Source organism: Elaeis guineensis, chromosome 4, assembly GCF_000442705.2.
Source record: "Elaeis guineensis isolate ETL-2024a chromosome 4, EG11, whole genome shotgun sequence".
Lineage (NCBI taxonomy): Eukaryota > Viridiplantae > Streptophyta > Magnoliopsida > Arecales > Arecaceae > Elaeis > Elaeis guineensis.
In genome coordinates, this window is record NC_025996.2 from 58654731 (window position 1) to 58722924 (window position 68194).

Sequence of the window (68194 nt, forward strand, 5' to 3'; positions counted from 1 at the left end):
AATTAGATAAGTTTAGGGATCAAAGAAGAAGAAGGAGAAAAGTTAGTTCGTTCTACGGAGTACGACGGAAGGCAGAGAGGTCATCAACCATCTTTCTGACGAGGCTAGTCTGATCAACTTCAGATCTTTATTATAATTTTTATTTTATTTTATTTTATTATTATTTTTAAATTTTTTATACTTGAATTTTAATTCTAATCAATGAAAAATTTATTTTTTTGTACTTTAAATTTTTGTCTTTTAATTTTTGCACGTAGATGCTAGGATCTAATTAGTAGATCTTAGTACAAATTTATTTTATATTTTTTAAATTTTTATTATTTATTTTTATTGTAAGTAGATGTTAGGATCTAGTTAGTAGATCTTAGTACCCGATTTATTTTTCGTACTTTTAATTTTTATTTTCTGACTTAAATTATTTTTTTCAAAATTTTATTTTTTTTTACAAAATCAAATATTTCAAATCAAAATCCTGCCTTCTTTGTGGATTTGACCCGACTCACTACTTTCTACGTATTTTTAATTTTTATTAAAGTCAGAATTAGATTGATAATCACGGTATCCTAACGACAACATCACGATCGTATCACCTAGTTATTACTAAAGTATTATTTAGTGTACAATAAAAATTTGGCTATTCAAGACTTCCATTTAATATAGTTTGTTACATTCTCATCTTATACTTTAAAAATAGTTAGAAAATGAACAAAAATTTATATATATATAACACAAATAATAATAATTTTGACATTAATGTGCTTTGCTACCATTAAAGTTTATTATTTAATACGTATAGATATTAACTATTAAAACCTTCTACTTATTATAAATTTTGATATTAATAACTATCATATTGTATTATAAAAGTAATTGATAAAAAAAATCATACCTTGTCCATTGCATAATACCCATATTGCATATGTCGATATTGATTAAAACAATGTGTGCACGTGGCTCAACAGGAGTTTCTATTTAATAATAATTAAAAGTTATTATTTAATATATAATAAAAATTTTATTATTAAAGTTTTCTATTTATTATAATTTATTGTACTGCTATATTATTTTTTAAGAATAGTTGAAAAAACAATGAAGAAATTATAAAAATTTTAAAAATAATAAAATATCTCAATTTCCCTTAGTGAGCACCTCATTCCTTTCTCTCCTCTTTCTCTTGCTCCTATTTATTGATATGCATGGCAGAGTTTAAATCCATTAAAGTTTCTTAATATATTCTTCAATTTATTTGGTTAAAAATAATAATGAAGGACTATGGTTACAAAATTTGCAATCATCTCTCTCCTCCCAGCTCCTTCTCTCCTTTATCTATCCAAAAAACCCAAGCCATCTACGTCTCTTGAATTAGCAATTTGATCCCACAAAACAACCAGAGTTCATAACCGTTGGAGTTTTAATATTTTTTTTCAAATGTTTAATCTCATTGAAGGGCATAAGACTGAAAAAGGTGCTTCCTTTCCCCAGTTTTATCAATTCCTGAGTTCTATTTCAAACTTTGGTTAATCTCCCCCTTCTTTCCATTTTTTTGGCCTTTTTGTAGGATGAGAAAGGGGACGGAGGACTCACAAGATGAGATTAGTCTCCCAAATGCCAGAATTGACGTTGATGTCTTACAATGCTTCCCATGACAGTCTCGATATTCTAATTCCGGTAAGAAGATAAAATTAGATAGTAAAAAGAATAATCTCATGATAAAACTACAATGGGGCCGAAAGGGAAGTGGTATAGATCATGGATTATGATGAATAGAACAAACTAGTTGTGGAGGCTGGCTTGGATCATATATATTTCCGTTTCACCATCATTTTATGCTGAAAGATTTGTGGCTTATTTGATTTTTCACCTATATTGATGATATTTTCTTCTGGAGTATTAGTTGTCCATGCAACTTTGATTTATGTCATTAATGTCTGCATTTGGATAATCTTTCATAGATATTTCTTGATTTAATAATAAGCTTATAACTTTTCTTAAGAATTATCAAGTTATACATAGCTTTTTGGATCGCGTCGTTCAAACAAGTTAGAGTTTTTGTTTTTTCAATTATTTCATCAAGATTTAGAAATTTGGATTGTGACATAAATTAACTTTAAGGAGATTGGAAAAAGATAACAAGGTGTCCTACACTTGTTAACTCAGTCCGTGACACGTCTCTCATAAGGGCTACAAAAGATACCTACAAAGGTCACCATACCATGCCATGGCATGTCCAAGGAATTAGGTTTGATTGCATGGTTGAGAGTTTTTAGAATAACTGTGGAAGAATGTGGATGAATAAAAAATTATTGGTGGATATTAATCCTCTAGAGAATTTAGAGGTAGGTAGCATATTTAATCTCGGGATGTGACAATCTTGGAAAGACAATTAGTGGGTTGCTAAACGTAAGGTAGGATATTGGATTATGATCCAAATATTTTATTCTTTTACACTGCCAACCATTGGCAGCACAGCCTCCATTTGTCAGGGATTCAATTAAGAATCCTTCGCCCACACCATTAGCACGTCTTCTAGGCTAATTCTAACTGGGCCAACTGATGTATGAGGGCAACTTGTAATAGAACTAGGTCGGAGGGGCGGGTCTGAGGCTTTAGACCTGGGTGGGCCTAGACCTATGGCTTTTCTTTGGGAAGCAAGCATGGACCGAGCCAAGGCTTGCTATAACTCAGATGGGTTGGGCCTAGGTCTTAGATGGGACAGCCTTCGCCCGGCCCATTAATGACATGCCTAGAGGGGCACATAGGCCGAAGCTTGCTCACATCAGGAGTCGACTCAAATAGTGAAGCCAACCATCTCCCAATCGATATTCTATTAGAACAAAAAAACCAAACCAATCAGCAAAACCAAATTGGGGTGTATCTAATTAAGGCTTGCAAAATATGATCCGGCTTGTCAACTCAATCTATGTTCAACCTTCCATAAGCACATTTATGTTTAGCCTAAATAAGTTCTAGTTATAAACATATAGATCCATTTAACCTATTTGATATTCGAGTTGGGTTTGTATTTCAACTCTCTGCTCTGTTCAACCAATTTAATATTTAGATCGGATTGAGTTCAATAACTTATTTAACTTATTTAATCTGTTTAAGATCTGTTTAAAATATGCTTAGCTTGTTTCTATCCAATTTAATCTGATCCACTTAACTTGTTTGACTGATTAAAAACCCATTTAACAAGTTTAACCATTTGATTAACTTGACCAATTTGATAAATAACTTATGCGGATCGAATTAAGTTATTTATTAATTAATAGATTGGATTCAAATTTTAATTTTTGATCTATTTAATAAATAGATCGGGATCGGATTGACAAATTTTTTAATTCAATCCATATCCAATCTAACCCGTATCTGATATGATTACCACTTGTATGTATAATTCCAATTGGTACACTATTAGAAAAGAACCAAATCAAACCAAACTAACCAGCTAAATCTGATTGGGTGGGGAGAGGTATGTGTGCATGCTTGTGCATGTGCATGTGCATGCATGTGTGGGTGGGTGAGCGCATGCATGTGTCCATAGGAATATACATGAAAAGTCATTTTCTTTTCATTTCTATTTCCCTTTTTTGATGCAATTGTTCCTATGGATAATTTGTTTATAACAAAATATGATGACATTATCTTTCTCCAATTTAAAAATTATTGATTAAAAATCATTTTCTTTTCATTTCCATTTCCATTTTTTGATGCAATTGTTCCTTTGGATAATTTGTTTATAACAAAATATGAGGGCATTATCTTTCTCCAATTTGAAAATTATTGATTAGAAATCATTGTTATTAGAAAGGAAATTCTTATTATTCTTTTCTTCACAATCACTTTGGGAAAATTTATGACTCATTATTTGTTTCTATTTTATAAATTTGCTTGGAAAATTATCTTTAGGTGAAAGAAGTCTAATTATCTTTCCAACCTTTTCTTTTACAAAATAAGGTTGAATTTCAAAAGGAAAACCCATGATACAATGCAAGTGGAAGAAAACTATCTTCTCCTATGATGGAGGCTAATTCATTTTTGGTGCAACTATTTCACCATTTTTTTCCTCAAACTCTCCGCTTCTGTCTATATCAATTACTACAATTTAAGTTGCATTTCAACTCGACTTGCTATATAACTTTAACCATAGAACTCTAAACGGTCTCTAAACTGTTGGCTATCAAAAAGTCATACGATTTTATGTACAGATAAAGGGGGGGTGGGGTGGGGAGGGAGAGAGAGAGAGAGAGGTGGATTAGGCTTAGGTTGACTAAATTTGGCTTCAAATTCTGTAAAGCTCCCCACCATCTAATCTACACAAATCTCCATATAGGAAAATAAAAAATTAATAATCATTTTTTTCATTTATTTGGATTTAAAAATATAAAAAAAGTAAGACTATTAATGTGAATGGGATGAAAAAATATAAAAAAGGTCATTAATGGAGATGAGATAGAAAAATATAAAAAAATTCAGTCCATTAATATAGATGGGATGGAAGTCTTCATATGCCAAGAGTCGGGATTCAAGTTTTTGTTTATTGCGGAATATAATTGTAGGTCAAGTTTTTAAAAAAGGGAAGGGTGTAAGCTAGAGACAAAAGTAGAAATATAGATTTCCTTTTAGCTCAAAATGTTGTTCATGTGTCTAGAAAGTCTTTTCCCAACTAGCTAGAGAGAACTATTTATACTTAAAGTTAGATACTAGTGGAGTACTAAGACTAGTCCTCTTAGATGTTTGGATTAATTCAAGTGTCAAGCTATGATTGAACTTGGACTACTTATATGAATTGAAGTCATAGTGGGGTATGATTAATCCTTAAGTAACTTAGGTTAAATTAAAAGCTAATCTTCATTTGAGATATGGCTTAACTAAGTTACTTTGAATAGTTCAAAATTATGTGCGAAAATTAATACTTCTTATTGGCACCATCCAGCCCTACTTTGGATCCTTTTAGAATATTTGTGTAAGTTAAAATTTTGTAGGCATAAAGTAAATATTTAGAAAAGTGACTGGTTAAAATTTGACCCAAATTAAAATCAGATTAACTGTAGTTTGACAGGAGCAACTTGGCTAGTCAATAAGGCAAAACTTAACCTAATTCACATGACTTGGCATATAATCCATGGAAGACATGCTCAAGGTTGAGAATTGTGTTTAGGTGTAATATAACATAATCTTTTACTTGGGTTAACCTGGGTTAACTTATGGATTGGGTTTAAATGATTATTTTTAGGTTGGTTTATCCTATAATTATTTTGATGATCCATTGAGAATTTTAAAGTGCAAATAGCCAAGAGAAGATGCCTGGGATCTTCACAATTATGTCTTAAGATCTAGTGGTAATCATAGTGCTAATTTGAATTATAACTTTATAAAAAGAGTTCTTGCAATGACTATGGCTCCCGTGATAGTTGATACTCAATGGATCCCTTTAGTACGATAAAATTGTAGTGCAATTTGCCATTATTTTGCTTGGTGACTAGTTAGGATTGTTGTAGTTATTGTGTAATTGTTTATAACATAAAAGAATTTGATTGATTGGATGGCTTAGGCTATTTTGGTGGTTTATAAATAATTATCTACTAGGGGTTCAACTGGTTTTGGTAGTTATTGTGGGGATGAGAGTTCTAGTTGCTTTATAATGTTGATATTTATATTTTCTATAGTTTTGACAAACAAATATCATTGTTTTAGCTTGCTAGTGCTAAGGAGGTCTTGGTTTAGAAGCATATTCAATTTTCTTACTTTATAAGCACCTCGATTTGGTTGACATTTTGGCTTCAAGTAGTGAAGACATCATGTCTATTGATAGATAATAATGTGGGCAAATATGACAAGAAATTCTTATTCACCATATACACCGAGATTTTTATAGGATGCTTGCATTTCAATATAACTGCATGTCTCTCTACCGAGTGAGGTATGCAATAAGTATTTTGCCTCTCTCTCTTATATCAGTGCTTATATATCTAACTTCTATGGTATTGCATCTATACTGAAACATGTAATATTAGCATTCTGGCCATATCATTAATGAAATTTATTTTTGAGTGATTGGTCAAAGCAATTCAATCTTTTGCTATTTCATTTTAAGTATCCTATAACATTATAATTAGTATGCCCGATCCTATGTTACCCCAACCATCATACTACAATACAATTTTAGATGCCCAATTGGATAATGAGTCCCATCTCATTCTTATCAATTCAGATATTTTAAATTTAGGAAGGAGGTGTAGTTTGAGGGAGCATACATAGATCCTTGGAAGATAAACTCTGCTTTGACTTCCTTTTCACCAAATTTCTTTTTCTAACTTCTCCAATCAAGCTTCCATGGTATCTTGCATTGGCATAATAGTACTCATGATATATAAGATTTTATAAGATATTACTCAAAGATGTTGAAATCATGATAGTATAAGAATTGAAGAGGAAGGGTATGGAATAGATTTGTGTGGTGGAAGCTTGTGGATGGTAATTAGGAAGTAGGGGTAGGGTGCATCAAAATTTTTTGGCCCTAAATTAACAAGCACATTGTGAGGATGGGATAACAAGTACATTGTGAAGTGCCTCTTATGCATGGGCATCAACTATGGTGTTTATATCAGAAATCGTGATTGAAGAAGGGATCATCACTAGACAAAATAGGATCTTTTGGGCCACATCAACAGAGGTTGGCTCATTTTATCAATATAGCTAATTTATAATTACAGATTTGGATGCCAATTGAGAAGTGCAAACATGTGCACCAGAGGAGTCTTGGTTATGGCAAGGAAGTAAATCCAAGCAAGTCAAGGGATAAGGATTGCTTATAGTTTTGAAGCGAAGCTCACTAACACAAGCAATCTAAATGACACTAAATTATCCAAACTATCCTCACAACCTAGCGGACTATAAGAGTCTAGGGTTGCCAAATACCTTGAAGAGGAGCTGATCAAGGTGTCATAATATTAGGGATCAGCAAGCAAGTTATAACTTTTAAAAGTAACGATTCTAGTAATGCAAACTAGGATCGACTTAAAGAAGGCATGAGCAAAATAAGATTGATGGCGGGAACATGGTGTTATCCAAGGCCACAAAACTTTCCATCAAAAGAAAGCCCATCGATAAGGATTGAGGACAAAAATTCATTATCTAAATGATTTGACTGCAAAAGCTCACTATCAAAAAGGCTCTTCTGAAGCTAACCTAAATCCAACTCTACTAGATCCAACTGTAGAGATTAATTGTAAGAAGGATATGATATAGAAATTCAATGTGAGGAAGGCCTCTTCAATGACAAGCATTCGAAGTCTAACTCTACTTGATCCAGTAATCTATTCTATCATCTCAATGTTTTGATAACAAAACATCATTATCTGAAGAAGTCTCAACTTAAACTAGAACTGAAAAGTTTTAGATTCCTTCTGTTATATTAATTTTTCTTTTAAAATTGCCTTTAACATGAGATTACTTATTCTACTAGCTTTAGAACTTTATTTTAGAGTTTTAGTCAAGCTTCAAGAGCACCTACTTTTTCTTATATAAGGGGCCATAGAGCCTATTTATATCCTTATATATGCTCTAATTTTCATCACAGAATCAATGAAAGTTTGTTTCTCTTGATTACACAATAATTCATGGTTGTATTTGAATTTCTTCATATGGTGGATTTAATACAACTCTCTTATATTTGGGGGACAAACATTGCTAGAGTCTAGAGACCAACGATGATAAGTTAGTGGATTCTAATAACTTAAATCTTCTTTAACAGCATATAGTAGATTCTAGGTAATGAATAGAGCCATCTATAATAGGGTAAGCTACTAATGATCTATAGTTAGCTTTAGTCACTTTATTATCTTGAGCCTTCTATAATAGGATAAACTACTAATTATCTATATTTAGCCTTAGTTATTTTATTATCTTTCTATCACTAGTTTTTTAAAATTTATCACTTTCTTTATTTTAATTTTCATTGAGCATTTTAATCTTCTATTATATCATCTAATCATACACATGGGTAGTTTGGTGTTACGTATTTCAAAGCATGTACCAAATAAGAAATCTCAAAGTACAAACTTATCCAAAATTATAAAATCTCAAGCAGCAAAGATGTAAAAGAATGGAGGATTGAGCATCAAGTCAAAGAGCCTTTAAGTAAAAGTCTAGAAAGGTAAGAAAATATTTTTTAACTAGATAAGTAAGGTGTTGGTCATAATAGCACTGTGAATACATAATGAATAGGTGTCCAAAGACTAATTCTTAGCTCAACAGAGAATTGAGGGTGGAAGACAATTATAAAAGTATTAGATTATTATTATCAAAGATGCATACATATTAACCTTATATATCTAAAAATGCTACCTTAGTGCTTCACTTTGATGTGAGGTAATGTTACACAAGGAAGGGGCTACCAATAGTTTCAAGAGTAGAAAATTTTCAAAGCCTTTGCTTTGGCTAGAAGGATAAAGGATGCTTCTAAAGAAAAGGATATTTTGAGATTTTATATCTTGTTTTCTTGACTTATGGATAGAAAACAAGATCAAAATAAGTTATAAAATTATCAAGATAGAAAATAAAAAAATAATATATACTAAGAAAACTAAAAAATAAGCAACCATACAATCAAGGGTCATACCAAGCATAGATGCCATCATAAAAATAAAAATCAAGACAAATCTTACAAGATATAGATGATGAAGTAATAAGATCATAAAATCTTGGACCTAATAAGAACAAGTGTATGCATCTATACATGCATGCAAATAAAGCATGGCAAGGATAAAACTCAATATATATATACATATATACATATATACATATATAGATACATACATACATACGTACGTACATACATACATATATATATATAATGAAATAACCTAAAATGGAAAGGATCTGATCATATTATCACCTTCCCCCTTTATAGGATTTTAGAGTTAGACTTGTAACCTAGCTTAAATTACTATATACCTGATTTAAATAAGTCTGTAGACAGAAGCTAGGTTAATAGTAGGAAAGGGCCTAAAAGCACATCCTACTCCCCCTGTTTAAAGGTCTTAGATAAAGGATTAGGCTTGTAATTGATGCTAAGACTATGCAAACATGACAAGGAATGAATGAGAGAGAAAGAGAGAGAAAGAGAGGGATAGAATGGGGGTGTTGGCATTTAAACATCCTTGAAACTATTTTCTTATTCCTTAAATTGTTGCAAGTGAAGGTCTTGGGGCTAGGATCCTTGAAAAGAAAGAGATAGAAAGGGATATGGTAAAGCTAGGGCTAGGGTTTATAAGAGATTTAATACTAAGGGTCTCATTAGTTTTGGCTAATTGTAGCTTAATTTTCATAAGCATTTCAATATAGCTTTTTGAAGAGAGAAAGAGATATTTATAAAGGAGGATGGATGGTTCAATAGCTTATATTGATGGAAAAAGAGGGTAGCCTAAATGTTAAGGGTTAAGGTAAGATGATAGATGGCTAATTGGCTCTAGGATTTTAAAAGAGATTGGTAATATGGCTAGATTGGAGTACGAAGGTGAATGCAGTATTTTGCTATGTTTCTTAGAGTATTAAGGACTAGAATTTTGTATATAGAGAGAGACAATTTAGTTTAAGGATAAAGATTAAAGCTCTTTGGATCTAATGTCTAGATTGGCTTGAATTTGTGCATTCCTATTAGCCAGAAAGTAAAAAAAAAGAATTGAGAATGTGTATAGCGAGAATTTAAGGAGTGTCTACTTCTTTGTTTGTGTTTGTTTAGATAGTTAGGATTGAGAGATGAAGGAAAGAGCTAAGATTAAGTGACAAAATCTAATTTGAGGGCAGATAAATAGGCTAGGTGGAGGAAGTGAATGGGTCTCCTTTTCTCCTCTTGAGTGGATGAGGTGGAGAATAAATGGATGGAGAAGATCTTGTAGGAGGGGCAATAGATTTAAGGGTAGATTGTTAGGATAACAAGGTTGTCAAGTTAGCTAAATTTAAGTGAAGGCTTAAGGGTTAATTGGATCATGCAAAAGGAGTATGGGGGCCAAACACCAAACATCTTTGGTTGCTCAGTACATATCATGAAAATAGCATTAAGGGTGAATAAAATTTGTTATGGAGGCAATCTTGGGTCTATCTTGTAGTGGAAGTGAGATTTGGTGTGAGAAGGAGAGCATGTGAAAATTATAGGAAGCTGAAGCATGTAGTAAAGAAAAGAATGAGTATTTCTATTAGTTATGAGAATGACTAAGTGTTAAACCAGAGGGATAATACTTAGAAAATAGATCGTTAAATGAAATAGACCGCTAAAGGATGAGATAGATGGTAGATAAATCGTTAAAAAAATAATATTCAAAAAATAGATTACTAAAGAAAATAGATCGTTAAAAGGATAATACTCAGAAACTAGACCGCTAAAGGAAGAGACAGATGGTAGATAAATAGGGAGTAATTTTATCATAGTGCATCTATGTATGTGAAGATTTTTTATTTGTGGGGTGCATCCACAATAAGAGAAAAAATTATATGATAACAATATCAAGGGATCCATGAGTTGGTTCATGACATCCAATTTTCACCCAAATATATATTGCACTTGGAGTCAAATTAATTAGGTTTGATCATAGTTAGAGAGAGGTTTAAGGTTAGTTTTGGGTGGATCAGTTGGTTTATGATTAAAATTAGGGATTAGACTAGGTGTTTAATGTTAAGATCGAGTGGCTTTGGCTAGTATCGGGTGACTTATGTTTGGCTGGCTTAGGATTTGGATTGGATGACCTAGGATAAGCTCATTTAGGGTTGGAATCCAATGATCACATGGTTCAGGGCTAGCATTGGGTAATCAAGGATTGCTTGAATCTGAATAGGGAGTTATTCACCCTACCATGGATGAGGATGTCTACAAATATGTATGTATGACAATCACATTGAATAAATAAAAATGAGGTATTAGATTCAAAATAGAGTATATAAGGCATATCTTAACAATTTGCTCTCTCTCTCTCGTAAAACCCAAAACACCAAACACAAAAGTAAAATAAGAGAGTAAACAATAAAAAAGTAAACATATAATGAAAAGTAAAAGATTTAGATCCTAAACCTATCATGCAGGCAAAAAATCTTGAAGGTGATTTTCAAGTATTAGCTCATATTCAAAGTGGAGACATTAAGGTCTCACCAAGGATTGTGAAGTATAAGATTAGACTTTGGTAGTTTCTTAGTCTTAGTTCATTATTTCGATCTTTGAAAGAGTTTCTAAAAGTGGTACTTTGAGGCATCTATAATCCAAGCTATATATCCAATGGCCTACTTCTTTTCATCTATTTATAGATTTGCTAAAGTGACCCTTCTTTTGCACCTGTACTAGAATTTGATTCTATATAAAGCATTCAGTTCTTTGAAACTAAATGGATCGAGATTTAATAAGAAAGGGTCAAATTATAGGTTTTGATCAGATTTTGAACATCTTTAATCTTCTAGAGGACTAGAGTAGGCTATAAGTTTGAAAATTTATGATTTGATTAGTTAGAAAATCTAATTCTAATAATTATGTATTTGTCTAACTCTTCTTTCCTTCTATTCTTTCTCTTAGACATGGATAGAAGCAAACAAAAACAAGCATACACACTCAAATAGAAAGCTATCTTATTATTAATGCTAGTGTTCTTTTTGTATCAAAAAAGTAGTCTATGCATTTACTTCCTACCCACACCTGGCCTTGATGCTTGCCTAGTAGCTTCATCCATCATCCTCTCTCTTGTCCATCTCCATCCTCTTTTCAACTTCTTTATCACTATCAGTATTATCACTTTTGGTGTCAGACTTGGTGGACTATTTTTATCCTCACTGCTTAACTCCTTCTAAGCTTTATCTAGCCATTTGGCTATCTTTGGTTCTCCTCAATCATCTTTTTGCTTACTGCCAACTTTAAGTAAGTCCTCAGAGTTTTCACCCCTCCATTTATTTTCCTATCGTATAATTCTTATATATACCTTTCTTCCTTCCTTCATCTCCATTTCTCCTATGCTTCTTTTCTTAAATACTTTTTGATAGTTTCTCATAGGGTTTCTTTAAGTTTTAGATCCAAAATGTCTCCTCAAAGCCAATCTTGGACTTGCTCAACATCTCTAAGTCCACAACAATCAAAATCTCCTCTGGTCACTCTCAACCTTTTTCCTTCTCCATATCCCTCATCCTCTACTCCCACTCCTGATTTTTTTTCTTCTTCTCATTCTTTGTCCTCTACTAGAACCCCCAACATCTTTTCTCCTAAACCATCATCTTTTACTACATCTTCTTCTAATGCCTCCTGGGTTATGGCAAGTGAGAATCAGAAAGGAGATAATGACTATTTGATTCGAGTCAAGCCTATAGATTATATGATTGGAGAGAATAGCAAAATAGGATCTACTTATAGTCAGATGTTAAACTTGATGCCAATAAGCCTAGGGGCAGAATCATCTTCATCAAATGCTGCTCAGAAAAAATTGGGAGGAGCTTATAGGATCTTTCATGCTGAGGATGAATTCTTACTTTCTTCATCAACAAACCAAGGTTTTTCTATATGCATGTTCATATTCTTTTCTATTTCATTCTAAATTTCATGGTTTTAGATTTGAGTCCGATCATTTTAATTATTATATAGTCCAATCAGGATATTTGTACATAATCTTACATGATCTATCACCCATTAGATGGTGCCATGCAAAAGAGAAAGATGAATGTCAAGTTTATTATGTTTGTATGTGCAAGTATTTTAACATATAATTTTTAAATAGCATTTTGTATGGCTACTAATTTTTTATTTCTATTTTTTTAATTGAAATCAATCTTTCTTTTTCTAAAACTAAAAGGCAAAAAATTTATTTGGCCAACAAATATGGTAATAGTGGTAGTGACAGTGGTATGGTTATTGATGATAGGTAGTAGTGGCCGATGATGGCTAGTGGCAATGGTTAAATTGTGGAGATTATAGTTAGCACCTATCTATGGTGATGATCGGTAGTGACCGATGATAGTAACTAATATGATGGTAGGTAGCGATGGCCAATAGTGATGGTTAGCGACGGACTAGGATGGTGGCTGATGGATAGAGGGGTTAGAGATTTTTAATTTTTAAAAAAGTTAATCCACAATCTTTAGTTTTCATAATTTTTAGCAATTGATCTGTACTTTTCAAAAAAAATAAAAATAAATAATAGATTACCAATAGTATTTCTTTGATTTCTCTATTTTTTCAAAAGAGAAAAGGAAAAACTAAAATTTGGCAACCCTGTCAAACAAGGCCTTATTTGATGGTTTATAGTTTTACTACATATTAGGATATTGAATGAATATGTATGTTATATTAAGATTTTATACATATACTTATCAAGTCTTTTTTTTTAAGGTTTTGCCCCCAAAATAAGAGATATTCAAGAATTTTGGAATTTGAAATATTTCAACTATATCTATTTAGTATTTTAAATATGTTCAAAAATTAATTTTTTCGATTATGATTACCAAATTACTAAAACTTTAAGCAAAGTTTTTTTTTTATTTTAATAACTAGATGGAAGCTCAGTGAATATTGAAGAGGGTGATAAATTAGCTTATACTATATTTTGAATTAGTAAATCAACATATATTATGAAAAAAGATCAGTATCATATTCACTTATCAAAATTGGACTTGCATAATCGATTGGCACTCCTCTCCGTATGAAAGAAATGTTGGATTTACATAGAGGTAGTATCTATACCATAATATTTAATATATTTTACTCAATCTAAAAAGTTTAAAAACCATCATTCAAACTAACAAAATTTTTAACACAATATCTTATTAAAAGTTTCTAATATGAATGCTTGAATCTTTTCCTTTCACAATTTAAATAGGTATACAACATGATTTTATTTTATCTATTAATAATATTATCTTAAAAAAATTTTTTGTCTTAAACAAACTAAGGATCATATAAACTTTCTTTTAAGATGAAGAGTGAGAAGCCATTCTAACAGAGATAACAATTGGAGTAAAACTTAGAAGCTTATTTTAGAAAGAAAGATGAATGTAGTTGGATGTGTGCTTGCACGCGCATGCACACGCACACACGCGCGTGCGTGTGTGTGTGTGTGAGAGAGAGAGATTTTAAAGATTTTATCTTATATCCTTCAACTTTTCAACTAATTTAAGATTTAAAGAAAATAAATAATTAAATATACAGGCTTCAAGGAAAGCAAGAAAGTATATATGCCACTTATAATTGCATCCTTGAAGGTGGGTATGATTTCCTTAGAAAAACATGGAAGATATATCAAGACTTATCAAGTAGGTCTACAATGACTTACTTTATTTAAACCCAACTAATCTTTTTGAGAACATATACCAACTTGGCCTAAGAACTAAAGTTTCAAGCTAAGCTAGTGTCAACCTATATATGATGGAAGGGTCTCATGGTAGTGATATATTAAGTCATTTAAAATGAATAGCATGCTCAAGCAAAATGAAACAATAATGACCCAATTCCAACCAAGTATTTCAAGTGCACGCTTAAGCTTTATTTAAGTTAAGAAGTTTTAGGCAATAATAGCTAGCCTAGTTGACTAGCACCTCTCTCTTAAGGGCTTGTCCTTAGCAAGTCTAGGATTGAAATCCTATATATTACTCAAAAGAGAAGTATAAAATATTTAGACTGAGTCTCAAAGCAAACCATCCTATGCTTGATTTAGCACCATAAAAAGAGTACTCTCAATGGCAAAACAAAAAGGCCACAAAATTTAAATGCTAGAAATTTTTTTTGGATATTATTTATACTATTTAGCTCTCTAAACTTCCTATTCTCCATGAATGGAGAGGGTGAGAGATAGAGATAGAGAGAAAGCTTACACCACAATAGTCATTAATATCTTGAACTCAGTTTGATGAGTTATTTAAGCTTGTTAGATTAAAAAATAGGAAAGGCCTAACCCTCAATATAGTTGCCCCCTTAAGAGCTATTTAGCTTTACAAGATTGATAGTAATAGCCTTTTTTTTTTTTTTTGAGAAAGAAAACAAAATAGATTTTCAAGAAGTTTAATTAATTAGGATAATTATATTATGTATTTAGACCTAAGGGTCAGGGGTCAAGGTTAAGGTGGGTCAAGATCATACCCCTTATATTCTCAAAGTAATGGATCCTTCATATGATTTTAGCCTTTAACTTCCTAAATATTGTTTAAAATATAGAAACCTAAGTAACAAGAAGGGGGGAGAGCGGGGGTGGGAGAGGATACAAAATGGGTTCTTGAGAATGTCATAATTAATATTGTTAAAGTCAACTATCATTATTTCTTTTATCCTTCTATTCTCACTAGTTTCATCATGGCAAGTCTCAAAGGCAAAAAAAGCCTAGTTACTTGCTGCTATCTCCACCAATGTGGTAGCATCTAAGAGGCAAGTTCCATCATAGCTTTAGAGAACTCATCTGAATTCTTCATCTTTCAAAAACGCACCAACATAGTTAGACTACGTAATGGATAAAATAGATTCTATTGAATATAATGCCTAAGACTTCTAAATAAAAAAGAATTAATAGGTCAATCTTCTTGCATTTTGTGCTACTACATAGGCTAGTTCAGAATCTAGAGTCAGATAAAATGAAACTAGGATTTTGGATGGTGAAATGTAGAGGAAATAGGTAGAAGATACGAGAAATCAGGGTTTAAGAAAAATTTTTCTTTTTGTAAGAGATAGCATAAGGGCTATGGGGGGGAGAAATGGCTAAGAGAAGAGGATGAAAAGATATTTGAAAATGACCAAGATGACTGATGTGATGGATATCTTAATTGACTAAATTTGTGCTAAAAGTATAGTTTTTTTTTTTTTTTTGACTTAAAGAGGGAGATAAAAGTATAGTTGAGATAAAGGACTATAATTGGCTTCAAGAGTTTTCAGTGGTATAAAGGATAAAGATTGACAAACAAGGAAAGCACTACAAGTGTAGTGGGGTGATAGTCAGAAATATTTTTTTAGTATATTTTAAAGATTTAGAGGTTAAAAAGGATGAGTGAAGAGGGGAAAGAGGTGATGTGGGAGGTCCTTATAGAAAATGGTTTCTTTTAATGCATGTTAATGAATCAAATATATATAAAACCACTTTTTCTAATAAATTGTTAGAGATGTATATAGACAAATGAACCATCCATATGGGTGATGTTAGACATACAAATAGATTGGATCATGACCTGACAACCAAACTTGTGGATTAGAGTGAAGCATAAAAAATGATCAATTTTAAAATATAAAAAAATTGAGGTTATACGTTTTCTTACCTACCCAGCTTGAATTGACTTATGAATTTGATCTAAAATAGATGAATCAGGCCAACTTGGTCCAATTTGCCTTAACACAAAAATTTCATGAGTTGAATCGAGCCTATATCTCATTCATCCTATTATTATTGTCAAGTTTTTATATAAAGATTCAATGCTCATTGAATTGAATCCTTGTTAATGACAATAGTGATAGCTTTCTAGCTAAGTACTATTCTTATATTCTTTTTTGAGAAAAAATTTGGTCAATATTCCACCTACTATTTTTATTTCTTGCCACTTATTACCAAGCTCTCATATTTTTGCTATTAGTTTTTAATCTTTATATGGAATAGATATTATAATTTTCTCTAACCTACATTTGACTTAGACCAAGATCTTACCTAGTCCTAGACTTAAATTCATCTAATTGGGTTGATCCAAGCTTGATCATGCATAGTCAAATAACTTATAGAGTCTAAAAGTTATCCATGGACAAGATTGCCACTAAATGTGATAGTTAAAGCTTTAAGATGTATATGTAGACTCAGTGATTTTGTTATTGCACTCATTAAATGAGGAGATACTTGAATACATGCTAAAGAGAGATGTCATCACTAGCTCTTCTACTTGTGTGAGATAAAAAATACCCAATCAAAGAACCTTCATATTTGGTAAATACTAAACAAAAGATTGAAGACAAGACAATAATAATTGAAAACTAATCTAGCAAACAAAATAAATTTATTAGTATAACTAACTAAAATATATTGCAAATTTGTGGAGATTGATGGGAATGATATTTTCCTTCCCCATTATAATCCTCTAAGGAAAGGACTAGATAGCCCATATATGCTATGAAATAATTATATTATATATGTGTAAGAAATAACATCGATGACAAGCAAAAGTGGTCCTAAAAATTTTCACTGCATTTTACAAAAATGATAAAATGTTGGCTAGCCTTACCAATCTTTTTCTTTAAGCAAAATATAGATTCTAGGGCACCTAGCCTTTGGTCCTTCAACATTGTTAAATCCTTGGCACTTTAATTCTAAAGTAGAAAACAAACTTCAATTATATGACCACTTTGTCAAGAGAGACTTGTACTTCATCAAACTTAAGCTTTTCTCATGATACATAAGGTGTGAGTAAGATACTTTGGTGATGATAATCCTAAAGGATGAAAGCTTTTATTATTTATTTTTTGGTCTAGGTGGTGATTCATTTTATGTCCACATGGAGCTAAACAAAAGCAAAAAAAATCATCAAAAAACTATGCATAAATTGTGACTTGTGATTGAAAATCTGGTTAAAGAAAATATATATGAGTTGAAATTAAGTTCTTCAAAACATGAAATAGCTAATAGTTAATTTGAAGACCGAAAATAATGAGACGAAAATCAAATTGTACAATCCAAATGCAGTCGTCAGTTAGCTATTTAAACCTAATCAAATTATAGTCTAATCAAGTACCTAAGTGGGTTTAGACCTAGACTATGATGAACGACTTTCCTATAGGCATCTTGTTCAATCTGATGGCTACTTGCTAGCCATTAGTTTTTTTAAGGTTGCAAAATCACCTTGCTACTTAGATGAGTTGCAATGTTGATGATGTTTTGCTTAAAAAATATCTATAGTGTTAAATTCATAAGGCAACAAATTTGGCTTTTATGAAATGTCAAAATTGGTTGTTCATAGACTCAACTTGAATAGTAAATTGGGCAATGAATCATGTGTAGGTTTAACTTCATAACCAAAAAAGAGATATATTTGGATTCAAGTCATGGTTGAACCATTCCATATCCAACCTAAATAGACTCCGAGGTAGTCTGGGGTGATTGGTTGAGGTAGTCGGTGAATATTAAGAGGCATGTATATGTCGATGTAAGTTAGTGAGGATACTAAATAACTAATCAATTAATGGAAAACTCAATACAAGGGATATGGTTTTCAAAATTAAGGGTAGTTTTGAAAATTAAGGGTTTGCATGCTTGCGCATGTTGTATGCGTAGAGAATTAATATAGATGTATGGATGGATGTGAAAGGATATATTAAATATTAGGTGATGGACATAAAAATTGATACTTAAAGGTTAGCCAAAAATTTTGATATTTTGCATGGATGTGCATAAAGAATATTATAGGTACAAGAATAAGTACAAATGGGTACAGTTATGGCAAGATATCAATATATAAATAGGTGAAAAGTATTTAAAAGGCAAAATTATTGTGGGTGTGGATGATTGTGCATGAAGAATTTATAGGTGCATTTTTTGGATTTTTGTTGGTTCATAAATGATCAATTGAAAAAGGTTAGGATGGAGTTAAAGAATAATCTTTATTATAGTAAAATAGGTAAAATTGGGCTCGTAAGGAACTATATTGCGGTTCTATGGTGTGAGTAAGAGCGTCAAATAAAGGGATATTAGTGAAGTATTAGAAGCATACGAGAAGCTATTATTTATGATAAGGGATATAAGTAGCATAGAATTAGGGGATGGACTTCTAATTTTGTCAAATAGTCTCAAAAACATAGTGCCAAGTCAAATATGCTAATCTTAAGATTTTCTTTATTCTATCTAATTATATCTACGACATATTCATAAATAATATACAACAATATTTTTTAATTAATAAACTAGAGACAAATAGTATCTCACTATGTCTAAGATTTTGAGGAATTCAGATGACCACAGTAGTTATCCATAATAAATGGGCACCATTACAAGAGATAAATTGGCTTTTTTTAGTGCTAAACCCAATTTGTTCTAATTATAGAATTACGATCAACAACCTTTGTACCACATCTAGGTCACTTGATACGAATACCCATTTAATTCATCTACAAAGCATAGCATCACTCTAAATCTACAGTGATCCTTAATGACTCAAGTATTTAAACAAGACCTTAGAACTACAATATTAGTAAAGTGCTGAGGGAAACCAGATATAAGCTTGTTGAATACTAGCCTAATTTTGGAAGCCTTCCATCATTAAGCAGCTAAAAATAGAGAGATAAGTGAACATAGTAATAGAATAGCTATATTATCTAATGCAAAATAGAAAGTAGGCCAAACAGGGGAATTCAATGCTTTATGCCTGTGTGTGTGAGAGAGAGAGAGAACAACCATTATTATACAGATGTACAAAATACCTAGTTGAACCTTGTGGCAAAAAATTTACAGCTAGTAAGAGCTTAAGAAATCTTGTTGACTTAATTATCAGATAATAATCAGGTTAAGAAGAGCAGAAATCATCAGTATTTATCATTGTAAATGTACTGGAAAACTCAAACATTTTGGTCCCTCCAATCATGACCTATAGGCCAGGTTATTACTTGTCTATTGAGGTGAAATCAGAGATTTTCCAAAACGTTCCACTAGTTTTGGGGTATTCATGATGTAATGGTTATGGTAATTTATGAAGAGATAAATATTGACATGAAAATAATCTCTCAATATGTAATTTTTATCATAGTTAAACTATGTAAGTATAATATTTTTTTGCTAGTGCTTATCTGAGCTCAACATGCGTTGTTGACCCATTCTCTATGAACAAAAGCTTTTGGGCAATAATGGTTAGTCAGTCTGGTTGTTGAAGGCATAGGTTCAAACACTGTCCAAGTTAATTAATTACTTAATTCTTTTACGTGTTTGTCATCTTGAGTCATTTCTTTTCTTGACTCATTCTTGATTATTATCTCAAGTTATTTCTCATCTTGACTTACTTATTCCTCCATATGCATGAGGTATTAAGTTCTAATATATATTGTCAACTCATTCCCCAACACAACTTAAGTATTTGGGCTATAGTGATCAGTTATCAATATAATTTTGAATCAAATCTCTTCTTAGTTTATCATCTCTTATCAACAAAACCCTTGTATACTTCTCTTGCCGTACGAGATCTGCTTCATTGTTATCATTCTCCACAATCACTTATGGTTAATTCAATCTTGCTAGAAAAACTTCTCCTCTCTCTCTCTCTCTCTCTCTCTCTCTCTCTCTCTCTCTCTTGTGTAAGGTATAGATTATATACCATCTCATGAATATAAGTTGATTTACGAAATTCCTAGCAAAAGTTGATTTGTACGACCTGTTCAACCATGTAAACTTTTATCACCAACTTTGTCTATATATTTTGTTGGATTCAGTTTCATAATCATTGTACTGAGAGCAATATGAATGGATTATTTTATGGTGATTAAACTACAAAATTACTTGCTCAAAAATATTACTTTTCATGGAGTGAGTGTCACGATTTGAAATATATCTTGGCATGGAAATTTCTTGAAAAACCCTTATCTTGATGTGTCATTTTAAGGATATCTTAGACTATTAACCATTTTTCTTAATACAAAAAAATAAAATAAAATCTTAAAAGTTTTGTTTGTCAAACTCTTTGTTCAGTTTGACATAAAGATTCAAAGTTTACCTTAGAGGTCAGCATTTTTATGCAATGATGGCAAAACCAAACATTAAAAAAAAAATTGATATAAATGTTGTACTTCTCAACAAGCATTATACGTTCAATAAGAACACGAATCTTTGTTTAACAGTTCTACTGGGCATCTTCTCATTTTAAGAATTTTAGAAAGTATAGCAATTAATCTTGTATTTGAACACTGTGTAGCATATACTTGCCAAGAATGCTCATGCTTATGTTACCAGTTCACTCTTAAAAAAAAAAAGAAAATTCTTTCAAACATTTACATAAATTTATTACTGATGTGGCACATGTCTTAATGGGTTTCTCTACTACATCTGTTGACACTGGTCTTTGAGCCAAAATAAGAGCACAATTCATGTTAACATTTGATCATGTTAAATGTTTTTTTCTGTGATGAAAGTTTTTTAAGTACCGCAACAGAGACTTTCAATTTCCCTTCTTGCGAAATTGTCACTATATACTAGATGCCTAGCAGAAATTCTTAAGGAAGTCACTATTACCTCTTTGAAACAATTCAATATCCTTGTCTTTAGCTGTCTTTAAGTCTCTGCTAAGTAATAATGATCAGCAAAGGCTTGTTCCATGTCCATTTAATTTTAATTGGGCATGGTGCTAATTGTCCCTTGCAACTTCAATATGTTTTTACCTGTGTTAAGTCGTCGATGTTTCAAAAATTTCCTTGTTTACTCTGTTTACAGATAAATCCTCTCTTGAGCTTCTTTTAATTGTACTGCTCTAACATCCTCAACATCTTCTGATATCAAAATATTTTAGCTTCTTTTAGTTACTGGTTTTCCAGAAGTTGATTTGTTCTGACTTTGAAGCTTCTAGTGATATTTTAGCCTTCAAACTCTTCTTATAAGTTGATTTTTTGACAAATATAGATTTTCCTCCTGTGTTCGTCAAATTCTGGATTGTTCTATGTAATACCCAGACGTGGCAGCTGGGAGTTAATACTTTTCTTGCTGTCCAAGATTTGTTCAAAAACCAAATGAATTAGTTGTTAAAGTCTTATTCACATCTTATTTTAATTTCCATTCCTTCATCTAAATAATTTAGAAGTTTTCTTAATATTTACTCACAAAATGCTCAATATATAGCCACTTTCTATATTCCGTCTGCTTCTGATTCGATAATTTTCAATATTTCTAGTTCAAGTCAATTTGAGATTTACTGTTTTAACAAATTATTTTTATTGTTTTACCTTCTATTCAATTCAAATACTGATGGCTTGTTTATTAACCAACAAAACTAGTGGACTCCACTTCTACTGTTTACCTTCACATTGCTTTATTCTTCTTCAAGTTGGATCTATCATGTGGCATCTTTAAGGCTATCAAAGAAATATCTTTTGTGACAAACTCATTCGATTTCATTTTTTTCCATAACTTTTGCACATCTATTTATGGCATTGATCCTACATTTGTCCTTCTGGATTAAAGGTTAGTCAAGTTCTTCTCCTTATGCTGCTCATCCAATCTCAAACGGTTGCAGCATACTATTTCTGTGTTTGGTGGATTTGAGCATTCATATTTGTGTCCTCCAACTTCTTTATATTCCATGATAAACTTGGTTTTTCTTTTGCACATTACTGGACCATTTTGGAGCTCTTCGTCTGTCATTTATGGAATTTGAGTGAGCGTACTTGTTTTATCTGTCAACTTGGGATTCCTGAAACTCTCAGACTAGGTCTGCTTCATCAGGCCTAGTTATCAGACCATGGATAAATCTTCGTCATGTCATGAGATCATGGTGCATGCAGTAAGATCCTTTAATGGTGGTATCAATATCTTTATGAATTCCTGTTCTCTTTCACTTTTGCTTGTGTACAGTGGATAGGATACCTTCCACCAGACACCAACCTTAGTTTATAGTTTATCATGTGAAAAGCAGTAAGCTTTAATATTCACTTGGCTGCCCACTTATGACTTGATGCTTCCTTTGAATGTTTGATAACCATTGAACTTGTCATTTAAAGTCTTCATCAGATACTAATATGTTTCACATTTATATTCCCTCCGAACACCATATCGTGCTCAACTATGATTGTTTTTTAACTAATATTATTTACCTCCAGAACATATTGATATCCTCTCAAGACCCTCAATGCTGTATTTATGCATCCTTTAGAACCAGTGCAGTTCACCTCTAGTCTTGATACACTGGCGATCTCCAACCTCATTATTATAAGGTTGATGTGAGTTTGTCCTTGCATCACTTATTTCCAACCAAACAATAAACTATAAACTTTATAGTTTAAGTTGTTTTTCTCATGGAAAAGACTTGGAACACGATTACTTTTTTCTCAACAGAAGAAAAAAGGTTTCTTGAGTGAGGAGGGACCAAGAAATGGAAGACGCACAAAATTATTTGCATTGAAATTTTCCTTGAACATGGAAGGAAAAATATGAAATGGTTAACTTGTCAACGTTGGAAACAGTTCTTATTTTCTGACTTTTAGTATCAAATAATAGGTACAATTCTTCCATCTTCCTACGGCCATGCACCTCTAAGAATGCATTAAAATATCTGCCATCATCATATTGAAAATACGACTCTGGGCAACTACCATCCACCATTATTCTCTTCCAGAAGAACTCATTCTTTGTCTGGCACAAACAATTGAACTCCACCTACAAGTATGTTTCTCATCAAATTGTTTGCACTCCACTGCAAATCAACAAGTGTTTGACGACATAATTATTGCCATCGAACTCACCAGAGAGCTCTGATGCAACTATAAATTTTTCTTGGACTATCATATCCAGAGCAATTTGTTCTCTCTCTTCCTCTCCTTTTATTTCTCTCCTCTCTCACCCACCCCATCTCTGCATCAGGGAACCCACACAGCCTCTTCTTGCAATTCCTCATGCGTTCTACTGCTGCAGTTTTGCACCACCACACCTTGTGTTGCTCCCCAAGATTCAAAGCCAACCATGCCCCCTACGGTCCCTTTTTCTCAACCTTAATGCCCAAGTGAAACTAGTTAAGTTACTTATCCTATTTCTACCCTTGATTCAAGAGAAAGCTACTTACCCCCAAGAAAAAAGAAGGCAAAACAGGAGGTGAAAATGTGAACTAGGCATTACCATGTTGGTCCTACCACCATTCTAAGAAGAGAAAGAGTTCCTGGATTTGAGTCTTGGGTGATTAATCTCCAGATATCTAAACTTGGACAATTTTCATCAAGTGGATCAATCCTGGTTTCTCAAAAGGAAGGGTAAAAAAAGAATTTCAGCTGAAATATCAAAGCTAAGTTTGATGTCTTAATTTCTCCAAGCAATTAACCTCAGTTATTTTGGCATGATATTCTCTTTTAAAAACAAACCTCTACAACTTCTCTTGCTTCTTTTGCAACTTGGTCAACTTTGCAACGCTGGAACATATTGTTTTGTTTGTGATGGAAATATGAAGATCAGAACCTGCAGTTATCAAAACCGATGTATGCTTCGAAAATAATTGTATTTATGACATAAAACATAAGAGGGACCAATTAGTCTGGCCGAATATTAGTTGTTTCTTTGAACATTATCTAAAAGGTGTATGTTATGATTAAAAGTTGTGATCATTACCAAAAAATTTTAGCATCAAGTGGCACTGAAAGGATCAGAGCATCTTGTTCGTCATGTATCTACTAATGGAATAATTCTAATAAACTTCTGGATAGTTATATATTCTTAAAGACTATTGACAGTGTCATCTTTCAGTTTGGTGTGATAGAGGTCCCCGTTGTTACTCTGAGGTCGTGTCAAATGATTCCCAATGCACACCCTTTCCAGCATCTTATGAACTTGGTAATCATCAGCATCCCAGGCAGGTAGTCATACATACTTCCTTTCACATAATGACTTTTCTTTCCTTATTGCATTTGATTTCTTTGCTGAAACTATCATGCATGAATTAGTGAGTTGCTACCAAATGTTTATTGGAATTTGGTTTTGTGTAAATAATGATTTTTTTCATTCTAACTAGCATAAGAATCAGGGAGGAAAGAGATGGTTCACTTGTAAATTAGGAGGAAAATAATAGTGAAATAAAAAAATTTTCACCATCAATATCTTCCTCTTTTTTGTTCGTTTTTATAATCACAAGATTTGAGCTACAGAAAACTTTCATGAGATACTGTGTCACAACCAGATAATATGCAGCATATGTTTGGTTATAATTTAATCATAAGAATAATGTTTGTCATCTGGGTTTTTCTTTTGCTTTTTCTTTTTCTTTTTTTGAGAAGATGTTTGTCATCTTTGTCAAAAACCAAAGAGAAACATTTTCTTCAGCAGAGATGTGTTTGGCTAGATATCAATCCTAGAAATCATCACTTGTTGTTTGAATTCTTAAGCTGTCCAATGTTCGATTTTCAGCTTGATGGCTGATCACTGCATTGATTTTACTTTATCAGGAGTCTGAAGCCAAAGCATTAAAAGTAGTTTTACTGAAGCATTTGACAAAAACAGATGTTAGTAGCACCGGGAGAATAATAATTCCAAAGGTAAGGTCTTATGCTCTGCAATGTCCTGCTATATGTGTTTCCTTTTTGTGGTTTAGAAAAGGATGATGCTTATTTTACTTCGGAAAGTAAGAGCAGCACAGTGTACAGAAGTCCTAAATGATCAGAAAGGAAACCACATTTTCATCTGGGTTATCAAGGAAAGAAAAGCTTATGGATTTATTCCTCATTTATTGTTAAATCTCTAGCTTGATATAAGTTTTATTTTTATTTTTATTATTTTTTTACTTTAAATTCTCCTCTAATGTAAGTTGAACCATTATCATAGTCATACAACTTCACTGTGATTTGTAGGGAGGGGCTGAGAGAGGGCTTCCACACTTAAACAACAAGGATGGCATGACCCTTTTTATGGGGGATCTGTTCACTGGTAAAGTATGGACCTTCAAATATAGGTATGTTTCAGCAACAGGAAAGATGAAGTTGCCCCTATCTTTGACAAAAGGACTACTCTAATACATAATTGCTGGAGAGTTGATTTAGCCAGAGGCTTTTAGATCATGTGCAACTGAGCAACTAATGTTCTTTGATTTGATAAGGGAAGTTGAGTCATTTGATTTTTTATATCTTTAAACTATTGTACTTGTTACAGTTACAAAAGTGAAAAAAAGTGAGTTACACAATGTTCAAATAGGATAGTAAGCATGTAATCATTTGCATAATCATGCAGCACAAAATATCTGCACATATGAATTCCAAGGCTGGTATGAATCTTCAGCTGGAATCAAACTAGAAGACAAGAATCAAGAGCAAAAGTTCCTAGAGATACAAGAAACAAACAACAAGAAGTTGACATTTAGAAACTTGTATGAAAGCCATATCTTCAGCTCAAACTTGTTACTGAAAACATGCACAGTGGCTCAAGTGATAAACCATAAACCATGATATGAAACCAAAAGACAATCCCTAATAATGGAAGTATCTGTCTTAGTTATTTAGGTAAGCAAAATAGGAACAATTTCATACTTCAAACACTTCTATTAGCCTAGGTGACTTTACACAAAGAAGAAGAACTTATCAGCAAAGTGAGAAAAAAGGACATAACCCAATTATGGTCCTGGTGATCTGGGGTCTAGGAGGGGACATTGCTTGCTGCAATGGTAAAGACTTAGGTTGACATGCTCAATGACATAGGTTCCAGTCATAAGGTAGCTATTTTGTGCAAAAAAAGGAAAGGTTAGGATTGTCAGTGAAGGACAACTTGTGCAACATAGGCATGAGAAGATCACTGCTAGGTTAATAGGTTGATCTTGAAGCATAGAATGACATATAAGAGCACAAAGATTTAGGAAACTACTATACAATATTTTTGGTCAACTGGTCAAAACTATTCTGGTAAATAGCTGTCAAATAAACCATGAAAACTTTGTATAGGATATTATAATGTTCAACATCCAAAGTAACCACTCGGTGCAGCTGAAAGTACATAGATGGCAAGTATATAAACAATTATAACAGAACATAGAAGATGGTTCAGCAAGCTGAACTACAAGTATATTCCTCAAAAAGATATTAACACAAAGAATCTTAAAAAAAGTACAAGGATACAATTTCTTCAAATTGTTTCTAGTTTGCTAATTAAATGCAAAAGCAGTGATCTTGCAGTACATCGCACCATTTTTAAGGCTAAATTATTGATATTAAAGCATAGAATGACATAAAAGATCACAAATGTTAAGAAAAATAGTTACTATATTTCTGGTCAAGCTGTCAAGGCTAGTTTGGTGCATGGCTGTCACATAAACCACGAAGACTTCAAATAGGATGTCACGATGTTCAACATTCAAAGGGTCCACTCACCACATCCAAAAGCAGACAGATGGTAAATATAGAACAAATACAACATAATGTAGAAAATGGTTAAGTAAACCAAACTATAAACATATTCCTTAAAAAGATATTTAACAAAAAGAATCTCTAATAGGGATATCAATAGGGCAGATTTGGTGTGGTTAGTAAAAAGCAAAATCAAAACCAAACAATTTTTGAAATAAAAAAATCATAACGACCACCGAAAAAAAAAAAATGCAAAACTGAAACTGAAAAATCGAAAACCATTTAATTTTCTTATTCATTTCAAAATTTTCACATATAAATAACCAATTAAGATTTACAATAAATATAAAGGGGGCTAAGATTATCTGATGGCCATTCTCATGGAGTTAGTAATTTAGATTTACACTAAATATAAAGGGTATTAAGAGTATTGCAGATCGAGTATATTTGATTTTAGGTTAGATTTTGGATTGAATTTTGGATCTAAAAATTACCACGAAATCAAAATCGAATGGTTTTTAATTTTTGAACCCATCATCAAAAACATCTCCATTTAATTTTGGTCAAGACCACCGTATTTAATTGGTTCGGAGATGGATAAAATATACAGATAATATCCATCCTTGTTGACATCCCCAACCTCTAAAGAAAATATAAGCATTCATTTTTCTTCAAATTGTTTCAAGGTTTTAAATTAAATGCAAAATCAGTGATTGGATATCACATCACTCCCTCTTTTGAAGCATTTAACATTGCACGATAGAGGCCTGATGAACAATTTCTTCTAAAGTTATAACTTTGAATTTGTTGTGCTTGTTTTGCTACACTTGGTTGCTGTTTTCAGGTTCTGGACCAATCACAATAGTAGAATATATGTGATAGAAAGGGCAGGCATGTATTCTTGGCAGAATAAGTCCATGTTAATTTTATTTTCTAAAATAATCTTTCTATTGGGTACTAACCTGAACTTTCCTTTAGGTTCATATATCAGAAGTCACCATCTTCAAAAAGATGACCTTTTTATTATATATAAAGATAAGGATTCTGAAATTTATGTAAGTCAATCCAACATCATTCCTTCTTCTTCTTCTTCTTCTTCTTCTGCATCCTTATTTTTTCTTTGGGTGATGATGGCATTTTAGATAGACAGTATTTCAAGAAATTTTGGGAAATTGTCTTTGAAATCTCTCAATACAAAATTTCTACAATTCTACCATTTAGTTTAATTAAACTGAATAAGTAGGCAAGCAGAACATGTATGTGCGTACATTTACACTTTTTGAACAAGTCAATATTTCTTCAAATCTTTAGAATGTAATTATTATCATTTTTCTAATAAAGTTTCTAATCTTCTATGGAAAAAGCTAGTAGCAACCAACTATTTGATTGCACTAACCAAGCAGTTTTATTATATCTACCAAATGGGTTATTTTCCTATAGATAAATTGAGTAATTAGAATATTTTATGTGTTGATAATTTTTATCTTTTGGAGATAAGACATCCATTTTGTTTTTCAATTAAATGGTGGAAAGTTCATTTCATCATGTTATCCAATGCCTCCATTAGTCATGACAATTTGTGGTTGTGACTCTCAATATATCCCATGTTATTAGAGCTCATTGATGAACCTTGTTTTCTTGGAAGTCCTGTTATGTGGATAATCAAAATTAAAATTGCAACTACAATTCTCATAAATCTTCTTTGATCAAATCTTCATATTATATTTATTATAATACTCCTTCTTATTCTAATTTTGCTTCTTTTTTTATTAAAGTATGTTGCTTTCAGTAAGGAAATTCCACCACCAAAACTAATAGATGACAAGCAAGATAATGCCAACAACCAGCAGCTATTTAGAGGTGGAAATGAGAGGGAACTACGATGCCAAATTTGTCATAAACTAAGTAAGCACCTTTGCTCATGTTTGCAATTTATCCACTATCATGACTAATAGTTAATCCTTCTATATAAGCAAGTTCCTTAGATAATTCTAAAAGAAAGCTTGGAGAGCCTTCTTGATCCTTCCTAAATAGATATTAGCCTTTCTTTGCAACTTCTCCGTCATTCTGGTTTAAAATTATAGTAGACAATCCAAAGTTTACTATTTATGACCACTATAGTTGTTTCTTTTTCCACTAAGCTAACTTCAATGAGTTATTACATCTACTGCTTTTGCATTCAATTTACTAATCTTAATTAATTAACTTCTGATAGTCTTCTGATTTTACATAATTTTTTAAGCTTAATTTTGACCATGAATTGTTGAATATTTGAACTATTTAATAGAGAGAGCATGATTTACAGTAAGCTTTTATACATTTTGCCCAACCAACTATACATATAGAACACTTTAGTTTCAAAAAGCAATGCTAGATAACCCTAAGTCAAAATCAATTGCTCATCAAAAAATGATAACTTTACACTACGTATTATGCCCTATTATTGATGCTTGTTCATCATATTTTTTTTTTACCATAAACTAGAGGCAGTGAGGAACTTCCCCTAGCAAAATGAATTTATTGAATAGAGAGAAAGAATGTACAAGATGAATGAGATACAAAAAAGTTATAAGAGATTAGTGGCATACAATAATAATAATAGGAGAGAAGGGCATCATAAAGAGCAATGTGACTATCACTAGCTTTCCACAACATAAAATACCTTAGATTTTTGAAAGTATGCAGTATTTTACTTAGAGCAGAATTAATAGAAGATTTTCTCCTAGGAAAGAGTCTCGAGTTCCTCTACGATAAAATATGCTAGCAAAGTGCCAAAGGAAGTTGGTCCCAAGCTATTTGAAAATTGGATTTAGCCTTCCTATGCTACCAAGAAGACCATAGATCTTGAATGTTTGGGCCAATCCCTTTGATCTTAAGCTGCATTTTCAGAGTAGACCAAATGCTTCTAAAAAGGGATATTTTAAGATTTGATGTGGTATAGTTTTAACATCAGAACTACACAAAAGGGCATCTTGAAGAGATTCCACATCCTTTCCATATCAAGATCCCACCAATATGCAATCTACTTTTTAATGTCAACCACATAAATATCTAAACCTTTTTGGGAGCTTCTATCTTCTAAATAACTTTATATAAGGGCCAAAGAGTACCACCTTAGTTAATGAATTTGTAGAATGATCCCATTATATATATTCCTTTATTAGTTAATTTCCCCATTGGTAGATCAATAATTTTTAAAGGTCTATAGGATTTCAATAATTGAGATAAGAGCTCCAATTGTATAGTTTCATCTATACTCAGAGGACCAAATAGCTTAATGCACCATTTCATCCTTCTCCAACTCCACTGAGAGGTCACTGATGAATTAACTCTAACCACTATTTATAAAGTTCATCAAATAAATGAGCAAAGGGTATTACACCTACTGAAGCATCCTCCTAAAATCTAATATTTTTGCCATTGCTTAACTTGTATGAAGTGCATTCCAAAAAGCATGAAGATCTCTTCTTATATCATTGTGGAATCTTGTTGAGAGATTTCCTAACTTATATCCCCAACTTCCTCTTCTTACAGTAACCATGCTTAATTCATCTAGACCAAGGAGCTTCAGGACCTCTAAGCAATTTCCATGCCCATTTAGCCAAAAGAGTATGTTCAAGTTCCTTAGGTTCCTGTTTATCCCTGTAGACACAATCTCAATCAACTAGGTAGTTAAAACCATTTATATTTTCTTTCAATGTTTAAAGAAAAAAGCTCATCTCATCTAATTGATTCCGTGGATCACCCATTGGGTAAGCTTTAAGACTGACACAAAAGTATGATAGAAGAATTATCCAAATTGAGTTAATCAAGGTAACTCTCTCTCCCGCTTATCCTTCCATGATGTAAGTCTGGAGTCAATTCTCTCTAATAGGGGCATCCAATACTATTTGGATAGCTTCCTATCACTTAGTGGCAGGCCGAGATAATTAAACATAGAAAATCTCTTTTACAATTTAATAGTATAGCCAAATGCTTAGTCTTACTATCCTCCATATTGATGCAAATCAGAGAGCTTTTATGAATATTGATCTTCAACTTGGAAGCTTCCTCAAACCCAAGAAATATAGCTTGAACAGTGACTATAAAATCTTTTTTCCTACCCAGAATAGTAGTGTATCATCGACAAAATAAAGGCTCCTTAAGTTTGACAACCAAGGTTTAGAGCCAATACCTTCGATGAGCCCATAAGCATCAACCTGCTTAAGTATTTTTAATAAGATAGTAACAAGAATAAATTGGATAGGAGAGAGGATCATCCTGCTATAGGTCTTGCTTATATTTGATCCGTCTACCTAGAATCTCATTGACAAGTACTAAAATGGAGGCTAAAGATAAAAGAGCCTAAATTCATTCAACCCATTTAGAAAGAAATCCTCTACCTTGCAGCATTGAGAAAAAAGGTTCCAGTTCACTTTATCAAAGGCTTTTTCGAAGTCCAATTTATACATAATTCCTCTGCACTTGGCCTTACTGCAATAAGCAAACATATCATGCATGCAAAGAAATTTCTATCATTGCCCTTTCTTTTATAGAAGCTGATTAATTCTCCTCTACTAGCTGGGATAGGAGCTTTGCCCACGAAGACATCAAAATCTTGAAAATAATTTTATAGAGGCTATTAAGAAGGCTAATAGAATAAAAATATCTAACTAATAGCAAGCCTTCCTTCTTCAGAATAAGAGTGATATAAATAAAATTTAGGCAAGATAGATCCAGAGTATCTTTATGAAGTAATCCAATAAGACCATTCAATCATCCTTGATTAAGCTCCACTATCTTTGAAAGAAGAGTAAGCGAAGCTATTTGGGCTGGGAGCTTTCTGGTGTCGCCTAGAGAACTGCATTGTGAATTTCATCCAAGGAGAAAATGCCAATAAGGGAGCTTCAAGTCTGTAGTTTGATCCCCATATAACAAGTGCCAACTGGTGAAAATGTCAGGATCAAAGAAGAGCCAAACAATCCACTACTAAAGAAGAAAATGAAGCTTATTCGATATAACCTTTTGAGATGAAATTTCAATCCTATCCTCCATTACTAATGTGATGAGGTTTCGTTTGTTTCTACGAGAGGCTATTTTTTGAAAAATTATAATATTTCTATCCCTTTCTTTCAACCAAGTAACTCATGACCTCTGCTCCTAATCAAGCTCCTTATTTTCATGTATATCATTCCAGGACTGTTTAAGAGTTTTCTTGAATGCATTCTTTCATGATTGAAGTTCCACATACTCCTTTTTATCAAACATATCTATATCTCAAAGCAATTTATCTTTCAATTTCTTGTTAGTAATCCCTTTTGTATAGGCCCATCTCTTTAGTGAAGCTCTCATTCTTCTTAGGTTGTGCATCTATTTAGCTACAAGATTAGAATTACCTCTGATCTGAGTCCAATTAGCAAGAACCACATCATCAAGATCTTGTTTCTTAGTCCATCAACATTCAAATCTAAAAATCTTACTACTACAAAATCTGAGGTTGCATTGCAAGATGATGGGAACATAGTCTGAGGCTGAACTAATGAGGGCTTTCTGAATATAAGCTAGAAAGATATCAGCCCATTCCGTGAAAAGGAGAAACATTTCTAATCTAGCATAAGAGGGATGCTTTTGGCTATTACTCCAGGTAAAATTTTGGCCTTTAAGATCTAGATCTAAGAGATTGAGGGAAACAATGAAGTTAATGAAAGCCAAATTGTCCTTGATACATCGAGAAGCACATTTTCTATCAATAACAAATTTCGTTATATTAAAATCACCTCAAATTATCCATGAACACATTCATCATTTGGATTTGTCTTGGCACAACTATGACTTTAGAAACACATTGATGTACAGAATGCAAAATAAAATAGTGTAAAATATAAAAAACCCTGGTCCTACAAGTTTCTAGTTGCACATATAATCAATAACGGACAAGAAAAAAAAGAAAAAATTCACAAAAATATATAAATCATTCATAAGTTGATAAACTTATTTGATATATAAGTAGGTGGCAGTTTAATAAAAACTTCCATAGACATCTATCTAGCAATGGAAAGAAGTTAACATAAGTTTGGTGACAAGATCATTCATCTCCATTTAGCTCAAAATTATTTCACCACCTTTCACCTTTTTCTATCAAGTATCAAAATTATTTCACCACCTTTCACCTTTTTCTATCAAGTATCAACATCTCTACTTTTCTTCTAATCCTACTGAATTAGATAAAAATTTGAGCTACAGACATGCAGAATGGCGATTGAAAGTGATTGGATTGTATCTTTTACATAAAAGAATGATTAATCTTTTTCCCACAACATCAATTTTTGAATCGAATTTTGCATAATTCTCGAAGCACTTCAAACACCATCCATCTCTGGATAGGTCTTCAAGGACTATTGCACGGTCCAATGGTGGACCCACGCCAAGGAAGGTGAATCCTTGCTTCGCACGAAAGATACACTCACTGGCCGGTTGAGAGATGGACCCATATCGATCCTTGGGCCATATGTTTTGGTCTACATGGATTTATCTCAACGTCGGATCGAACCGGGTGCTTTTATCCGAAGAAAGCCGGTTCGAAACGAGTCAAACTTGCACTCTTCTATATAATTCCCCCACCCACCGCTCCTTGTAAAACCTAGCTTCTTCTCACCCAAAAGAAAAAGAAAACCCTAGCTTGCGGTTCTGGAGTCAAATGGATCCCCAGCCTGAGCCTGTGAGCTATATTTGTGGAGGTATAGGCTATACAGCGATCATAGATTGCATCTTCCTCTCGTTTTCTCTCTTTTTGATCGCATCTTCCATCCTCGATTCTTATCTGATTGATTAGTTTTTGTGTTGATCAAAAAAAATTTGGGAAAAATTGATGCTTAGATTGCGGAGCAGAGAATACTTTGAAGCCGGGTGATGTGATTCAATGCAGAGAGTGTGGATACCGCATCCTGTACAAGAAGCGCACTCGGAGAAGTATGTGCATACGAAAACTGCTCTGATTTCTCCTTGGAGTTACTCTTCCTACTATTCCTAATTTTCCAGTTATTTCATGGGTTTGAAGGGTGTGATTCCATCTCAATCGCGGCATGATTCTTGAGATTAGTGATTTCATCCGTGTTGTTGTTCTGTGGAACTGCTGACCATTGGAAATAGCCCTCTTTCGAGAATTGCGTTTGTTGTGCTTGTCGCTTCTCATATCCAAGTCCATCCTAATGCTTTTGAACGATAGCAATAGTTCCTTTTATGGGATTGTTTGTTTCTTGGTTCTAGAAAGTGTGCTTTAAGCATTTTGCTGGATTTACATCCTTTCAGGAAATGTAAAGTGAAAAAGAAAAGGGGATAGTGATGATTGTTAGAGACTGGTTGCATCATGTTAGCTACTAATTTGTTTCGACTACATATTGGAAGCAACTAATTACATTGAACACTGGAATTCTCTCTTAACTTATACAACCCTGTTAAACTTTCTTTTCATGAATACAAAAAGTAATAACTTGTGGTATATTTGATCTGCCTTATTCTGAAATATGTGTTTTCTATCATTTGAGTGAAGTCGTCCGTTTTATGGATATCTCCAAACCATTCTCCATTTTTTTTCTCAAATCTTCTGTTATGGCATCCTACATGATGTCACATTTGCATGCCTATCTTTAGTTTTTTTTCCTCTTCTGAAACCCTTCATTCGAAATGTTACTTCTTTATTCTTCAATTCTAAATTACTGATGGTTGCCTGATGCACAACCTTTGGCCATATTATGATGATGTCATAGAGTGGAAGATGCCATATTATGACGGCTCATGTGGTACATTAGCAGTCATGTGAACTTAAAAATTAATTTTAACCAATTATCAAGCAACTGTGGATGAGAGAATGAGAATCTTATGATCATCGAAAACATGTGTGTCCTGTAAGTACCTTGAAGATTATCAAGAAGTCTTCCTTTGATTGGGAAAGATTGTAGCGAGGGGAAAAAAAAAGAAACATTGAGCTAAATAACAATTTGTATCTACTTGTGATGATCAGTTTATACCAATCCCATTTATAGCAAGTCTGATATTTCTTTTTGATTGTGCTGACTTCTACGTTTATGGCTTGTATTGGCTAAATTGATTTGTGGTGTGACATTGGTAGCATGATAGGTTGGTATAACTGGTTATAGTTAATCCAAGTTAATGCTTTAAGATTATGTGCCCTGCTTGGGTCAATATTTGTTTTTATCCATGTTAGAATCTTAATTGCTAGAATCATAAGTGGGTGTTGGAAAGAGGACTTTTCGGAAAAGTTTTGAGTAAGGAAGCTGGTGTGGGTTTGAGATTTCGTGAAGATTCTGAAGTGAGTTTGTCACCCTAGGTAAATGATTCATACTACTAAGGTAAGAATAACATTTTGAGTAACACGTATGTAGGATTATCAAATGGATGAGCTGTTTATGAGCAACTCGTTATTCAGCTCAATATTGGCTCACTTGATAATAAACAAGCAGAATAGGAGCTGAGATTAAAGCTCAAAAAAAAAAAAAAAAAAGAGTTGAACTCAAGTTGGGCCAAGCAGGCTTATGTTCAGCTTTTTATAGTTTTGAAATGAAAAATAAATAATAATTTGTCATTCAACAATAATAATTTTATCTGAGGAATGATATATTTAAGCCATTAATCTAGTGGATGAAGCCTTTATTTTTGGGACCTATTAAGGAATGCTCCAAGGAGGGTTACCCTTAGTGCAATTGTAAGTTGCTCCATTGTGACCCGGACATCATGGGTTGGAAACATGGAACACTCTCTTTGCATACTGAGGTAAGGCTACATATATATGACCTTTCCTAGATCCTATAGTGGTGGGAGCCTTGTGCACTAGGCCGTGCTTTTTCTTTTTTTTTTCTTTTTTTAACTACCCTAAGAAGAGTTCCCCTATCATATTAAATGACATGTCAGTGCTTGGTTACATTGGGATTGAGAAATCTGAATTTTGTATGACAACTAATATTTCATGATATAAATTAGTAACAACTAAATTTCCTAATATCACCAACGTTGAATCACCCATTATTATTTTACTACATTAAATCATAACTCTTAAATCTTAATATGGTGATAAAAAAGGAATAACTGCAATACACAGGCAGGTAGGTGATTGAGATGGAGAGATTTTTAAGGAAATCACTGAGTAAATTTAGATAGATAATGGGTGAGTGATACAGTATGTTTAACTAAATGTTAATAACCAATGAGAATTCAACATCACTAGTGATAAGTAGGGCATGCTGGGCATGTGTTAACTTTTTATCTTTTATTTATATTATAGCCATTATATTAAATTCTAACATTCTATAGCAATAGTAGAAGGCATAATTGCCCTAACAACTCCAATAACTCCTCTTTTTTGAATATGATGGCTGCATATCCTTCTCTTCAGCCACTCCAACCTGCACCACCTCCAAAAAATCACATGCATCCTCTAACGTTAACTTCATCTCTAGCTTCTTGTTTAGCCCCACTATCTCCATAGATCTAGCTTCAAGGAGGGTAATATGTTTTGGGTAAGATAATCTGGTGGTGGAGCAAAATATCTCCACCACCAAATGTGCTGGTTATTGGTGTATATTTTCTCCTTTTGCTGCCTTATCTGGTTACTGACTGAGAAGAGCTGCAGGCCTTCTCAACTGCCAAATCATTTTATCTTTATGGGGAACACATTGAGATGAAAATGTAGATGGGAGACTTGGAGGAACAAATATAGGGAGGGATTGAAAACTTAGTAGCATGAATCTTCCATCTAGGGTCACACATGCACTTCTGAATCGCAGCTCATTCTCACATCTGCTTCTTACGTATTCTCTCTCTCTGAGACCTCTTAACCATGCATGTGCATAACTTGCTTCCGGTAAATAAGAGTGCAATTAAAACCAAGGCTGATGGTGCAGAGAAGGCTACAGCATCACCCTCTCCAATTGACATGACCAAAAAGGAAGGCTAACTTCAACTCAAGAACAGGGAATCTATACCTATTTAGAGCCAAACCAAGCAAGCTCAAGCTGGCTCAGCATCAAATGAGCTGAACTTGAGCTGGATTTCTGCCAGAACTTGGGAAACTGTTGCTTGTCAAGATCAATTATATCCTAGGCTGAGAATAGCTTTTGGGAGATGTTCAGGCACCTGAGACAATATGGCTTGAGGTCAAATCTTTATTTATTTGCAAAGTCTTTGCGTAAGTCCCAAAACCATTTTGTATAAATTTTATTGGTGCACTATTGTTGTCTTACTATGGTATCACAAGACGGTGTGGAGTTTTGATCCAGCTCAAGAAAGTTGAGCTGACATTTTCACCTGCCATTATTTTCTAAGTACGGGGGAGAACACGAATTGTTCTGGTTGTACATGTTAGTCACTTGACCTTACCCGAGATTTCTTTTCTGTCATTGGATTTGTCTATTTTCTGATACTCTGCTAAATAACAGCCTAAATTTTCTAAAATATGTTTTAGTATTATATGGTTTCTTCTTCTTCTCTCTCTCTCTCTCTGTGTGTGTGTGTGTGTGTGTATGTGCGTGTTTTCTGTAATTTTGGCATTGACTAAAAGTAATTTGGGTTTTGGATGGTTAGTTATGCTTTCCATTGTTCCTATTATTTTGTCTTTTGAGCTGGTCATGTGCTACTGCTGCTTCTCATGGCTTAACTTTTTTCCATCATTTTGATCCTTCATTCACTCCATTGTTTTATTATTCCCTTTTCTCTTAGATGCTTTGTTCCCGCTTTATCATTACTTTCTCACAGTAAGTTCCCTTACCACACTCTGTTCTTTTGGCTTCACTGCCACTAAGTTCACCATGATGCAATGCTTTACAATGTACTATTAATGTTTTAATCGCTGCTATGGTAAATGGATGGTGCAGCCCATTAATCTAATGTTATCTGAAAAGGCGAAAAATACCTTTCAAGATTTCCATTGTCGTCTTTTTCATATCTTCTTTCACCAGCGTCTAATATTGTATTGGTCAATTGATGACCATGACAAGGTTGCTTTTCATTTTTCACATAATTCACATTCAAATAGCTTGAACAAGTAGACCCATCCCCTACATTTCCCACTTTTTTGACCAGCTGGAGGAAGATTGCATCTATCAAATTCTATCGATTACATATCTGCTCAACTTGTAAATGGTCCATTAAAAAATTATGCTCTCTACAATCCTGTTCCTATCTTCATGTTTTTTGTATTTTCATTTCAACTTTGACTGATACTCTGTTAGTGAATTGATGGATCATATCCTGTAGGATAGGTTCTCTTCATCTTCAGATCATCAGCACTTTTGTGCTTCAAGAAATTGTGATATTGAATTCTTGATTATATCCAAGAAACATAACTCTCTACAACTCAATTTGTTTTGTTAATTCAGATGGTGAAATCATCAATTCTTCCATTCTGCAATCCATAATGGCATCTTGTCTTCCTTTGCATAATCCTTAAAATTCACTTATTATCTCTGGACAACGGCATCTTGACATTCATTACTCTTGATCTAATAATTAAATCATAAATTGTTTCAGTTTTTTGACTTACTAAATTGCTTCTTCCATGGAATTGATGTACTCTTTTGAAAGATCTGGTAACTCTTGGGTGTAGGTATTGTACTTTTATTATGGTGAGCTTCTTGGAATGCAAATATGTTTGGTCACAGTCAATTTAGAGTTTACCCGACTGCAAATGAGACCATTATCTGACTCAGATGTAACCTGAACCCAACCAATTAGTGACATCAGCAGGTCAGACCTACTCCTAACCCTACCCCAAGCCAGTTAATTGCGGTCCATCTCAACCCAGAGCGGCACAAGTTTATCCCATGCTTCTACTTTAATATGTACAATCATGGTGCGGCTGGTGAGATAGAGTGAGGATGTTGATGATGGAGGATAACACAAATTGGTAACAGGTGGAGGGAGCATTTGGCTATTGATCCTTCTATTTTCCTTTGCATTTCACTTCTTAAGAAATATTCATATAGTTGAATTGTTGCATTTATTATGGAGAGTGGAAAATAGATAGCATAAATAGGCATGTGGCATAAAAAGGAACTTTCTGATTTTTCAGCCTGTTGTGAACTTTCCAATTGTTAGTATCCACTTATTAGCCAAGTACTGCGGGTATCCACTGATTGAATTCTTATGTAGCATTTGTCTTATCCCTTAGGCTTTCCAAATAAGTTAAGAATGCGACTGAGACTGGCATTCCTGTCTTCTTCTTAGCATGCCATCTCTAACTAGATTGCACGGTTCAGAAGTAACACTTGCCAAAAGTAGAACTTGGTGTGACATCTTTAAGACCACTGTTGCATGGAGGTTATATTTGAAATGCTTTTTAGCAGATTTATTAAGGCTGTCTACAGCTGGAATTCCAAACTCAGGAAGTTGGTTGGTTAATAGCTGAAGTAGTGGGAGCTCACTATGTTTGTTATAGATAACAATGGGTTATAAATGGTAGTAAATTATGTTCTCCTTTTGTTCCAACTGCTCTATCCTATGTCTTCACGTGATTTGCTGTAATTTTTTTAAGTTGCTTCTTTATCTTTCTCTCACAGATAATATTTTGTGCAGTTGTTCAGTATGAAGCGCGCTAAGGATAAATGTGACGGGATGCCCTTGGTGGGAGCTGCTGTCTGTTGAATGGCGTACTGTGGAGTATTTGAGTGTCGGAGATTCGAAAAAACAATACTAGTGGTCTTTTGTGTGTTTATAGCGTATGGATAATTTTGACCGACTAAACTCTCTCTTTAATGGCTGACTGTTATCATATGCTGTTTGTTGAGTATTCTTGTTATACATCTTGACAGCATTTCTTGGTCCAGTTAAAATTAGTATTTTATCAGTTCGTGGATACATAAATATAAAATGTGTAGACCATGATATTATGCTTTTAAAGGGAATGCTCGGTCGAAAGATCGCCATGGCCAAATATCTCCGAGAGGATGAAGTTGAACATCTTTATGCTGTAACTTGGTAAGCGTAATTGTCTTACTTCTGTTTGCATGGGTAGTTTCTTGCATGGTTATTTAGAACACAATAAATCAGTTATTGAGAAAACAATAGAGGTAGCTACTATTTGTGAAACATGGAGCCCGCAATGTCCGTGCCTTGATCTGTCAAATATTGCAGGTCCCAGGCAACATCTGATGCCATGTCTAGCTCCAATTTTAAGCACGGAAAAGAGACGAGGGCTTGGTAGGGGTGAAAATTTAAGTATCTGAATAATATTTGTATTTATATCTATTAAAAAAAATAGATTTCGAAATGGATAGAAAATTGTTCAATCTATTCAATTATATATGTAATGTTATTAAATTTATATATCACTTAAAAATTTTTAAGAAAAATATAATCATATTAATGTGTAATTAATTTTATTTAATATTTTTTTATTAGTATTCAAAATTTGATTATTCAACTTATATTTATATATGTATTTATATTTTTAATATTTGATTTATATTTATATCTGTTTGAATAAAATAAATATGAATATAAATTTTTATATTTGATTAATATTTATATTTATTAGATAAAATAAATATTGATATAGATATATTGATATCTGATCTGTATTTGATTCAATTTTAGTCTTAGGGTTGGAACATGAGAACAAAGAAGGGCGGCCTTGCCTTCTCTTATTCCTTTCAAAGTTCCATCCTGGATTCAACTCAAACAAGAGCTTCGATCGTAAATGAGAGACCATGAAGGGTGATACAGGCATATTGTTAGAGTGTTAGAGTTTTGGAAGGGCAAATTCAAAATTTTTCTTTCCTTCAAAGATTTTTAAAAGTTTGTTATATTTTTAATTTCATATTGAAAAGAGACAAATTCTTCTTGATGTTTATATACTTTCTTTTCTTGCCTATCTTTACTTGGGTCAAGGGAGGTAGTGGAGTTTATACCACAAACGGTAGCATTCGGTCTGACTTAGCTCACATGAAAATATGGCATGGCGTGCACACACAATAGTAGTGATGGTATGATAATTTTGTATATTTTAATTTTTATTTTTTATTTTTAATCATCATTGATTTATTTTTTCATTGCTATCGTAACCGTCAATTGATCATTTGATCACATGCTAGACCAAAGGACGTATCTTTGATTGGTCGTTTCCCATTGGGGCTTGGTCAAGGCGTCCCTCTATTCGTATCTTCTTGTGATCTATATAAGATCACGAGTTTAGACGATATGGGTACTGAAAAAAAAAAATAGTGATATCTTCTCAAGTCCCTACTTTCTCTCCTACTTCATCTTTTTTAAGCATTTGAAACACTTTTCCATTTTTATTTAAATTACTGAGTTTTTGATAGATCTATCAATCCTCTCAATGATCGTTCTTCAAAATAAGATATCTCGATCATATCTTGAGATAGAATTTCTGATAAATACCGACACAAGAGTTGAAAATTCATTTTAAAATAATGATCACAAGCTTTCGAGCTTCATTTTTATTTCTGCATTATAAGTTAATAAATCAATTCAGACTCTTGGTAAGTCAAATTTCTTATTTTTATCCTTATCATATAGTTTAAATAGACCTGTAGTTTATCAAAATTTTTTATTTAAAATGGTCCTTGCCTTGGTAGAATACTTTTTAAAGAAGGACAACACACATAAGGCACCAGCAAGATGCCAAGATTAAAGTATCTGATGGGAGCTAATTTTATTTCCTAATTAGGATAGTTTATCTTCTATTTGAATTTGAGTAGGATTATGAGATCCAATGGCTCAGGATTAATAGGATTTTAGGTTCCAACTATAAAAAGCATGCATCATTGAGTAGCTTTGAACTTCCTTCTCTCCGAAGTTGGGTTTTGATCTTTGAAATGGAAAGGAGATTTTTTTTTTTGGCTTCAGAGTGGTGTTAATCCAACAGTTTGATAGCCCGTAAAATCCACATTGAATTTCCATATTTATTTGTAACCAAGAAAAATTGATTTTTTTTTTGTTTACAAGAAAAATCGATTGTTTAAATATTCTTTTTGGCACAAGCAGCGGTCACCTCATGCTGACCTCTAAGGACCAGTTCTCTTTGTTTTGAATAAAGTACAAGGCCTCATCTCAGATTAGGGATAAATAACATTTATATTCAATAATTTGAAAATCCTATGTCACCATTCCGAGGCCTACTTTTTATCAAAAATTTTTAATCCATAATAGAACATTACTCAAACCCTTAGTCTTAAATAGAATCCAAATGGCACACCAGAAAAAATTTAAAAAATAATTTTAACCTTAAGTAACATAACAACCACCTAAGAACATAAAAAATGTATATATCCTGCTCTCTACTCAAGAATAATTTTAATTTTTTACAAAAGATAAGTAGTTTCATTAAACTCGTTAATTTAACTAGATGTAAATATAAATTTTACAAACTATTAGATATAAATATAATAAATATAAACCTCGGAGAAGGGCTTTGTAATTTATTTCTTTTTTTTATTTTTGTTTTTCAGTAGAATCTTATTCAATACAGATTAGATCATGAATGAATTTTATTGTATAGAAAAATGTCAGATGTAATTAAATTAATTTTATGCATTTTATTCATAATTTTAAATTTGTATTCTTTTTTATTTGCCATTGTATGTCATATAATATTGGCCTACCAGGAATAGATCCACCCTTAGTTGTAGGCATTTGCTATAGAAAATCTGCCAATTATATTGTTATTATTTGCAAAGAAAAAACTTAATGATGTGACTGAGGTGGAGCGAGCCTAAAAAATATTTAACAATATTAATGGCTCTTCCTCAAGTGAAGAACACTTCTTTAGGCTGGACTTGCCTAACTATGAGATCGCGAGTTTGTATTTAAATCTAAGATGAAATTAAAATATAACAACTAAATTTGAATATTATTATGCATTTTTTAAATTAGCACATTTCAGTTTGTATTGCGTTCATCTCATGTCTTTGATGCAGACTGAAGCTGCAACCATGCATGACTAACCGACCGTTATATTCAATGGTAGATTACTAAACCGACGCTTGAGTTAAAGATAATGTGGGTCCAATACAATTGGCATCAGCATTTGATCATAACAATTAAATGCCCAAAATGGACTTTCATGCCCGGCACCGGTCATCAGAAGTTGGGGTGTCATCATCACCCCTTATGATCGGCTACGAAGGCTGCTATTCATTATCCAAGTTTGCAACCTCATCATATCAAAATTCAAGTATAGAAAATGTCACCCACCCGCAAATAAGAAACTTACAATGCGTCTAAGAAATAAGTAGAGTACGGTAATCATTTGACTACAATTTTCTGAAATATTGAACAAAAATCTAAAGTTCATAAAACCTATATTATATACAGAGAACTAGGGATTTAGTAGAGTAGGGTAATCATTTGACTACAATTTTCTGAAATATTGAACAAAAATCTGAAGTTCATAAAACCTATATTATATTCAGAGAACTAGGGATAAATCCTTAGTTCTAGATTCAAATTAAAAATAGCTTCTCAGTTGAGTTTAATTAAAAATAGCTCCCGATTTCAAACATAAATTAAAAACAACTCTCTATTTGTGGCTGAAATTATCTTTATACCATTATACTCTTATATAATAAAATAATATTTTTTTATAATAAGTTAGTACTATTTTATAATAAGACAGTACTATTTTATAATAAAATAGTACTATTTTATAGTATCCTTAAATTACAATAAGATAATACTATTTTATAATAAGACGGTACTATTTTATAATATTCTTACATTAGAATAAAGTAATATTCCTTTACAATAAGACAATATTACATTACAATAAGACAGTACTATTTTATAATATCATAGTATTATTTTAATGTTGCTTTATAATTATAGAGATAATTCGAATATTTTATGTTATTTAAAAAATTATTTTTAATTTATATTTAAAATAAAATACTGTTTTTAATTTGAAATTCAAATGAATAGTTTTTATTATTTTATCTTATTATATATATATAATAATAATAATAAAATAATATATAATAATATTTTATATTGACACTTCAGTTTATGAAGTAATTTCACGCAACGCCGTGTGTCGAGATGCCGGAGGAGTCTCAATCGGATGGGAGGCTTCGAGCGGCCGAAAGAGAGCTTTTCTCGGATATACATATTTTTATGCGAGTACAGGCTTGCGATGCGTGGCGTTGCGCCGCGGGGGCGGATCCAGAAACAACTCTTCCAGCTTGAGGACGGAAAAATGAACGGTGCCGAACCCGGAGGAAGAGCTCGAAGTCGACACTGTCGCCGAGGTTGGGGAAGGATTCTTGGAGAGAGGAGGTCGTTTCGCCTCGCTGAGGCCATCGCCGCCGATCTTGAGCTCCGACATCGCGGCGGAGCTTCAGGCCGCTGGCCGAGCATCCGTGATCTCTCATCGACAGGAACTGCGATCGGCGACACAGAAAAAGAGATGAAGAAGGGAGGGTAGTTGGATCATTGGTTACCTGGGATTTGAGGGAGCGGAGTTCCACTTGGGTGAACTGGTTCTGGAGCCAGGGATTGGAGACCAAAACTCCCACAAAACCCGCCATTCCTAAGCTTCTTTGGCTGTTGGCTTTGGGTAGTTTCTTCTGCTTCCCTTTTGTTGTCGGGGCCGGGGTCGCAACGTAATGAGACCGTTCTGAGGTTTCCTCCGACGCGATGGTTTTGGGATCCCGTGGCAGTTCCCCTAACGCCGAAGCAGGTGGCGGCGATGGCCTGCAGCCTCGCGAGGGGCATCGCGCTGATTGCCGTCGGTACTCATCTCTCCCACGCCAACGTCGCTCCCGCGTCCAACGCCCGCTGCGAGTTCGTCCGCGAGTACCTCCGCAAGAAGTTCGACCAATAGCCATCCTTCGAATTCCCTCTTTCTGCTCTCCCTTGCCATTGTTGTTTCATTGATCCGATCTACCATTCCAGTCCTTTGGCCCGTGAGAACTGGTATCCGTCAATGACGTCGTGGTCTCCGCAAGAAGTCACATAAGAACATTGTGATACCCGTCGCCGCTTGGACTTTCTCACGGAAAGCCTCAACGATTGTTGTTGCTCCTATCATGGGCCCTCTCCTATATCACGTTTCTAAAAGAATAATAGATCATGTTGGAGCCCTCTCAACTTCTTTATCTGAATTTAATGTTGGACTTGTAACAAAAAGATCAAACTACTTAGATAAAAAATCATGATATCAATTCATATCGGGTACTGTCCTCTGGGGCATGTAGGAAGATGAAAACCTTGACATCTGTCGATCAAAAAATAGTGGCATATTTTCAAATTATATTTCTAAGATAATTTTTTTTCCTCACCTTAACCTTTGGTCTATGATATATTTTATTTATATTTTTTAAACCAATTTTTTTGGATGCGTGATATATTTTCTCATTATTATTTATACTTTTTTGAGGTATGATATTATTTTTTAAACTAATTTAGATAGCTCTTTTAACGTGATATTTTCATCCTCAATTTTTTTTCGAGATACATGTAAAAATCATGATAAACCATATAGCATCCTAACACTTGAATTAAATAAGCAAAACATCTAAAACTCCGATAGAAATAATAATGAATAATATAAGATAGAACAAAAGTATATAGTTTACAAAAAAAATCTTTCAATACTACGAATCCAAAAAATACTAAGTTTCACAAGGATGTCGTAGTACCCGTAGCCGCTTGGACCTTCTTATGAAGGTCCTCAACGATCAATCCTGTTCCTGTGTCACCTGTGATAGGCCCCTTTCCTATGACAGTGGACGTTTCCTGAACATGTATATCAGGAATAACTACTGCTGCTGGAGCATCTACGAACTGAGTAACCCCCTCAACCCCCTCATATGGATCCAATGATGGGCTTGTAACAAAAAAATCAGACCACTTAGATAAAGAATCATGATGCCAACTCGGACCCGGTACTGTCATCTGGGGCATGTAGGAAGATGAAGGCCCTGACAACTGTGGATCAAAAAATAGTAGCATATGTGCAGCATGTGACGATGACATCTATGGAATACACGATGCCGGCATATTTGATACATATGGTGATGGTGTATATCTCATATTTGGCGTATAGGATGTTTCAATAGCCATCAGTGTTTCTAAACATGATCTCTTCATCTCCCACAGTATCCGAATCCGCTCATTCTCATCAATCGTAAATAGAGCATGACGAGTGTCCAACATAAGATCCGACAAACGATCAGTCTACATAACAAAAAAAAATTAGCAATACATTATAGATCATAAAATAAAGATAAAATGTAGCTATATAAAATATTTTGCATTAATGATGAGAAATAAAATGAAGACTTAATGAATTGAAATTAAATATAAGATTGACATAAGACATAATTTTCGAGGTCTTACCAACATGCACACAGTAAAACTCTCACTCTCGAATTCTAAAACTGCATACCGAGACTGTTCGATGACCGATACTGTAATGCTAAGAAATCAAGTCATGTAGTCCTCGATATATAGATAACCTCCTAATATATGATCATTATGAACTATATGATTTTGTCGTGTATTCCAAATAGTGATATACTGTGCATGTTTGATACGCTAATTAATATGAGCTCTCCCTCATCAATCAATATGATGAAGTCGTCGCTGGTTGGTATCAAACTGCTTTGGGATGTCTTGAATCTGGTTAAACTATCATAGCACACAATCTAGAAGGTGCCACTCCATCACATCAAAACAAATAAGCGGCATCCTAGCAGTCCATATATCATGTCCATTCGTGCAACTCTGTGATAATATGGACAATATCTGATCTGTGTATGGCTCTCACAAAAATTGATAAAGTTAAAAATAAAGTCGGATTAGTAAGCTTATTTTTCAATAGACTATGAATACTATAAAATAATATTTATACATAAATTAAAATTATCCATCTACGTGTATTAGTCAATGTATCCAGCTGATCTCTATAAACTCGTGCCACCTTTGTCGACACATGGTGAACGTCGAATGTAATGTTTCATCTGTTTGACAGTATGTTCATATTAATTAAATTTTATCGATAATTAAATTTTGCAAGTAATGAAATTAATATTTGTATACCTATATCTTCAAGGTGCGTCTAATCTGAATGGAACATCGAAGTCGTGCTGCCCTGATGGCATCTCAAGCAACTGTCTTCATAATGAACTGATAGTCGGCATCCTCTCTCGTGCCCAAATCTGCCAATTCAAAAAAAATCATATATGATATACCCAATCAAAGTTATAATACAATGTAGAAAATTAAAATTTGTATATCTCGTACCTGCAATAATACAAGATAACCTCTGATCTTTGATTGGTCTGCCGCATGACCCCTACACATAGCCCTATACAGACAAACTAGTACTGCACTGTCCCAACTAAGCCTACGAGTAAAATCTAAATCCTCTAATAATGATAAAAACATCAACTTCACCTTGTTCGATAAAGTATCAGATAAAAGGGCACCTCTTAATAATCACAGTATGTAACCCCTGACATACTGTCGCACCATCTCCTCTGATGCATCATCTTCAATGTAAAATGTTGATAATGATCATCCAAACACTCTATTCTTAATGTGAATGATCAAAAAAACTATGCATCGGACTGAAATCTTAATAATCGATAGCACATATCCTGCAACTCTGGAATGCTAAGAGTGGGATTAGCTCCTGTAACTGCCTCACCATCAACTGATAGTCCGATGAGGATACTAATATTATGTAACGTGATGGTTGCCTCACTGAATGGAAGATGAATAATGTGTGTCTCTGGATGCCATCTCTTAAGTAAGGCAGTAATAAGATCAATGTCCATCTGTATCCATCCAATTTGATAGACTCCATAAAACCTCAGATATCGTAAATAATCTATAACTCTATCGGGAATGTCCTCCGTCCTCCATATGCTAGCATCGGTTTGTCATAATCGAAGGTGTCTGGGCTCTTGCAATAAGTAAAATAATTAGATAACATGTATCTCTCAAACAAGATTTGTTTTATAAAAATATAAATAGTAATAATAGAATACTTACATTGCCATCTATGATGGTCTGTGAGCGATGGGTCTCCTGCAATATAAAAATACTGTGGTCTCAAAGGTCCAGATGCCATCCCTTGTAAACCATAACACACTAATGATTTTAAAACAATAATATACATCCCAAGTGTATTAGAGCATAAGAAATATGATACTAATTCATTTCATGATAAATATAACTCTGCAACCATACATACAATAATGGATAGAATAATATACAATTTTGAACATAGATTACACAATAGTTCAACTATCAAAAATACATAAAATAATACATAACTCTAAAAATATATAAAATAATACATAACTCTTTAATGTCTTTCACTATTTGAAGTTGATATGTGTGGAAGTAACCTAGGACAGTGACGATGATCATGACCCTATTCCTTACAAATGCCACAATGATTTTTGCTTCTTATTTGTCTATCATCTATCTCATTTTGTAGCCTTGTTAATTTTGGCCTGTCTTTCTGCTTAGGTTTCAAGCGATGATGATCAGGAATACATGTATACAAGTGTGTGGACATTCAATAGTCTTCATGTGGTAACAGATAAAATTTGCCACTCCAAGTATTCATGTATGCCACAACTGTGTATGCATCATCCATGAATCTACTAAAATGTATAGCAATTTCTTGGCACACAGCTAAAACGTGTGAGTAAGGATATCTATAGATGCCCCACTTTTCATAAGAATATTTTTTGTCATTTAAAGTCATAGTTTGAAAATTTTCTCCACCTCTTAACCCTATACTTGCTCTCCTGATAAGCACTTCATATATACTTTATTGGATATTGAATGCTGTTATAGTATGCTGGTTAGCTTTAACTTGATCTTCTACAATCTTAATTACAACATGAGAAGTAAAAAAAATATTTAAATTTTCTTACATATATCTTGAAGCTTGGGCACGTCTCATATTAAATATTTCATAAGACGGTAAAATGTCATTTGAATACAAACTGTAATTGGCACATTTCTAGCTCTTCGTAAGATATCGTTAAAAATGTTTGATAAATTTATAGTTAAAATACCATAGCACATACCGGCATCATGCGTCAATGTCCACTTCTCTGGTTCCAACTCAGACAACCAAATCCAAGCATTTACATTCACTGTCTTGATCCTACCCATAATAAAATCAAGCTTACGAACTTGATGAGTGCTCCCTGCTTGCCATACTACTCTTTTGAGCTGTGTATTTTTAAAGTGAGTGTTGAAATTACTGTAGATATGTCTTAAGCAGTATCAGTGATAAGCATGTGGCAGACTCCATCCAATAGACTTATCTGTAATGGCATTCAATATACCTGAATGTCTGTCAGAAATTAGACATATTTCATTTCTATCTTGTGCAACATGTGTCCTGAGTCAGAAAAAAAATCAACTCCAACTAGCAATCATCTCCTCATCCATAATTACATATGTTAAGGGATAAATTCCATTCTCTTCATCAACTCCTGTTGTAATTAGTATCTTACCTTTAAACTTTTCAAACAAGTGCGTGCCATCGATACTGATCATAGGACAGCAGTGCCTCCAACCCTAGATGGATGGTTGGAAAGCCAAGAAAACATAATTTAAAACTCACACATCAAAATTTCCAGTTGGAAAGAAATTCTATGAAACAATAGTGCCGGGATTTGCATTTTGGAGTGTAGCAATATAATAGGATAATTTTGCATAAGACGGCTCTCATTCTCCATAGATGTCAATCAATGCCTTCTATTTTCCACACTATGCTTTCCTGTATGATATTGTATATTGAAATTGCTCATTAACGGCTGCCACAATAGCTTCAACTTTAACACTTAGATCTTTCTCAACCAAATATCAGATTAGTATGCCAATCATCCTTCCACTGACATGTTTGTAGTCTTAACTTTATTCTGTAAATAAATAAGTGTGACAATCCTCATATCTTGTGACATGAAAATATCCATACTTTTTCAAAATTATAGCATGAAGCCTCCATTTATATTCTTGTTCAGTATATGATGATGCACATCGTATGGACCACAATTTTGAATGTGACTGAACTATATTGTATGTCTGATGCTTTCAAATATGATAAAGCTCAACAGCTCTCTTTAGCTCATCTTTACTCTGAAACATCAGATCTATAAAAAATTCAGTCAACGAGGAGTTTCAAAATTGAGAGTCAGAGTTCAATCTTCGACCAGCACTAACAACATCATCTTGATCTAAATTTAAATTACTAAAAAATTATGGAGGTTCATGCAAATGAGGTTCAAATTCTTATACATTATCATCTTCATGCAAACTCGATTCAAGTTCTCCTACAATATCAGGCTGATTATCTTCATCACCATCTTCATCTTCATCATTATTACTGTCGTCATTAAATCATTCTTCATTAGCCTCATTCTTATCTGATTTAAAATCTCGATTATGAAAATTTATTTCAGTGCTAACCTAATCATTGTCTCTCATTTGAGTATCATATCTCACACTTACTGCTACTTTCAGCATAGAAGAAGTCACCATAGATGAAATCACTATAGGAGAAGTCACTATAAAATTTTGAATAATTGGATAACTAGGGTCAACAGTATTAGAATGCTGTTATGCAAACATGACCTCAACACTAATGGTTTGCACCACTGGACTTATGAAAGGTGAAGAAGATCTAGGGGTATTGTTCTCTTGGGTTAAAAGCCTACTAAAGTATCCAAACCTCGGTACCATCATTTGAGTAGTATTTTTAGTAGAGGATACATCTTTCTTTTCAAAATATAATTCAATATATCGACATTCTAAAAATTTCAAAGGGAATGTCAATATTTTTTGGACATCATTATCATCATCAATTAGAACTAAGATATACTTGCTCTGCATTAACTATCTCGATAAATTAGGAGATTTTCATCTTAATTTGATTTCATATTTTTCTCTATCTATAGGAATACCACTGTATAGATGGTCCAATAATTTTTGATGTGATAATGATGAAAATAGTCTAACCATCTGGCTTGCAGGCTGACTGTATTGCATGCCATCTTCATCATTTTCTATTGTATCATCATAATACAATAGTAGAAGAACTCAAGTATTGGCCATTTTCTTAAAAAATCTGATAATATTAAAATCAAAATATTTAATATTAATAATTATTTTAATAAAATGGCTGACATAATAAATATATCCTATCATCAACTAATAGGTAAAGATAGGCCCTATCCCATTCAAAAATTATATTAATTCTATAGGTAATTACAGTAATCAAATGATACACAATAGGATTTGAAAAAAATTTTGACAGTATTTTTTCTTAGTTCTCCCTATACGACTGGAGATGTGTGAGGAGAACTAAAGAAAAATACTGTTCAAAATTTTTTTCAAATACTTTGCATATTGTTTGATTACTATAACTACCTATAGAATTAATTATAATTTTCAAACTGTCCAAACTAGACAATCAATTAATCAATGTACATAATTTTTTTATCTGTATAAAAATATATAAATGTACAAATGCCATAGAATATGTACATTAATCAAGAGATGGGTCTATAATTCTGTGCAATGCAATATATTTAAATTTTTTAATCAAATTTTAGAAAAAATAAGATTCGATCAATTTTTAATAATATAATAAATAATATTAATACATTAACAGAAATATTAAGTTAACAAATACATTAGCAAAAAAATAAAATGATCAAAAAAGTTTGGAAGGAGAGAGAGAAAGAAGAGGAAGGGGGGGTGTGGTGTGGGTGGGGGAGAGGGCGTCGGATGGGCAGAAGGAGAGAGAAGAGAGGGCCAGTAAGGGGCGGCCACCACAGGGGATGGGGGGGTGGCTGCCGTCAGGGGGGAGGGGGCGGGCAACCACCGCAAGGGGGGCGCATCGGACGGGTGGCCGGCTAGCAAAGGGCCAGTGGTGGGGAGCCACCGCCAAGAGGGCAGGCAGCCACTGTGGGGGGTGGGTGGGTGCGTTGGATGGATGGCCAATCGACAGAGGGCTAGTGGGGGGGAGTCGGACGGGTGGCCGGCTGGTAGAAGGCCAGCTAGGGGGGGCCAACTGCTGTTGGGGCGGGGGCGGGTAGCCACCATGGAGGGGGGGTGTCGGATGGGGGGAGTTGGGGGCATTCGCTGTCAGGGGGGAGTCGCTAGGGGGGGTGCGAAGGGGGTGTCGGATGGGGGGAGGAAGGTGTAGCCGGCGAGGGGAGAGAGGAGCCAGCCGGTGGGAGGCAGGGGTGTCGGATGGGGGGAGGAGGGGGCAGTCAGCAGGGGGCAGGAGGGTGTCAGATGGGGAAGGAGGGGGTAGTCGATGGGGGGTTGGGGGATGCGGGGGGTGCAGCCGACGGGGGGGTGGGGGGCACCAGCGGGCTGTCGGATGGGGGAAGGAGGCGGCCAGGGGAGGAAGAGGGAAAGAGGGAGAGAGAAGGAAGAGGGTGGGGAGGAAGAAGAGGTGGAGGGGGAAGAAGAGGCGGTGGCTTACCGGCACGGATCGGAGAGGTTGTCATCGGAGAAGAAGCAATGAACCAGGTTTATATATATATAACTTTTAAACATCATTTTGAATGGTATTTTTAGAAACATCATTTTTAATGGTATTTTATATATATAACTTTTAAATATCATTTTGAATGGTATTTTTAGATACATCATTTTTAATGGTATTTTTAAATTTTTTTTATGTGGCAGGATTCCAGGTGGATGCTGATTGGGATTGAAAAAATACCATTTTAAATGATGTTTTCTCAAGAAAAATACCATTTGAAATGATGTTTTACAGATCTTGCATCATTTGTGTAAATAAGTTGTTATCTATATTAAATTGATAAAATTTTTTTTAAATTATATTAGTATGGTAAAGGACTCTCAAGTCAAGTTCGTTCCCCTGCGATTGTCCTTAATTATTGTGTTATCACGTGATGTGTTCCGTGATCATCTACTACTTTATTCGAGTGTATAAGAGAAATGTTAAATCCTAGATGGATGTGCCTCATCCTCAACTCATTCCAAACTTTGGAAGTCAGGATTCATGCTAGCTCCATTTGGACTGGGTGTAGACTTTAGAGTTTTCAAATCAAACACCAGGTGAAATTCTTTGTGCACCGCGGGCGGTGCAGAACCGCATGCACCATCTGCGGCGATTGGCTCACACATGAAATTGAAAGAAATTTTTTTTTTCATGCACCTCATTTTGGTCCCATGCATGAGTCAATCACTGCGGATGATGTGCGCATTCTGCACCGCCTGCAATGCACAAATAATTTCTGCACTGCCCACATTCTACACTACCTGCAGTGCCAGATAGATATAGATTATAGAATCATGCATGTGTCAGATGCAAGTTGGGCCAAGGTCCAGCTATTGAACAGTCTATCCTCTTCTGTATGGCCCAATGTGATCTACAAATGCCACTTGCTAAGTGTTTAACCCCACTTAAGATGCTGAAAAATCCCTCCATCATCCATCTGATTCCCTCAAATAGATCTATAGGAGTGCATATCATATAAAGTAGACCATTTTAAACTTCACCTTGGCCTTAACAAGATCATATGCACTATGTGTACATAGAAATTAAGGGGGTGTTTGATTGAGGGAAGTGGGGGTCTGAAATCAGAATCGGAATGGGTGACTCTCATTCCAACTGTTTGGTTGGAAGGAGTTCCATTCCGATTTCAGGGTGAAATGAGAATGGTTCAATCTATATAGAACTCAATCCCTACTCTCCTCTATGGATTCAAATTTTTATTCCTATTTCAATTCCAATTCCGATCATGAATCAAATGCTTCGGAGGATTTAGCTATTTTGATTCCGATTCCAATCCATTCTGATTTTTATTCCTATTTCAATTTCGGTTATAAACCAAACACCCCTTGAGAGGCTTTATACAGACAAGCAATCCAAACAAGAAGGAATCGTACCACAAAAGTTAAATCTCTATAAGATCTACCTTTACCATCCATAAAAGCCCCTGCGCACCTTACCAAACTTAATCATTTATTGTCTAAACTTTATTATTCAGGTATGCTGTATAAATTTGAAGGAGTTAAATATGTTTTTTCTAATGATCTTCAATGTTGCTGTATTTATTTTGGATTGCTAATCAGCAAGCAACTATTTTCTTGCATAATCATCCTCCAATGCTAACCAATTGTTGGAGCGGACGTGCCATCTGGAAGGTAGAAGCCAACGATGTGGAGGATGCGGACAGCCCTACACCTGTAGCCGGATGATGCTTTGACCCTCCTTATGGATGAGTCTACCGAACAGGATCCCAATGCGGAGGATGCGGATGGTCGGACAGCCCTACCGATTTGCTAGCCACTTTCAAGACATATACCCAATCTCCTCTCTTCATTGTAACATTGGGTGGATGCCTACTTTTACTACTGATACTTTAAGATGGTTCCTTTTGAGCAGAGGTTATTACTGTAGCTTTTGGAAGGGATGGATCAATACTTGTGTCACTGATTTCAAGAAGCTACAAGTGCAGCTTCAGAGACTAAAAAAAAAAATCAATGACACCAATGAGCTTTCAGAGACCATGATGCAAATTAATTAAGAAGAATCTTGCACTACAGTTTGAAGATAAAATTGATGTAATGACAAAAAATAATTATTTATATATTTATAAATAAATAATTACCAATAAATATGTTCTATAATATAACCACAACAAAATGACGAAAGTATGGAGGAGCATGAAAAAGATGATTCTCGAGAAGAGATTGATCTTGAAAAGATAATTGATGAAATCATCTATAAATGCCAACCATCAACCACATTCAAACAACTAAAAAAAAATGTAATCGTATATTCTGATGAAGATTGAATGATCTGAAATAAAGTATTATATTTATAATTTATTTTGATATAAACTATTATTTTGAATATTTGATTTATTTTTCTGTTTACGTCAATTAAATTGCAAACTAAATTATTATATTTATAATTTACTTTATATTAAAATTTATTATTATGGTGGCTATTCTTATGCATTTGCAAAATCAATAAGCTCGGGCATCACCCGGCCATTATGCTAGTATATATATATTAAAACAGATGCATCAGCCTTCATATCATCCGCCACATGTCCATAAGGCAGCAGTAGTTTTTTTTTTATTCCTAACCTTTTGCCTCCCACCTTCCATTCTTCTCCCACTCTATCCATAGCTTCCAAACCCAAGCCACCTCCATCATCACCACCAACCTCAAGCACCATTCACCAAAAAATATGATGGTCAAAGAAGGAGAGGAGGAGGGAGATGCAGCAGAGGGTGGTGCAGACGAGACGAAGGGCATGGCAAAGGGGGTCATGAGAATAGAACTCCATAAATTAAAAATTTTGTAACCAAAGAAGTATTCTTTAGATCAAAAATCCCTAAAACCTATAAAGTCTCATGCTTTTACCAAGATTAAGCTCTCAAAATCTCGAGGGTCCAACTAACACTGCCACAACTCAAACAAAATCCCAAATGCTTTGGGAAGAAACCCTAACTGGAACCTAAGAAACCCCTCCAATCTCCTTAAGGTGCTCTCCTTCCCCACAGATCTCCCAAAAATAGAATGAAATAAAAAGGAAAAAAAATAGTGAAAAGAAAAAAAAAAGATCAATGTATTTGGGAAAAGGCCTTACCCTTTAATTTTTTCTGGCTTTCCTTTGTTTTCTTTGATTTTTTTGATGTTTCCCCTATTATTCCTCTATTTTTGCTGTCCTCGAGAGTCTGAATCAGCTGGGAGGCTTTGAGCAATGGCTGAATAGGGAAGCTCACGATGGCTGGGCTTTTATGTTGGTATTTATATATAAGAGTTAGAATAATTCTTTGTACACTGCCTGCGGTGTAGAAAATCCGAGCTAGCCCCACCATAACTTCTTATTGGTCCATGCAAATCCGAGATGGTGCACAAGGATGGGACATGACCTCTCTTAAATATCGATATGATGGTTTTTGAAATCCATTGCGCACCGTATCTGCATGTCTCTTCAAATGGGTCGAATGTCATTTTTGCCCTCATCTCTTCAAGAAGGCATCCAGAGCTGACTAATGGAAAGGTGCCAAACCAAAAAAAAACCCTTCTTCTCTATCTCGAAGAGGTACTCCATTGTTTTTGTGATCCTTCAATCTCATTGGTTGTCCACGTTTCCATCTCGACAGTCATCAACGACCATCTCGATAGTCAGCTAGACTTTCCTATACTTTGGACAAACGACGAAGATGAAGATTTAGGGTTCCCAATTTTGTCCTCCAATGAATTCTAAGGGTTTTGTGTTCAGATGGAAATTGCGACGACAACGGCAACACAAGGAGAAAGCGCAAATGGTGGAAGGGAGCATAGCACTTGTTCTTTACATAGGAGAGGGTGACATCCCTTCAACATCTGGAAGAGAAGAAATTGTGGAATCACAAGAAGGTAAAGAAATTTTACAATGTCCGTGTAATATTTTGAAATTCATGCCTATAGAGGGAAGTCATAATATTTTTTACAAAATTTATGACATCGATTCACAAAAATATAACTTTGTAGCATAAACTTATGACATCGTGCACAGTTCAAGATAGGAAGCCTTAGATTGTTCTAGTAGTTATAGGGTATCCTAGACTTATGACACTCTATAATTTCTATGATTATTACATCCTTTCCCAAAATTATGATACTTTAGTTCAAAATTATGATGCTGTTTCACAAAATTGTGACACCATTTCACACAATTATGACACCACTGCACAGATTTAAGCCATGATGTCTTAGATTTATTTTGGATATCATAGGAGGGGTTAATACCTTCGATTTTTTGTTTAGTGCCAGAATGTCATAATTTTTGTGAAGGGATGCCATAATTCAGACATAATTCTAAAAGACATTCTAAAAGACATAATTCAGACCACAGATGACAGGAAGTATTGATAGGAGGGGTTAATGCTTTCGACTTGTTATTTATTACTGAGGTATCATAATTTTTATGAAAGGATGTCATAATTTAAAAAAAAATATTATAATTTTATTTGCACATATATTCATCAATTTTGTTTCTTTGAGATTTATAATTCAGGACACGGATGATAGGAAATATTGGTAGGCGGGGTTAATGCCTTTGATTTTTTGTTTATTACTGAAGTATCATAATTTTTGTGAAAAAATATCATAATTTTTAAAAAGGGTGTCATAATTATATTTGCGCATGTATTCATCAATTTTGTTCCTCCGAGACTCATAATTTAGGCCACGAATAAACAGAAAGTATTAGTAAGAGGGATTAATGCCTTCGATTTTTTGTTTAGTATCAGAATATCATAATTTTTGTGAAGGAGTATTATATTTTTATAAATTTTTGATCGACTAATTCTCTTGACTTTCAAAATATGACTTTCTGTCTTTTGTCCTCACTGAGACTGGGTCGACTCAGTTTTCCTCTAGGTCGACTCAGCTTGCGTGCTAAGCATGCCATGAGTTTTAAGACAGTCTTTCTTTACTAATTTGATTTTTAGGCTAGACTTGCTTTCTTAATTTGATTTAAATCTCATTAAAATTTTTTGCAAGGTGTGTCTAGTTTGGAGTTTTTTACGTAGTGTGACATTTCTTTTTTTTCCATGTTGCAGCTGCTTTTCCAATTATTCCACAGCTTGTAAGTGTGAAGCCCTCACAACTCTTTAAGAATACTTACAAGCCAGTAGTTTATATTCAGAATGTTTGAAAGATGAGTTTTTCAAATGCTTACAAGCCAGTAGATATGATCCGGAAGACCCCATTTAGTGCCTTCATTGATATGCAGCCATTCGTAGTCGAAGGGCCACTTCTTGTAGATATAATTAGATGTCATAAAGGGGGTGATGAGTTCACTTTTTATGGTAAAGTACTTAGATTCAGTATGGAGGAAGTGGCACTGATCGTGGGTCTTCCATGCCATGGGAAGAAGATCTTCATCACAGATCCAAATAAAAAGGAAAGGTTATTTCAAAGATTTGGGCCAAAATTGGATCTTCACCACAAGGTTTTGGAGAAATTGATTGCCCAACTTCAGTCCTCAAAGATACAAGAGGACATTGAGGACACTGTCAGACTTTGGATTGCATACATGCTCGAAATATTTTTGGCACCAAAGTCCAATTAGACATGTCCAAGATATCTCATCCCTTACTTGGATGATTTATCTCAGTTGGGAGTAATTGACTGGACTTCTGCAATCAAGGACTTGATGCTTTCAGGTCTCCCAGAGATTACTAATTGCTTAAGATCCGAGAAGCTAGTCCAAGTAAAGAGGTGTGACAAGGGTAGGAGGCAGCCTATCTTGTTTGGCTGTTCGACAGCTCTATTGGTAAGGATAATTCATATATAGAAATGATCGTAATTAATAAATTAGAATTCTTTCATGATTTTATTGTAGAAAATGCTAATATGCAGGTGTGGTTCTTCGAGCATACCACAGTGAGAGCCCCAGCTAATCCAAATAAACTATCTAGACTGTTGAAGTGGCGTGATAGCCACTTGAAGCCCTGAAATATTCGGGTTGACAACATGCAGTCCCATGAATTGGTAAGATGATCCATGATGTCATAAATCTTTTGTATTCCATAATTTATCATTACAATTGTTAATTTAATTTATTTTTCTTCTTTATTTGCAGGTGGAGGGTGCTATTCTCTCTCTATCACAGGAGTAGTGGCTTATCAGTCCAAAAGAAGCATCTCCAGACCCAAAAATATGTTGTGCAACTTGGGTGCAAATAAGGACTAAACTTGAGGAGGTTAAGAAAAGGCTTGTCATAGTTGAGAATCTCCTAAATTCATTGCTCAAATGGAGGGGCATTGCAAATAAAGAAGAGGACGAAGAGGAGGAGTGGGATGATGGAGAGGAGGAGGTGGAAGTCATATGGGGAGAAGAATCGATGACGGAGAAAAAAAGGAAGGACTCACCTGAGGAGGATGATATGGGGGATAAACAACTATCTTTGATCCCTTCAATCATTAAGAGGATGAAAAGACAACCTCGACAGTGGAAGGCCTCATATCTAAAGTTGGATCCTAGACTTGAGACCGTTCCACCCACAAAAAAGTTCAAGGCAATCCTCCCATCATAGGCCAAACAAGATAATAATTGTTTACAATTTGAAGAGGATGAAAATTTGATTAAAAATTTTTTGAAGGAAAGCATCAGCTCGCAAGTCTTTTATGTTTTTTTGTTATGTATGATAATATCTTTTTCCATTGCAAAGAGGTCGTGTACATCAATGAACATGGAGGCAGTATTACAAGGTCACATGTTCACGATCTTCTCATTGATCAAATGATAGTTGATGATGCAAGGATTTGAGTATACTTTTATTTTTTTTGTTATTCTTGTTGTGTACTGTGATATCCACTTTTTTTTTAATGTTTTATATCATGGTTTCAATATCGTATGACACTTCAAGTTATATTTTATTAATCACTTTATTTTGTATTGATAGATTATCGATGCTGAACAGGAGTTCCTAATAAATAACTAGAGAGAGCATCTGGAGAGATACCATATGTGCCTTATTATGACCATCAAGATGTGTATGACCTCTCCATCACCATTTCATAAGCTTGCTGGCACGGCTGGGAGTCAGATTTTTGATAAAGTTGGTGATGAAGAAAAATAGAAGTCTAGGTTTCTCTTCACTATCATCAACTCAGATAATGCCCACTAGCACCTGGTTGCAGTTGACATGGAAAAGAAAGTATTGATGCACCTAAATTCAATAAAGCATGTTGCTAAGTACAAAGCCAGTGCCAAGAAGTGGCCAAAAATTATCGGTCCAATGTTCCATATCTTCTGTAATAACGAAGAAGTGAGATATGGTGAAAAATGTTGAATGCCCTTCTCAGCTAGTCAGATCACTAGATTGTGGCCTATATTATTTAAAGTATATGGATTATCTTGCTTACAAGGATAAGTCAGACCATTGAAACTTCACACAAGATGATATCAGTCAATACCAATAACAACTTGGAGCAAGAATCTTGAAGGAGGACCTCGATCAGAAGATAGGAGTTTTTAAAAATTAGGATAAAAAACTAAATATTTGTTATGATATTTTTTTTTCAGTTCTTTGATTTTTGTAATTGGATAAAAAATTTATAATTCAACGGATGTTACCCCTTTAATATACTCTTTATTTATTTCAATTCGTACAATTTTTTGAAAATAAGATGATATTATGTTCTGTGCCTAGATGCCATAAATTTTTGAATAGGTGTCACAATGTTATTCAGGGATATTATAATGTCATAAATTTTTGAATGGATGATAGGAAGACCTGAAAGGAGGGGTTAACAACTTTAGTTTAGCACTTTCTATAGGAGTGTCATAATTTTTGTGAAGAAGTGTCATAATTTATAAGGGATGTCATAATTCTATTTTTTCATATATTTATCATCTTTTTTTTCTTCGTATCATATTATGACATCCTGGGAGTCATGATATAGGTAAAGGATGATAGAAAGATCGAAAAAGAGGGGTTAACAACTTCAGTTTAGCACTTTTTGCAGGGTAATCATAATTTTCGTGAAGAGATCATAATTTATAAGAAGGGATGTCATAATTCTATTTTTCTATATATTCATTATCTTTTTTCTTCATGCCATATTATGACATCTTGGGAGTCATGATATAGATAAAGAATGATAGGAAGACTTGAAAGGAGAGGTTAACAACTTCAATTTAGCACTTTCTACAGGAGTGTCATAATTTCTATGAAAGGATGTCATAATTTTTAAGAAAGGATGTCATAATTCTATTTCCATATATATTCATCATTTTTTTTTTCTGTACCATATTATGACATCTTGTGAGTTATGATATAGGCAAAGGATGATAGGAAGACCTAAAAGGTGGGGTTAAAAATTTTAGTTTAGTACTTTTTGCAGGGATATCATACTTTCTGTGAAGAAATATCATAATTTCTAAGGAGTGTTATAATTCTATTTTTGTATATATTTATTATTTTTTCTCCATGCCATATTATGATATACTGGGAGTCCTGATATAGGCAAAAGATGATAGGAAGATTTGGAAGGAGGGGTTAACAATTTTAGTTTAGCATTTTCTATAGGGATGTCATAATTTCTGTGAAGGGGTGTCATAATTTATAAGAAGAGATATCATAATTTTATTTCCTCATATATTCATCATTTTTTTTCTTTGTGCCATATTATGACATCCTAGGAGTTATGATATAGACAAAGGATGATAGGAAGACCTGAAAAGAGGGATTAACAACTTTAGTTTAGTACTTTCTGTAGGAGTGTCATAATTTCTATGATGGGGTGTCATAATTTCTAAGAAGTGTCATAATTCTGTTTCCCTATATATTTTCATCTTTTTTTCTCCGTATCGTATTATGACATCTTGAGAGTCATGATATAGACAAAGGTTAATAGGAAGATCTGAAAGGAGGGGTTAACAATTTCAGTTTAGTACTTTCTACAAGGATGTCATAATTTCTATGAAGAGATGTCATAATTTCTAAGAAGAGGTGTCATAATTCTGTTTCTCCATATATTCATCATCTTTTTTTCTCCGTGCCATATTATGATATCCTAGGAGTCATGATATAGGCAAAAGATGATTGAAAGATCTAAAAGGAGGGGTTAACAATTTCAGTTTAGCACTTTCTATAAGGATGTCATAGTTTCTATGAAGGGGTGTCATAATTTTTAAGAAGGGGTGTTATAATTCTATTTTCGCATATATTCATTATCTTTTTTCCTCCGTGCCATATTATGACATCCTGAGAGTCATGATAGAGGCAAAGGATGATAGAAAGATCTGGAAAGAGGGGTTAACAACTTTAGTTTAGCACTTTCTATAGGGGTGTCATAATTTCTGTGAAGGGATATCATAATTTCTAAGAAGGGATGTCATAATTCTGTTTCCGCATATATTCATCATCTTTTTTTCTCCATGTCGTATTATGACATTCTGAGAGTCATGATATCGATAAAGGATGATAGGAAGATATGAAAGGAGGGGTCAACAACTTTAGTTTAGCACTTTCTATAGGGATCTCATAATTTCTATGAAGAGGTGTCATAATTTATAATAAGGAGTGCCATAATTCTATTTTTCCATATATTCATCATCTTTTTTCCTCCATGCCATATTATGACATCCTGGGAGTCATGATATAGGCAAAGGATGATAGGAAGATCTAGAAGGAAGGGTTAACAACTTCAGTTTAGTACTTTCTATAGGGATGTCATAATTTCTATGAAAGGGTGTCATAATTTTTAAGGGGTGTTATAATTCTGTTTCCCCATATATTCATCATTTTTTTTCTCCATGCTATATTATGACATCCTGAAAGTCATGATATAGACAAAAGATGATAGGAAGACCTGGAAGGAGGGGTTAACAACTTTAGTTTAGCACTTTTTGTAGGGATATCATAATTTCTATGAAGGGGTGTCATAATTTTTAAGAAGAATATCATAAATTTATTTCTTCATATATTCATCACTTTTTTTTCTTCGTACCATATTATGACATCCTTGGAGTCATGATATAGGTAAAGGATGATCGAAAGACCTAGGAGGGGTTAATAACTTCAGTTTAGAACTTTCTACAGAGGTATCATAATTTCTATGAAGGGGTGTCATAATTTCTAAGAAGGAATATCATAATTCTATTTTTTATATATTTATCATCTTTTTTTCTTCATGCTATATTATAAGATCTTGAGAGTCATGATATAGACAAAGGATAATAGGAAGACTTGGAAGGAGGGGTTAACAACTTCAGTTTAGCACTTTCTGCAGGAATATCATAATTTTTGTGAAGAGGTGTTATAATTTCTAAGAAGAGGTGTCATAAATCTGTTTTCATATATCTTCATCATCTTTTTTTCTCTGTTAGTCTTGGATACCATAACTTAATTTTTAAAATCACATGTTAAAACAACATATCATAATTTTACTATAGTAAATCATATGTCAAATACATGATGTTGTAAATTTCTACGGACATTACAAAATGATACAAGATTGTAAAAAAATTAAGAGAAATTATTCTCTCTCTTGTGTTAGTTGACTGCATACATAAGCACCAAACTCATCCAAAAATGGATCGGCATATGGTATAGTGCTTTTAATTGTTTGTTGGACTACTTCTGCTCTTTGATGGGGAGTGTTCCTTTGTCTTTTTGCTGGCCTTTTTTGGTTTTGTTCTGAAAATTTGTTAGTAAAATTCTTGTTCATATTTTTCTTTGACTTCTTTTCCAATCCGCTCTTAATTCTATTGTCTCTTGGGCGGCCTTTGTGGCGATTTGGTCAGGATCTTGGATAAGAAGTTGTGTAGTTGGTTGAGCTATACAATTGGCATCCACTGCTCTTCTGAATAATGGTGTTAGATCATCCATCACTAAATTAAATACATCTTCAGACATAGAGGCTACCTTTGCAAGCTTCATCATCCGATAACTCATCAAAGCATATCTATAATCAATAGGATGTCACATTTGTAATAGGATTTTATGACATTTAACAAGATTTCATAAAAATAAATTAAGACATCTTAATCTACATAATGTGAGTGCATATCATAATTTTCTGGTATTTTTATCAAAAAATTGAATATTGTAGTCAAAATTATCGAATTAGTATTCCATATCTTTGCACCATCTCTTCAAGTACTTATCTGGAATATAAAATACTTCGCTTTGATGAAGGACTAATAAGACATGCCTACATAAGTATCCATTGAACTGAAAGGATCGACATTGGCATTTGACCTCCTACAAATGGTTGTCATATGAAACGACATAATTTTTTATAATCTCTTTGCTTATTCCATCAACTTCAATCCTCTCAAATGACTTTACGGAATATACAACATAGTTGTCAACTTTTTCAATTAATTTTGTATTTGATGCAGCCATTTCCAGGATCTCATTCTGAAATTTTTTGAATATGTGCCTTGTATATTTGGCTACTGCTTGCCTCTCAAAAGGTAAGGATGTCTTTAGAAAAGTATTCATTTGCAATGATTTATTATCTTACTCATTTTCTACTTTATATCTTTTCCTCAAAGCATCTTCATACCTATCGATGAATTCCTTAAGTATAGCCTTCGAATTTACGAACCTATCAAAGAAGTGATTAAAGCTCTTGCTCCTCCATGAAGACGACATACCTGTATAGGATTATAAAAAAAAGGAGAAGCATTAAATATCCCCATATGCTAGAAATTTACAAACATGCATGTAAATCAAATATAATGTCATAGAAACCTACGAAGAATGTATCCTTAAAGTAAATTGGAATCAATTTATCCCAACATTCATAAAGGTCATTTAACCAATCTATAGCTTTGCATTCTTCATATTTCTCCATGAGTTGTGCCCACCTTTCCTTAAAAATCTATGTCGTAACTATATCATATATCACCTCATCAAACTTAAACATAAATTTGGGATTGGTAATGCACATGTGGCTGATCTTTTCAAGAATCTTATCCAATATATGCCACAAACAAAGTCGGTGTTGCACATTGGGGAAAGCCCCCCTGACAGCAGCTTTGATTGCCTTATCTTGGTCGGTTATGATGGCATTAGGTGGTTGATCCTGATTTCCATCTAGCCATGATTGGAATACCCACTTAAATATCTTAGTCCTCTCATCTGACAACAATGTACAACCAAGCAAGGTGGACTGTCCATGATGGTTAACTCCAACAAATGGATAGAATGGTATTTGATATGTGTTTGTCAGATAAATTATGTCAAAGCATAGTACATCACTAAAGTAAGTGCTTGACATTCTTGACCTTGGATGGATTCAGAAGATAGTCTTGAGCTGCCCATTATCATTTAGGTCTAAAGTATAAAAAAATTTATATTTTTAACTTGCATCTGTGTGAAGTGGATTATCATTGACTGTGCATCTCCTTCTTTTAGCTGACTCTGATGTTTTTGACAGATGAAATTATGAGCATCCTTCTAGCCCCTTTCCTTCTTACCATGGCAGAATATATTTGAGTTGTGGATATATTTATGGCATGCATATTGCTAATCTCTGTATTTTTTGATGTGTTGATCTTTCGATAGGACCGTGGTCTAAGCTTGTTAGTATGCAAATTTTTAACATAAGCCGGACAGCCCCAAACCCTAAGGTAAGAGAGTATCGGCCCACGTCCAGTCCATATCTTATATGATATTTTCATGACTGATTTGCTCTGAATCCTGTTCAAAACATAACAAACAGTCTCAAGAGTATAACCCCAAAATGAAATCGGTAGACTTGCAAACCCATCATGGACCAAACCATGTCCAACAGTATTTGATTCCTCCTTTTGGAGATGCCATTATGCTGTGGTATCCCAGGAAGGATCCATTGTGAGAGAATCTCAACCTCTCTTAGATATATCAAAAATTTATTAGAAAGGTATTCACCTCCTTGGTCAGATCGAAGAGTTTTAATACTCTTTTCAGTTTATTTTTCTACCTCATTACGGAATCGTTTAAATATTTCAAATAATTCAAACTTGTACTTCATAAGGTAGATGTATGTATACCTCGATAGGTTGTCAGTAAATATAATGAAGTAGTGATACCTTCCTCTGGTGCCTATATTCATAGGTTTACATACATCACTATGTACTAGATCTAGAACATCATTGGCTCGTTTACCCTTTTCAGTAAAGGGTGACTTGGTCATCTTCCAAGAAGATAGGACTCACAGATCGATAATAATTCACAATCATTGATATCAAAATTTTTTCTTTAATTAATCTGTTTATCCTATCTTTATTTATATGATCGAGCCTACAATATCAAAGATAGACATCCATGATATCTATTCTAGGGCATTTGTTCGATGTGTACATTATACTAACATGTTGTGATATTGTACAAATGCCATGTTTCAATTGTCCATGCATAATTGTGACATCATTCATAATGATATCACAGTAATCTTTTTTTATAAAAAAATTATAACCATCTTTGATCAAAAGGTCTATGGAAATAATATTCGTAAGGAAAGATAAATAATAATGACGGTCATCTAAAATAATGACATTTGAATTGAGAGCAAGCTAAACTTTTCTTATAGCTTGAACTGGAATAGCTTTTCCATCTCCAACATTCAAGAGTCGTTCGCTCTTATCAAATTCTCTACTAATCTGAAGTCGCTACAATAAATTACAGATATGAATTGGACTTTCGATATCTAATACCCAGATAGTAGTATCACATATAGAGAAATTATAAAGTGTTATCATATAAGTATCTTATCCAACAATCCTTTGCTAATTTTTTTTCTTAGGCCTATCCATTTTTGTCTGACTCTGATCTGCATTAGACTGCTTGGGATCATCATGGTTTTTTTGCACCTTGCATTTCTTCCTCTCTTAGAGGATCTATGCCATGTTGAGGATAAATTTTCAAGTGTGCCAAAAGACTTATTCAACATTTGAAGCATCTTCTTTGATTGAGTATCAATAAATTTACAACTAAATTCGTCACTCATAGCTGCCCTCATTATGCAACGTACTGTCATATAGTCATTGAGCCACTTTTGATAAGTGTCTCTAACCATCGCATCAGCATTGAGAGCTGATACTTCAGGTGCTGGATCCGTAATCACATATAAGATCCTCTCGTGCTCGAGAACTATTCTCAACTTTCAATATCAATTATTAAAATTGAGTCCTATAAACTTATCACTGTTAAACAGTGAGCAGTGCGATAAACTACTAGCCATCATTGAAAGAAAAATAAAAGACCTATTAGTATATGAATTATTTAATCCTAAAGATTTGAACTTTAGTCTAAAGGTCCTCTAACTATTTTATATGAATTGATAGCCTCTACCTGAAGCGAAAATCAGTGCAGGGGTAAAATGGTAATTTTAAAATTTTTTCAAAATCACTATTTTATAGCAAAAATTATTAATTAATCTAATTAATTAACATAAATTTATCCTACACTAGGATCTAAATATGATATATAGCATGCATTCATTTAAATTTGAAATTCAAATGTAAACAGTAAACACTTTATTGTAATATATTCAGAACACAATACTTTTGTGCGGATAGTAGATCGCCGTAATCTGATCATCGTCGGGAGAGTCTGATCGTCGTGACACAGTCACACAATGTGTCTGACCTCTGTGGATCATCCACACAAAGCTCCCGATCTGATCAACTCCTCACGAGTGCTAGCTCGTTGTAGAGTCCTTTTGACGGTCGATGCTGATCGAACTCCTTCGATCAATGTCTGTCGATTCTTTGGATGCTCTAGATCATCAACAGACATGCTTGAAAGGATGTTGAAGATCTCTCTGATATTTTGTGAGCTCACGATACTCGTAGCTCACTTTCTCACTTCCCGAACCCTAGGCTAAAACTCTAGGGAACTCACCGAAAACCTTGCACCCACTTTTCTTTCTTTCTTTCTTTTCTCTTGGAAGATATGGACTTCCTTCTCATGCACAAGACTTCTCACGTCCTAAAATTATTCTCCAAAAATCTTCTTTTTGCACGCCCCACTCTTCTCCTCCTTTTATAACAACATCAAACATCTTATCCAAAAGAAAGGATAAAGATGAGTAATTGCACATTTGAATTCAAATCAAATTTTGAATTCAAATAGACACCAACTCATCCTTTATCCACTAAAGGCATGAGGCATGGCTTAAATTATGCATGGAGTGATTTCATGAGAAATATTTTCTCATGTAATAAATGGGACGTAAAAAAAGGGATAAGGTGCAAAGATTGATTGCCCATTCAAATTCAAACTTATTTTGAATTTGAATGGCCAACCAATCATCCTTATCCATTCATATGACACATTAAAGTGGGCGTGGAGAGGCTTGGTGTGAGGAAAAAATTCATGAGAAGTTCCTTCTCATGAATTCAAATGGGTGCAATGGAAGTGAGGTGGCGCATGGAGATTGGGTCAAGGTGGTTTAATTATTTAAACCAACCTAATTGAACCAAATAAGTTAGGTTCAATTAGACTAATTTAAATCCAACTAAATTAGGCTTAATTAGGCTCAATAAAATCCTAATCAAATCAGAATTGATTAAGCCCAACCTGATCAAATCAGGACCAAACCATCTCGACGATTAGGTCAACTCTTAACCTAATCGGGTCAAACCCAACTGAATCCAATTCAATTGACTTGATCCAAAAATAATTACTCAATCAAATTAAGTTAATTAGTGATCAATCACTAATTAAATCTCTCATAAATACTGAGTCC

The 68194-nt window shown here is 33.8% G+C and overlaps 1 protein-coding gene across 1 annotated transcript; it reads left to right on the plus strand.

Annotated features, from left to right (window-relative positions):
* The first annotated feature begins 33536 nt into the window (after nt 1-33536).
* LOC105042794 (DNA-directed RNA polymerases II, IV and V subunit 12) lies at nt 33537-39812 on the plus strand. The gene is made up of 3 exons (XM_019849779.3): nt 33537-33693; nt 33833-33925; nt 39542-39812. The coding sequence occupies exons 1-3, from the start codon at nt 33654-33656 to the stop codon at nt 39562-39564; spliced, it is 156 nt and encodes a 51-aa protein (XP_019705338.1). The 5' UTR covers nt 33537-33653; the 3' UTR covers nt 39565-39812.
* Nucleotides 39813-68194: the final 28382 nt, after the last annotated feature.

Bases quoted from the DNA above. Each gene is read 5' to 3' on its own strand.
- LOC105042794 (XM_019849779.3), top strand. From the start codon at position 33,654: ATGGATCCCCAGCCTGAGCCTGTGAGCTATATTTGTGGAG. The intron at 33,694-33,832 runs GTATAGGCTATA...ATTGATGCTTAG, and splicing joins TGTGAGCTATATTTGTGGAG to ATTGCGGAGCAGAGAATACT. The intron at 33,926-39,541 runs GTATGTGCATAC...TATTTTGTGCAG, and splicing joins CAAGAAGCGCACTCGGAGAA to TTGTTCAGTATGAAGCGCGC.